General features: G+C 48.9%; 1 protein-coding gene and 1 long non-coding RNA gene across 2 annotated transcripts; one reads left to right on the forward strand and one right to left on the reverse strand.

Annotated features, from left to right (window-relative positions):
- Positions 1-9,096: 9,096 nt before the first annotated feature.
- On the reverse strand, positions 9,097-30,544 carry LOC144137685 (uncharacterized; the record flags this gene model as incomplete). The annotated part of the gene is made up of 6 exons (XR_013315705.1): positions 30,412-30,544; positions 24,208-24,306; positions 14,332-14,391; positions 13,125-13,166; positions 9,260-9,280; positions 9,097-9,163 (listed from the first exon to the last, which is right to left on the reverse strand). It is a non-coding gene; the product is annotated as an uncharacterized LOC144137685 (long non-coding RNA).
- A 27,336-nt stretch (positions 30,545-57,880) lies between these two features.
- On the forward strand, positions 57,881-58,777 carry LOC144137686 (carbohydrate sulfotransferase 8-like). The gene has a single exon (XM_077669629.1). It carries the CDS (start codon positions 58,020-58,022, stop codon positions 58,668-58,670), a length of 651 nt encoding a protein of 216 aa, XP_077525755.1. The 5' UTR covers positions 57,881-58,019; the 3' UTR covers positions 58,671-58,777.
- The last annotated feature ends 13,312 nt before the right edge of the window (positions 58,778-72,089 follow it).

A 72,089-nucleotide genomic window follows, 5' to 3' on the forward strand; every position in this document is an offset into this window, starting at 1 on the left:
CTGTCACAAATGAAATCGCGAAAAAGCGTTCCGAGCCCTGCTGGACTTTTTAAAGGACACGGGACTCTCGGACCGGCTATGATGCCGCCAGTACTGTCCATGCTGCGCGGCTTCTGAACCGTTATCCTATTCTCCCTTTCTATCTTTTTTCTGTCCACCCACTTTCTTGTCTATCCCCCTCCTTGACTCAGTCTTCATTGAGGTGCTCTCAACCCGAGAGGCAGTTATCGGCTGAGTCGACTTTCGTTTATCTTCTAATAAAGCAACTCTCTCTCTCTCTCTCTCTCTCTCTCTCTCTCTCTCTCTCTCTCTCTCTCTCTCTCTCTCTCTCTCTCTCTCTCTCTCTCTCTCTCTCTCTCTCTCTCTCTCTCTCAGGGTTTTCTGACGACGCAGCACACATTACGACCAGCAACAACAGCTCTGCTATTGCTGGCCGCTGAGTCATGAGTCATTAATTCTATTATAACAGAATTAATTAATCACAGCGAAAAAAGGGCACAAACATGACACCGAGTAGAACTTCTGGTGGGCATATGACGGTGCCAAACTCAATTATAACAGATGAAATACATAAGGGCAAGGGGCACAAAATACAACTATTCAATGTAGAGTTAGAGCTTTAGTTCATCTGGGACGGGGGAAAGCAGAAAAAACCACACATTGCTATTCGTAGCACCCTCACCAACTATAATGGCCTCACTGTGGTCTGCAATGTGTTACGCCAAGTGAAAGTTTTAATTTTCGGCCATTTCCCGGGTAACGTGGACGTTTTGTTCATCCACGCTCAGGTGTATTGCTAGCAATCCGCTAACCTAGCCCTGGGGACTTCCCAGCCTGCATACTCACAGCCGATGCCTGCAAGTCGGCGAACTGGGTTTCACCGCTTAGAAACAGGACTTGCGAATGCAGATTTCTCATTGAAAATGCGCTTTGCACGGTCGGAATTATCAAAAACATGTATATATAGTGAATGCGTTCTACGTTTTAATCTGGGGAATTACGGAGGCCCTTTATTCAGTGACGCTCCAATAGCTCTCGCTTTTAAAGGAGCCATGAAGAGAAAACACAAGTTTGGTTCATTCGAAAGATTGCCTCGTTGGAACCATAACGACACCACTGATAACGCAAACTTCGCTCAAATAAGCTACATAATTAGGAAAAAAGGAAATGACCATGCGACCCACCAGCTCATTTTCCGCAACAGAACCTATGCTGTCACTCGAGAATGCTCTGCGATTGGCGGAGGCCGGCAAAAGCAAACGCATGTTAGGCAGGGCTTACAGTTTGCATAGCGAGCTATATGCCCGTGAAACATACTGCACATTCTTTTTATGACAAAGAACAGTGGAGTAAACGGTTGAAGTTCCGAACGAACACGCAAGCGTGTGCGCCAATGCATACGAAACTACCGCCGGCCGAGCTCGACATCTCGCCGTCGCGCAGACGAATTTTCGGGTTCGAGGCTCTTAGGGGCCAACGAACCGTTCCAGTACGTACAGCCGCGACCTTGCTTGGTATCTTAATCCTTTGACAGGAGGTTGGCCGTCATATCGCCAACCAGCGAAGGTAAAAATAGAAACGAGGGGAGTAAGGAACAGCAAGAAGCGACGAGATAGTGCCAGTCGTCGCATAAGTTTCGAATGGTGTTGGCTTGCGGCTGTCGTTAAAGGGACACTGAAGCACTTTTTACAAAAAAAGAGCTTTTGCTCCCATTTTATCATTTTTCATACGGCGAACTCGAAAATCAAGTCAAAACTTGGCATAAACTATTAAAAAGCACTTAATTTTGGCAAAAATGAGCAACGGGTGCCTAGGGGCATGTGGCGAACCTCACCGCCGTTCGTGATTGGTCAAGTCTTCGTGACGTCGTCGTGAGGACCCTCGGAGGAGGCGGAGCATGAAACGCGTTCCCAGCGGGTCGTCGCGGTAGAAAACGCTGTATTTGCATTTGTGTAATTGATACCACGATGGCCAGTCCGAGTAGTGAGTTTATCGTACACCCGTACTGTTAGAGCCTCTCGCCCGTGCACGAGCGGCGACGGCGACAAGTGCCGGCGACGAACAACACTTCCGAGGAATACGTGTCCCAACCGGCAACGTTCACCCGCCTGGGAAACAGCTGAGTCGCCAAGCCATCGGCCAACTGCCGAGTTGCCCGACCGCGCTGTCATACTACGCCGACGGCGAAACAAACACGTCGGCCGATGGAAAGTCGCCGTAGTGTGACTGGTTCGCCGACCGAAGAAGCCAACAAAATCGGTCACCCGACCGGTCGCCCGACGCGTCGTCGGGAATCGACCGAGAAGCGAAAACTGCTCCCCGACAACATCTGTGCCGCAATGAATGCGGCTATTCTGATAGTTTCTGGAGTGTAATAAACTCAGTAAGGTCCACGAAGCCCATGCAACTCAACACTAGCGCTAATGCAATCCGTATTTTGGCTTTCGACGCTTCGGCTGTGCTCTTCGGCGCCGCCGCTACCTCGGAGCTGCAAGCTGTAAATGGTGTGCGAACGGCTCGCCTGTAGAAAATGTAAGGTCAGTTTCGTGCAGAAGAAGAGTTACGTAGGGTAATTTGGGTAATAAGGCATCAATATCGGCCAAGGTTTTTCATGTGAAACGTAAAACCAAAGTACGACAAGCACTATCCCCGCAGTGGGAAATCGCAGTCGCAGCCGCGCACACACATTTTTGCGAGCGTTTTCGCGAAGCAGCGGAGTTGATGGCGATAAGCTATTGTGGAGGCTTCGGGGAACCTTGCTGTGCAAGCGCTATTTAAGAAATTTCAGTTTACCAGCCAGGAATTCTGTAAACCAGCTAGTAAACACCGACGTATGACACGGAAGGATGGGCCTCCATCTATTACCTAGGCTATTTTGCACCGTATCATCATTTGTGCGGTGGAGCAGTGCTCTCGCGCGTCGCGCCCGTGCGCTCAACTTCGCGGGTTCAATTCCCGCCGAAGTCTTTTTTTTTTTTTTAGGGGGTATGGTTTGCGTATGCAATTTGTGAATCATTTTCTGCGCTGATTTTGAGAAGCAACCACCTTCTCAATGGAAAATTTCCTTCGAAACATGCAAGTGGCGTCATGAGCCACAACAATTAATTTCCCTTTTCTCGCACCGTGCTTCTCAAAAATGCGGTACCATGGTGCAAAGTATATATCCTTCTTTATTAGAGGAGGTTAAATTTCTGCTGACGTACGCACTAATTTATATGCAAATTTTAAGTGCTGCAGAGGTCTTTTCACCGGGGGTTCATCCATAACATCCATATTATTACTGTCGCGGCACCAGCGAACAGCTCTTTTTTCTTTGTCCGTGATCCAACAAGAAGTTCAGGAGTACATACAGTACAAGGAGCGCACACGCCAGTACGCACCAACGGCTTCAGTCGTGCAGCGGCGACACGATACTCCAATTTTGATTACAGAGAGCCGCTCCTCACATGTTTTTTGCGACGTCACCACTGCTGTTCCAGATTTTAGAGCCGATATCCCGCCGCTGGGGCTTTTGTAACTGCAGTGGCGTCGTCACTTAGTCCAGCATGAGCTATATTGAAACGCTTTGGTGAGTAGTGGTCCCTTCTGAGGCACTCATATCACGATAAGCATGTCAGGTGTTCATGCGCGCACTGCGTTACAATGACCGACGAAGAAGATTGCTGCTGTTGCCACGAGATACGGGAGGTTCGAGAGAGGCAAAGGCACCCCAGGTGCGCCACAACCACCAGAAAACTATAAAAATGTGTGCCTCAACAGGGCTGTGCTGGAGGTTGTACTTCGACAGAATGGTATCCCGATACTGCCTAGAAGCAGCCTGTCTGGGAATGTCTGGAACACAACACACTCGCCTTTGTTGGCTTGAAGTGTTCCCTCTTTACAGTAGCAACCCACTGAGCAGCGAGTTTCGGCTCCCGCGGGAAGCTGTGAAAGACCACTTTATCGCGGCCATAGGTGCTGTTGCAACCGAATGCCGAGCAGAACCTCGGCATGGTTACTCCGCTTCCTCGGCACGATTGTGAAGCAGTACAACGCAGCACTGAAAAAGTTTCCACTACTAGTTGCTAAATTAAAACAAAACACAGCACGGGGCCCAGGAAAGCTAACGCTGGCGGACGGCACGCTGAGAAAGGCAGCAGCAGGGGCCGAACACTTGCCGCGGCGGCCGATCGCTCCTCACGACGACGTCACCACGACCCCTTTCACTCTCGTGCCGTCCTCCTCCCCTGCGCTCCGCGCGTCGCGGGGGCGTGGCGATGGCGCTTGTTTATTCGCCTATTACGCCGCTATTTCAACCAAAAAAAAAAAAAAAAAAGAAAAAGACCTCGTAAGTTAGGTGTTTAAGGTCAACGTTTCCGAATTTCTGTGTATTCAGCAAATTGAAAACTGCCTCAGTTTCCCTTTAAGAGCTCATTTCTAGTTTACAACCACTGAAAACTTCAGTTTGTTCGAGTACTTTACAATGAAATTTCGTTGCTGCGTTTTGAAATGCCCATGTAGTACGGGAAAATTGTCGAGGGAGTGCGACATCCCCGCCGGTGAAGAGATCTCATTTCATGTGCTGCCAAACGACGAACCGCGGCGAAGCAAGCGGCTACGTTTTGTGAACTTTGCAAACGGAGGAGAAAGGGAGCTAAAGGAAGTACGAGTGTGCTCGCTTCATTTCCGACGAAGTGATTACGGCAGGGACCCTTACGTTAGCTCACTCCTGGGACATGCTGGCGCTCGTCGCCGACTTCGTCAAATCGCCGTCAAAGCGCTCTGACCTTGGGGGAAAAAATGCCGTACACACCGCGCATTGACGCTCGTATCTTTCTGGTCGGAGCAGAGAGCTCGCGCGAACGGCTTTCCATACACGACACCGGCCAACTGGCATAAGCGATACTGCTACTGAAATTGAACTATTATTAACCGTAATAAAAATACGGCACATACGTACAGTCTGTATTCGTCCGTCGCGACGGGGCTGACGAGGCAGCGGTGCCGACGGCAGGGCGTTCGTCTGTTGTGGCTATCGCGGAATGGTCGCTTTCCCGTCCACCGCGTATCCCACAACTCCTGCCGCTCGTGCACTTAGAAGCATTGAGCGTTCAGGTGGTGTGAGGTTGTTAAATGCAAGCCCTAGCTCCTCGGCGAGAGTTTTGTTCTCCGGATCAGGCGATTCCATGACTAGGGCAGCGGGTGCACTAGGTTTTACTAGTATTTTTAAAACGGCCGCCGTCTCGGTTTCGGCACGAGTTTCGGTTCCTGTCTGACTCCCGCGTGTGGGTGCTATATGGAGTCGACATACTAAGTATCTGTTTCATGGACCGGCTCGTATGACGCCATTGTTCACGTCACGCAATGTGCAATTTTAGCGGGAGATTTAAAATTTTGGCTTAAATAGCCTTATTTCTCAGTGAATAAAGCATCATTTGCTTCCGGGAAAGCGCTTGGGGTACTATGAAAGACCTAATCTTTGGAATAAAACAAACTTTTGTTTTCTCTTCATGGCTGCTTTAACAGTCTTCTGTCCTTCACTTCTTCGGCCACAGTGGACCGTAGTAGCCAAGCGGGTAGCCTCGTGGTTTCAAGTTCCCTCACCTCACTCATGCCAGCCCTTTTTTCTGTGCACCAGTAAAAACAGTTTGGGCATACGCAGCGTCTAGAGTGCCGTCCGACGGCACTCTAGCTGGCCGCTGCAGGCATGGCTAGAGTGCCGCCCGACGACATTCCAATATTTAAGACTAGTCTAGCACCACCCCGAAGCGTTTGCGTTGTAGTGTATAGGATCCGACTGAGGTTCTTGTGCTCAAGGACGGTGGTTGGAGACTGGTTTTTGCCTCGGTATTTTTTTTTTCATTTTTAAATTTAAGTATAATTTTTATTCCTTAGGTTAGCGTGGGTGCTTTAGATGATTTCTTTGATTTCTTTTTAGTGCTTTTTCGCACTAAACATTTTTATTTCTCTTGCTGCACGTATTGTGACGAGAAGTGCATCCCCAGCCTGTATCATTTGATATGGCACTGTGCACACTTCAAGACCGGTCGCGAGCCTCTATTGGACCTCGGTTCTCCTCCCGGAGATGAAGAAGCGCATCTGCAATGCGTTCAAGAATACCCCTTAGTGCTTGAGAAAGTTATTGAATACGCGCTAACCAGTGGTCTCTACAAGTTGGTGTAATAACCTGGACCGATACCTATCAAAAATCGTGGCACCTATCTCTTCACGAGATTCGCGAACTATATGTTCAAGGACTTTAGAGTGCTATCCACCATTTCAAGTGATTGAACCTTGAACAGAGTTTTTTTTTCTATTCTTCCCTCCCTTTCTCTCCTTCCCCAACAAGACATTCATGCCTCTTCTGATGATAAAGGTATTCTTCCTCCTCCTCCTCTCTTGCGCGAACGAGCGAAACAGTAAGCGGGCTCCGCTGCGTTTTGTTCCTGGCGCTCTCTGCTCTCTCCTGGCGCTCTCTTCCTAGCGCTTCCTGGGCCTCGCCGCCCACCGGGCCGGGTGTTGGTGCGTCGTTTCCATCTGTACATAACCAGCGCCGCCCACCGGGCCGGGTGTTGGTGCGTTGTTTCCATCTGTACATAACCAGAGTTCACTTTTGGTGACGGATAATCCACCTGGCCAAGATCTGCCTCTACCGCCCTCTAAGCAGGACGAAACTCGTTTATAGCAGGTTTCGACCAGGTTTCACCCAATATTCTACAAGATGCGCTAGCATCCAGACGCTGAGGTGGTACATAGAAATGGAATTAAATGCCGGAAAACAGTTTGAAACTGGCCATCAGTATTTTATTTTACTATTGCCGCTGTTTCTTGTCTGTACATGTGTTGCCGTAGCTGGGTCCAGTCAAACGAGCCCAATAAGCGGTGAAGTATGCAAGCCGATGTTGCGCAGTTGTGGAATATAAAGAGAGTACACGTACAAGACAGCATGACGTTCCTTGGAAATTATATTGGACTTTCCAGGAATTATTTCAGGAAAACGGTATTTTCTGCAGCTGCAGATTTCACTTGCCTCCCTGAGGACAAGAGGAAAAACGAAAAAAAAAAGTGAGAACGAGCGTTACTAGACAAATGCCATTTCGGCAGCATTTCTGAAACCCTTCGTTAGAGAAAATCCAGACGGGCCTTCTTAAACATGAACAGTTCTTTAAAGGGGCCACGAAGACAAAATGCGAGTTTGGTTCATTCAAAGGGTTGCCTCTTCAGAATCATGCTGACTCCACTTTTAACTTAAACTTCGCTCAAATAAGCTACATAATTAGAAAAAGGGAATGGCCATGCGATCCACTAGCTCATTTCCCGCAACAGTACCTATGATGTCATACCAGCCAGCTCTGCGATTGGCGGAGGCCAGCAAAAGCAAACGCAAATTAGGCAGAACTTATAAGCTTGCCGAACGAGCAATTTGCGCTTAAATTTAGGGCCCATTATTTTTAAGGCAGTAAAGATGGCGGGACAAACAGTGGAAGTTACGAAAGCACACGCAAAAATAGAAGTACCGATGCGTACTGCTGTTGGTACAGCGCGCACTTTGCTTGCTCGGTTTAGCTGCACAGGACTGCGGGGCTTCGGGGTTTTCTCAGACGACACTGGCCGATTGACGCAAGCCACGGGCTCAATTACGGGAACATAGTTGTCCAGCGTCCACCATGTTTCACGAAACGATTATTGTCTTCCTGAACAAAAACAAGTCAGGTTTAAATGCGGTAAAAAACAAACCCAAGGTAGAAAACAGCTTACCGCAATATGGTGGTACCATCTAGGTTTACTAACCGTAAGCAAGGCTTCGCAATCGGCTGCAGAGCAGTCGGTTCCTGTGATGTCATTGCCGACCACGTAAACCCATTATTTAGTGGGAATATCAAAATTTTAACTTAAAGATTAATTTCGCAGTGAATAAAACATCGTTTACATCAGGACAAGCACCGGGGGCACTATAAAACACGAAACCTTTCGAAAAAAAAAAATAAACTTGTATTTTGTCTTAATGGCCCCTTTAAGATCGCTGTACCATTTAATTTTCGCCGCATTCGTGAGCTGTTCATCTCATCAAACGTAGTCATAATATTGATAGCTTGGGAGGATATGCACAGCTGGTGGACACAATGGCTTTACATAGACGTAGATGCACGCTGACATGCAACCTTTCCTCGGTTTCACAAAACGGTATTCTTTGTTTCGCTCACAGAAAATGAACAAAGAAAAGTGTTAAACACACCTGCAAGTCAACATGTCAAAGAGCTCGATTAGGCTTACCTGGTTGTTGTTCCTGCCCTGCAATAGTTCAATGACCATATGAAAGAGGGCCGAATAATGGACCCCGAATAACATGTTTAAATAATGCGCATTGCGTTTCAAAATGGACCAAGATAGGTGATTCACACGTAAGTCACTCAGCCGTTTACGCCCTTCCCCCAGGCACATGACCAAGTATTTCTGCGTGTAACTTCTACCAGTGTCTCATAAAATAGCAATAAGTACATGGGTGGTATGGCATATGTGTCCTACGGCCAATGCATCATGCCGGAACTCCTTATTCTATGACAGAATGACAGTTCATGCTAGCTTTGGTGCAATAGGGTGCGGTTTTAAAGGGACCATGCGGTACTTTTGATAAGCCCTTTCACTCTTTCCTTCGCGTCGGGGACCACTTCGAAAGCTATAGTTATCGCCAGCACGGAGCGGCACTGCGTGATTGGCTTGTCGCACCAGATGCGCCTTCCATTTCTGCTTTGTTTTTGTGTCTTTTTTTTAAGTTGCTGTCGAAAAGCGTTCATTGCTGCAACTGAAGGAAAATCGACCAGCAGCCGCTAAGCCTGCGTGACGTAATTCGAGCAGTCGAAGACGTCAATACTGGAAAAGAGAAAAAAAAAATGTTCTCAGCGAGTTTACAAGTTATCCGACGGGCATAGAGCAGTAATTTTTGGCTGAGATACTTTGCGACCCCCTAATTTAAGTATACTGGTTGTGTTTGGTGACTACGTTCTGCAAGCTTTTAAGATCTCAAAAAAAGTTGAAAAATATGTTCCAGGGTCCCTTTAGGGAAAGGACAACCATGAAAGCAGTGTCTACGTAGAAGGTCCGTCGAGCACAACTCACGGAGTAGAAGGCAACTCCTCTGCAGCAGTTTCGCGAAATGCACTGCGCCTGCGTCAGGTTCACCGTGCTGGGCAAAAATACCTCGGTGTGAAAGAAAGCATCGTAGGTGAGCATCGTTGCGCAAAATGCAAGGCAAAAATAACTGCCTAAAAGTGCTACGTACCAGATCGAGGCATATCTGAAGCTGAAGGAGAAAAAGCGAGTCATTACACTGACAGTTGATAAGGGACCTGGGACATTTAAAATGTGTTAATTACCGCATTTAACCGATTCTAGGCACCCCCTTTTTTCAAGATCCCGATTCCCAAAGTGAGAGGGGTGCTTATATTCAAAAAACCTAAGTCACACCTCCGTCCCCTGCCCCTTTTTTTCGCGGCCGTTTCTCGACGAGACGGGCGCAAGCAAGAATGTTTTATTTGACCAATATTCAACAGAAAAATAGGTGAAGGCAGTGAACCCGCCGCTTTCGTACGATACCCAGTCACCTTCACTACCGTTCGAATCCGCTGTGCCGCTTGGGCCGCTCTCAGTATCCCCCAGAAGGTCGTCTTCTGTTCCGTTGAAGTGTTTTGGAATTGGAAGCTTCATAAATGACTGGGCCACAACGTGAAAACTCGAACCCGCTTCCACGCGTCTGAAATACACCCTGAGATGGTTGCTTAGGAAAGGGGGTGCTTAGATTCGCATGCAAACTTTATTTTTTCCAATATTTGACCCCGAAAATATTGGAGGGTGCATAGAGTCGCGGGGTGATTAGAATCGAGTAAATACGCCATAGGAAATAAATTATATGGTTAGGGTAAACGCTCTCTGCTGGATGATCAACAAAAACTAACTGAACGAACAAGAGACAAACCAGGGTTCATGCTTAGGAGACAACCAGAGTGCGTAAACTGGGTGGATTTGCGGAGAAAAAATGTTCTGAAGGTAATTATTTCATCCTTGCGTCAAGAAAGCAACAGGAAATCGACATGGAAAAGCCCCAACACTAAAGTGGAACATAAAATTGGCTCATCATGCGTGTCTATCTCGGTATTGTTCAGGATGTTAGGTAACGTCGAGAGCAGCGACAAGACGATGGCGAGAAGCAGAATTGGGCTGGGTCAGAGAAACACGACGACGGAAGCGAACACCAGTCGACAGGACGCCGCAGTTTAGCCTCTTAACTAATTCGCGGTCGTATCGGGAGGGAGGGAAGATTGAGTAAGCTAATTGAATAACAGTTTTTTTGGCGGTTCTATTGTAATGACAGTCAGATTGTCGTGTTGGATGCTAAAAATGGTCTTACAAAATCGAAGCCGGAACATCTACCGGAGTTCGCCAAAATACGCTTCGCCCATCAAGGAAGCGGAGGGACTTCGGTTATCGGCGGCTATCGACTATTCTCGAACTTTTCCTCGCAGCTAACGGGGCTTGCAGTCACAGTATCGAAATTTCCAGGTTGTGGCAGCGCCCCTTCAAGTGGAGGATCGTCGTCACGTCGTGGTATATAGCAAGAAGGCTTCAGGATAGAAACTAAATTCCATTAGTGATTAGTTTTCTCAAAACTACCCACAGCAATTAAATGCATTAGAAAATTTGAGGGCCTCAGAAATTTTTCCCTCCCGATTATGTTCGCAAAGTAATTACATTGCTTGTAAATTGCAACTGGCTGTCCTCGATAAACAGGAGACACAGCAGCATCGGTTGTTGCAACTCAAGGCACTTTGACACCTTTTCGGAAGGGAAGTAGCAAGCAAACTTCAAATCATTCTCTCCAGCTTGCGTGATCTTTCAGCCAGAACCATTTTAAGTGCAGAGCACTTTAGGGCCCGAGCTTGTCATCGTAGCTCGTCGCGGCCACACTATCTAGCCACCGCAGTCGCCGCAGTCACGGGCGTCACGCACACAAGAGTCCCGCGGCGTAACGCCCCCAAACGGAGGCTTCGAAAAGCTGCCCGCTTGTCCCTAGATTCAGCCTTCCGGCCAACAGTTGATTGATTGTAGGGTTTAACGCGCCGACGCAACGCAGGCGATGAGGGGCGCCCACGGAGCAAGAATAAGATAGGAGGGGGAAACGAAGCTTCCTAGCGCGGCCAGATAATAAGTTCCCGTCAGACGTTAAGCTAACGGCATCTGCCGCGGGTGAAGGAACTGCGCGGCCACCGCGATCGGCACTGCACTGCGCAGCCGCGGAATGAGTTGCGGCTGCTATCAGTTCGTCCATCAGGTGCCGCTAACCTCTCCTTCGCCGTCGCAGCTGCGAAGCTTGGCATTCCGCCTTGGTTTTCATTGTGACATTATCTGGTCGCTCGCACGCGCTTTCCGCAATGGGCCGTTTCGCCTCATATATATTTTAAGAGCGAATGCTCTTTATAAGCGACCCCAAACCATCCACCGCCGGCGTCGGCGGTGGCGTCCGCAGTGCTCCTCTATAAAGAAAAACAGCATCCGGCGCCAGGTTTCGATCCGCGGACTTTGCGGCCGCAGCGCGACGCTCTACCGATCAAGCCACGGACGCGACGGTGATATCAGTGTTGACGCGCCTTATATCTTTAACGCGTTCAAACTACGTCGTCAGCGGCGTGCGTTGGCGACTCAGCGGCGTTATAGCGGCTTGATAACTGCGTGGTGTACACGTGATACTACAAACCCGATGGAAGAGATGGAAGAGAAGGCAGCGAGGCGGTGGGCTGCGGGGGCCGAGCGCAAGCGCCGCAAGCGGGCCGACAACCGTGCATTCGCACTTTCACTTTCTCCCCCTCGGGGAAATGCGGGGGAATTTTTTTGCTCCGTGGGCGCGCCGTAGTGGAGCGCTCCGGATTAATTTTGACCACCTGGGGAACTTTAACGTGCGCCGATATCTCGTACACACGGGCATTTTTTTCCGACGAACAGCTAAGAGGATACTTGAAGAAGAGGTTTGTACGGGCAGAACCGTTCAAAATTCCTGGAACCGCTAGCACTTGTCATACATGTCCCCATATTTTAGCGAAAAAAAAAAAAACTGCAGGTACATTTGAGGCAAAATATGGGTAATTAACCGGCAGTCCCCGCGTTCATTTAGTTAGAAATGTTGGTTGGGTTGGTTTTTACGATAGTAAGCGAAAATAGTGGCCACCAAAGACAGAAAAAAAGAACGCGTTAAATATGGCGCAGAAAGCATCCGGCAGGTGTGAGATGAAAGAAAGCGCAAAAAGAACAGAACTCCCGCTCGTGTTGTTCCAGGCAGAACACGAGACACAAGGTAAACAACAGGATGCAAGCTCTCCCATGAGAAGGCGCGCGAGCACTGCGAAGGCGGGAAAATTGAATTGTGTTAATTGAACAAACCAGTGTTCAATTCACCAAAGCAGGAGTGAGACAGAGAGGGGAAGAGTACAAGGTGTGGTAGCAAATAACAGAGAACGGCGCCACAGCCTCTATGGCGAATAACTTCTCTGCACTTCCGACGTTGAGTGGAACTGCTTGAAATTTTTAAACTGGGCTTCCCGTCCCAGCCCGGCCATCGACACAGAGAGCTGGGTGAGTTTTTTTACGTTGATCTTCGAAAGGGCGTTAAAGAAAGGAATTGTCGAAAATTAAGCCTCATCGTTTGTTCATCCCTCCACCTCCGTTCGAGTCATTGTAAAGATGAACCGGCACGACCAAGAGGTTTGCTGCTAGACCCGGTCCGTGCCTGCAAATAATGTTCGGTGCGCAAGACGCCTGTTTATGACACTCGAGAGCCCGGCTGCACGGGCGGCGTCTGCGTATAGCGCCTGGTCTGAGACCGGTAGCATGAGCACCCCAATAAACGCGATGTCTTTGCTGTCTACATTAGTGGCTTCGACCTGCCGCCTCACCATGCGGCGCAGCAGCCACAATTACTCGCAGCGCGAAAGTAAACGGATCACTCGGCTGCGTTCAGTCGGAAGTTGATGCTTTCGGCCGAACTTGTATGCGCGTAACGGTCTCCGATTTTCTCTATCAGTGGAAATAAACTCCCACGTGCTGTAAGAATGTCTTATCAAGGAGTTCCTCAATCAGGGAAAAAAGGAGGTGCTTACCGTATCTCGGAAATCTTCTCTCGAACATGTACAGCAACGCGTCTGCGTATTTGAAACCCGAGAACATCGACATTAGGATGAGTGCCAATTCTTCGACGGCCGGAGTACTACCGCGGTGTCTGATCATGGCGTGCCAGGCTTAGTGCACACATTGCACTCTCCACTGCCTTTTCGCAGCCCGAGGTACACAAATCCGTGCCGTTAAAGCACCCCGAATCTATGTCCCGAGAAAAACCAGCGGGAATGATGCTTTGAATTTGTGGATAAGCGAAACTGAAAAAAAAAAAAAAAATCGAGTTTCACAACGCTGAGTGCGAGCGGCAGCGCTGGAGCGGCGAGAAGGCCGCTCGGTGATTCCAGATATCTTGGTCTCAAAGTGAAAGCACTGGTATACTCGGTAAGTCGAAACGCCGGCGTCCTGCGGAAGCAGCGAACGGCACACGAAATGCCGAAGGCGGATGGAGACGATGGGGACATCCACGATTTATACTGTGATGTTAGTATACGGCATGTTCAGTTATTTTGCCGAGTTACGTCATTGCGTTATGAATCGCTGAGCTTCGTGCTTCTGGGTGGGGAAGTCCCAAGGCACGCAGGACGATAAATGGGCCGTCCTAGATGCTGCTTTTCTCCGTCATGCAGTATTGTGACGACACTGCGTTCCCTGATCGTAAGCAGCGCTCACCTCGTACTTTGGGGATGCGCAATTTTGCAGTGGCTCGAGTCCTCCCGTATAACTGCATAGTGCGGTGTGTATTATACCGTGTTTACTCGGTTTTAACCACCCCATTTTTTCACGATTGCGAGGCCCAAAGTGGGGTGTGTGTATAGATTTAAAAAACCATAATTACTCCCCCCCCCCCCCTCCGCCACTTTTTTTCGCTGCCGTATCTCGATGTGATGGGCGGAAGGAATAATGTTTTATTTGGTAAGCATTCATAGAAAATTTGGTACAGACAGTGAATCCACCGCTTACGGCTGATACTCAGTCACCTTCACTACCTTTCGAGAAGTGTTTTGTGATTGAAAACTTCATATATGACTTTGCCACAACGTAAACTCGGGCCCGCTTCCACGTGCCTTAAATTCACCTTGCGATGGTTGCTTAGAAAACGGGGGGCTTAGATTCGCATGCAAACTTTTTTTTTTTCAATTCCTTTTACCGAAAGTAGTGGAGGGTGCTTAGAATGCAGGTATCGTGACTCACCTCGAAAAGCGTTGTGTTGGACCTTAAACAGAAATATGCCACTCGACTAGGCGACATCACCTGCAGGAGAAGCATCAAAAGGCGTTACCATGCTCATTAGCATTCCCCCCGAAATGCCTCCTCGCAGCACAGCAATAGTGGGTCTGTTATGGCTTAAGAATGGAATGATATGGTATTCGGTAAAAGTGGGCCGAGACAAAGCGCGCCATGCTCGCCCACGCCGCTGCAAGGGCCGCCCATTGGCCTTTCACATTTACACCCTCATGCGTCTCGCGGTTAAACCATTCGTGCGTCAGTGAGACCGTTTGCGGCCTGTGGTTACCAGCGCAACCGAGCACTGCTGCGGTGGCAGCCAGAAGCTGGAATAAGGTGAAGCGACAACTGGAGGGTGGAAACGAGGAGGCGTCCCGGTAGCAAAAAAAAAAAAAAAAACAAAAAAAAAAACACGAGGATACCGGTTTTATTCGGAATTCGGATATAAGGCGAGGTTTTTTCCGAAATTCGTAGTCTCAGTCATACCTCGCGCGCGCGCGCGCGCACACACACACGCACACACACACACACGCACGCACGCACGCACGCACACGAAAGCAAGTCTCTTTGCTGATTGCGTTGCTGAGCACGAGGTCGCGGGTTCGATTCCCGGCTGCGGCGGCTGCTTTTATGATGGAGGCGAAAAGCAAAAACGCCCGTGTGTACGAGATTTCGGCGCACGTTAAAGATCCCCAGGTGGTCAAAATTAATTCGGAGCCCTGCACTACGGCGCGCCTCATCGCCTGCGTTGCGTCGGCGCGTTAAACACTACAATCAATCAAGTCTCTTTGCTGAAACGTTGGCAACAATCGTTCTTTTACCTTGTTCAAAGTTTTCTTATATATATATATATATTGTAAGGAGGATTTATTCCAAGGCCAAAGGACTGGTCAGCTCAAAGTCAGCTCTAGGAGTCAGGAGCACGAAGTCCGCTCTGCAGTGTTGGCCGAGAGCAAAAGCGAGAGGCAGCTTCTTCTTCCTTCCAAGCGTTCGCGATGCGGCTGCCGTCTATTGTTGTCACTTGACTGCGATGATCATGCTCTGTTTCGGCACGTACCCTCTCATGGCGAGTGGACAGTGCTTCCTATACTCGGGTTGCTCCTTCGTGAATTGCGCTGGCGACGGGCATCCTTACAATTGCCCCCGGGGAAAAAGAGCCATCCTGGCGATCAGGGAGTCGAAATGGTGAGGGGCTCAACGTAAGGCTTGAGGCGCTGGACATGTACTATATCACGGCCGCGGCGTCGGTGGTCGGGTGATGGGGCAACAGGCTCGACAATGTAATTGACAGGGGAGGTGCGTTTGATGACACGGTAGGGACCATCGTATCGCGAAATGAGCTTACTGCTCAATCCAGGAGCAGTCGTTGGCACCCACAGCCAAACAAGTGATCCGGGTAAGAAGCTTGGTGCAGAGGTCTTTTCGTCATGCTGTGTCTTCTGTCGTTGTTGGTCTTCCTTGGTTAGTGAACGTGCCAGTTGGCGGCATTCTTCGGCGTGTTTCGCAACGTATGAGATGGGCGTGCACTCTGAGTCATCAGGGCTATAAGGAAGTATTGTGTCCAGCGTACAAGAGGGCTCGCGTCCATACAAAAGGAAAAACGGAGAGAAGCCAGTCGTGGCTTGCTTGGCGGTGTTATACGCATATGTAACAAATGGAAGGATGGTGTCCCAATTAGAATGATCAGATGCCACGTACATTGCGAGCATATCCCCTAGCGTCCGGTTGAAACGTTCGGTGAGACCATTGGCCTGTGGGTGGTACGCTGTTGTGGTGCGATGGATGGTTCGGCAGGCTGTGAGGAGGGCTTCTATAACTTCAGACAGAAAAACCCTTCCTCTGTCACTGAGTAGTTCTCTAGGCGCTCCATGTCGTAGAATGAAGTGCCGAAGGAGGAAAGAGGCAACTTCAGGCGCAGTTGCAGCCGGCAGTGCTGCCGTCTCTGCATATCGGGTCAGGTGGTCAACAGCCACAACAACCCACCTGTTTCCAGCTGCCGTGCAAGGGAGAGGCCCATAGATGTCGATGCCGACGCGGTCGAAGGGTCGTTCTGGACATGGTAAAGGTTGTCGAGGTCCAATTCCTTGGCGAGGTGGAGATTTGCGGCGTTGGCAGTGAACACAGGAACGAACGAACTGACGAACAAAACGGTACATGCCGCGCCAGTAGTACCGCAGGCGCAAACGTTGGTAGGTTTTGGGTACACCAGCATGGGCGCAGTGCGGCTCGTCGTGAAAATATGCGCATATTTGTGCACGTAGGTGGCGTGGAATTACTAGGAGCCACTTGCGACCTTCGGGTTGGTAGTTGCGTCAAAACAGCAGACCGTCACGAATGGCAAAATGCGATGCTTGCCGGCGTAGATTTCGAGATGTACCTTTCGCCGATGAGCCTGACAGGAGTTTGAAGATGGAGGAAATCCAGGCGTCTTTCTTTTGCTCGGATGACATGGACTGTATCTCCAGTGGTGAGAGGTAACAATCGGTAGTTGAGAGTCGCTCACTTTCATGCGGCAATGGGGAGCGAGAAAGGGCATCAGCGTCATGGTGCTTCCGGCCTGACCTATAGGTAACGCGAATATCATATTCCTGGAGTCGCAAAGCCCAGCGTGCTAGGCGACCGGACGGATCTTTTAGTGAGGACAGCCAGCAAAGCGAGTGGTGGTCCGTAACAACCTCGACAGGGCGGCCGTAGAGATACGGGCGGAACTTTGCAAGCGCCCAAACAACAGCTAAGCATTCTCGCTCTGTCACAGAATAGTTGGCCTCGGCTTTTGTTAGCGTACGACTTGCGTAGGAGACCACATACTCGTCATAACCTGCCTTCCGTTGTGCGAGAACTGCCCCCAAACCGACTCCGCTCGCATCGGTGTGAATCTCGGTAGGGGCGTCGGGATCGAAATGGCGCAGGATTGGCGGAGATGTGAGGAGATGACGCAGTTTAGCAAAAGCGTCGTCGCAAGCCGTTGACCACTCAGAGATACTGCCTTCCTTGCTGAGGAGCTGTGTCAGTGGCGCGATGAGGGATGCAAAGTTCCGTACGAAGCGGCGAAAATACGAACACAGCCCAATGAAGCTGCGAAGGGCCTTCAATGATGTCGGCTTCGGGAACTCTGCCACAGCACGCAACTTGGCAGGATCCGGCAGCACCCCCGCTTTAGAGACAACGTGGCCGAGGATGGTCAGCTGTCGGGCAGCAAAACGGCACTTCTTGAGGTTTAGCTGCAGTCCTGCGGTAGTTAAGCACGTCAAAATTTGCTCAAGTCGGATGAGATGTGTTGAAAAATCTGGAGAAAAGACCACAATATCATCCAGGTAACAAAGGCATGTCTGCCATTTGAGTCCACGGAGAATGTTGTCCATCATTCGCTCGAAGGTTGCAGGCGCATTGCAGAGGCCAAACGGCATGACGTTAAACTCATAGAGGCCATCTGGAGTAACAAAGGCCGTTTTTGCACGATCAGCCTCCGCCATGGGGACCTGCCAATATCCTGAGCGTAAGTCAATTGAAGAAAAAAACTCTGCGCCTTGAAGACAATCGAGGGCGTCATCGATTCTTGGCAAAGGATATACGTCTTTGCGGGTTATCTTGTTAAGCCGTCGGTAATCGACGCAAAACCGAATAGAACCGTCCTTCTTCTTGACAAGCACTACCGGTGACGCCCATGGACTCGTGGATGGTCGAATCACACCACGTTGGAGCATGTCCTCGACTTGTTCGTCAATTTCGCGGCGTTCAGTAGGAGAAACACGGTAGGGACGTTGTCGTAAGGGTGCGTGACTCCCAGTGTCGATGGTGTGTTCAACAGTGGTGGTACGCCCGAGGCCAGTCTGGACAGAATCAAAAGACGTCCGAAATCGGTGCAGCAATGCAAGAAGTTGGTCTCGTTCGGACGACGAAAGCTTGTCATCAACGGCGCGAAGAAAGACATCTGCAGACGGTTGGGGTGTCGCTGCTGCAGGAGCGCAGAGTCCACTGACGTCAAGGGTTGTTAAATCATCTGGAAAATCCACATTCACAACAGAAGCTACGGTCTCGACGTGACCGACGCACTCTCCGCGTTGCAAGGTGCAGGGACATGAGCCGTAGTTAGAAAGGAGAAGTGTAGCTTCGAAACTCCTACGTAACCTAGACGGATGCACCCTAGACACCATCTTGAACCTCTTCAACCACCACTGGCGATCTGGCACCCTCCCCAATTCCTGGCGCCATGCCAACATCTCCCTGATACCGAAGCCCAATAAACCCGTCAAAATCGAACACCTCAGACCGATATCCCTCACGTCGTGTCTAGGAAAACTCCTTGAGCACATTATCACAAGCCGCCTCACAACCTACCTAGAAGATCATGACCTTCTCCCACACAACCTCACCGGCTTCCGCCCCGGCCTCTCCACTCAGGACACCCACCTTCAACTGCACAATGACCTACTTCTTTCCCCATCCAAGAGCGACAGTGCGGCTATCCTAGCCCTCGATTTGCACAAAGCATTCGACAATGTCTCTCACGCAGCCATCCTACGGTCTCTAAATTCCCTCAACCTGGGATCTCGCACTTACTACTATGTCGCCTCCTTTCTCAGTAACCGCACAGCAACCCTTCGCCTAGGGCCCCTTACCTCAGACCTCTTCCCCCTACCACCAGTCGGCACACCTCAGGGTTCGGTTATATCCCCCCTTCTCTTTAACCTCGCTATGATCCCTGTGGCCACCGCCCTACTAACTATCCCCAACCTACACACTTCTGTATACGCCGATGATATCACCCTCTGGATGACCAGTGGCAGTGATGCACACATCGAAGAGACGCTGCAGCTAGGAGCAGAAACTGTGAGTACAGTCGCCCGCACAATCGGTCTATCATGTTCACCGCACAAATCAGAACTTCTCATCCTACATCCCACCCGCCCACGCCCACCCACTGCGCCCCCCATCACCGTCTGGATTGACAACACACGAGTGCCTATCGTCCCCTCCATACGTACACTTGGCATCACTATACAAGCTAACCGCGGCAATACGCTCACCTTTCAACGACTCCGCTCACACACACTTCAGACCATAGGACTCCTCAGACGTATTACATCTCGGCACCACGGCCTCACGGAGCCCGAGCGACTTCGGCTGCTCCATGCTTTCGTAATTAGCAGGTTCACGTACCACCTCCCATACTGCAGGCTCACCGTATCAGACAAAGCCAAATCGGACTGCCTTCTCCGCAAAGTCTATAGGGCTGCTCTTTTACTTCCACCAAATGCCCCTACCGACCGCCTCCTTCAGCTTGGTGTACATAACACCACGTCTGAACTCATCGAAGCCCACCGCACGGCCCAAATCCACCGACTGGCCCGCACCCACACTGGGCGTTCCATACTCGCTCGACTTTCCATCTCAACCCCTATCCTCCCCCCATCCTCCGTCCCCATCCCTAGAGAATTTCGCCAACTCATAAGAATTAAGCCACTACCTCGCAACTCTCACCCCACATTCCATGCGGCCAGACGTGCTGCGCGCGCAGCGAACCTGCAACGCCTGCACCCCCCCTCACCTCATACCATCTACGTAGACGCTGCTAGCTACCCCTCCCGATCTGCATTCTCCATAGTAGCGCTCTCCGAGGATAGCACACCTCAGGACTCCCTCACTGTCCTTACGAGTTCAGCCACAGCGGCGGAGGAGGCGGCCATATCCCTCGCCCTAGCCCAAGACCCCTGTCCAGACACCATCCTGTCAGATTCACAATCCGCAATCAGAAATTTCCAAGCTGGCCGGATATCCAAAATTGCCCTCCAAATTCTACCCCGAAAACCCCCTCCTCACCCCGTGGTCTTGTTGTGGGTCCCCGCCCATACAGGAATAGGTGCCAACGAGGCGGCCAACCGAGAAGCTCGAGCTATGACCACCCGAGCAGGCCCTTCGTTGGAGACCAACCACGGACTTCCTAGCTCCCGGGACATTCTCATCTCGTACAGGGAAATCACACAACATTATCGCCTCCTCCGCCGCCACTATCCCCCCCCGCACCCCAGCCTCACACAGGAGGAGGCCAGAACCTGGCGCCTCCTCCAAACGCACTCCTTCCCCTGCAGAGCCTCCCTCTCCCACTCACACCCTTCCCTGTTCCCCTCCTCACTCTGCCCACTCTGCGGCGCCCGGGACTCTCAACTACACTCTCTCTGTGACTGCCCGCGCTCCCCTTTTCCCCCTTTCCCCACACCCACCCACTGGGAGCAGGCCCTGCGGAGCTCGACCCTGGAGACCCAGACCACCCTCGTCTCCAGGGCCCAACAGGTCGCGGAAACCCTTTGGGCCACCGCCACCTCCTCCCCCTGACCCAGCCGTAAAATAAAGTGGTTCTCTCTCTCTCGCTGTTGCGGATTGGAAGCAGGGAGAAAGGAAGCGGAAGATTTCGGCGCTGGTAGAACAGGGTAGAAGGCGTAAAGAGTACTGTCGCATTGGACAGAGAGGGGCACGATAAAGAAGCAAGGACGGCGGAATGAGGAGGAATGCTAACTTCTTCCGCGAGGACCAGTTTTACGGCAGAACAAGCGGGCGGGTCATCAGCGGTAGGATCTATGGACGGGAAGAGCTCTACTTCGGCACGGCCACAGTCGATTACAGCTCCATGTTGGGAAAGGAAGTCCCACCCCAGTATTACATCGTGGGAGCACGAAGGCAGGACAACGAACTCGATAACGTATAGGACGTCTCGAATAACGGCACTGGCAGTGCACACGCCGAGTGGATCTATGGGATGAGCCGTAGCAGTCCGCAATAAGAACCCGAGGTGCGGCGTCGTGACCTTCTTTAAGCGGCGGCAGAGTTTGGCGTCCATGACAGAAACGGCGGCTCCAGTGTCGACAAGGGCTAAGATTTCGGCGCCATCTATGACAATACTAATGATGTTTGCGGGAGAGGGAGGAGGTCTTGGGCAGATCGACGACGACGCAGTTCTTGCCTCCGGAACTGCGGCGCCTAGTTTTCCGCTTGCGTTGGGGTAGGACGACGACGCATGGGCGACAGCGAGCGTCGTCGCGGGGACGAAGATCGGCGGCCGGCGAAGTCACGGCTTTCGGAGGGCATAGATGTCACCGGCGAATACGCGGCGCCCTCCTGAATGAGTTGCGATGGGGCGTAGGAATAAGCCGTGGCAGGGTTGCGTCCAGTTGTCATACTGCGGCGGCAATAGCGGGCCACATGGCCAGGAGCCCTGCATGCAAAGCAAATTGGACGATTGTCCAGCGTCCTCCAAGGGTTAGTGAGTTGCGGACCAGAGCATACCGGGGGGCGTACAGGTACGCGGGGCTGCAGAAAGACGGGGCTTTGATGTATGTACCTGGCTGCGACTTCAGCATAAGGTCGCCGTGGGACAGAGTCAAGAAAGGTCGGTGGAGCGGCCATCGGCATGGAGGGTATAGAATCGGCATAAGCCAGAGTTGTGGTGACTGGGGCTGTCGGCGTAGCGTCGGAATAGGGCACGGGGGCGACAACAACAGGAGTTGACTGCAGTGCAGTTGGAAGGGACTGAGCAACTTGTTGTTGGACAATGGTCCGGAGGTCAGGGCTGAGGGAAGATTTACGCTCCGGAACGTTTGGCATTAGGGACAATTGACGAGCCACTTCCTCGCGCACAAACTGCTGGATTCGCTGAAATAATGTACCATCACTGTCGTTAGCAGCCAAGCTGGACATAAACTGATCTTGTACGACGGGTCGCCGAGTGAGAGCCCGCTGCCTACGCAGCTCGTCGAAACTCTGGCAAATGGTAACGACCTCTGCCACAGTTTGGGGGTTTTTCGCGAGGAGCATTTGGAAGGCATCGTCTTCGATGCCTTTCAGGATGTGCTTGATCTTGTCCGTTTCGGGCACAGATCTACGACGTCCTCGATGTCGATATATATATATATATATATATATATATATATATATATATATATATATATATATATATATATATATAAATATATATATATATATATATATATATATATATATATGTATATATATATTGAAGCGTGGTTTATTGGACCACTAACGAGCAGTTAGAGCTGCGGAGAAGCCGAGGTTCTTCGTGCTCAGCAAGCTATGTCCGACGCGATCCTCGATCGGCCCGTGCCCAAGCGATGCTTCTGCCTCCTCGTCGTCGGGCGTGCACCAAGCCGAATATCCCCAACGGGGAATTGTCCTTGCATGGTTGCCTCTGACAATTACATCAATCGCGTCCATAATCAACGCTACAATATATATATATATATATATATATATATATATATATATATATATATATATATATATATATATATATATATATATATATATATATATATATATATATATATATTTTACTCTTCAAACTGCACCGCGCCTTACAATCGTGACCGCCTCAGAAAAATCGAATAAATACGGTACGTGATTTCAGCAATCGGGGTGCGGGGTGTGGGGCCTACCTTTTTTTTTAAAGATCACGTACTCGTCGCCTTTGTTCACAAAATTCAATCTACGTGGCCCTGTTTAAGTTATCGGAAGCTACTTTTATCACACGCCAAGCCACTGACCTCCTCAAAGGAGGCATCTATGGTAAGGACAGGATGAAAAAATCCGCGAGAAAACAGGGGTTTGTTGGAGGGGCTAGGATCACAAGAAGCCAGTGGCGGATTTTGTAGCCAGCCAATCAAGTTCAAAATGATAACCAAAAGAAAGGACCAACCGATGTGCCTTTTACTATTATGCCCGTTCTCGGCTGTTCGTATGATGCGACACTTTGACGCTGCCACCGCAATACGGTGGCACGTTGAGTCAAGCACTAGTCATTCACTGGTCAAGGAAGAAATAGTCGTTCGTTTATTAAAGCCTTAGCATGCACTGGAGAAGATTTACGCAGGGAATGTACTGCGGCCTCAGTGGCCTCTGCCCAGTGCAGGGTGCCAACAAACCGTTGTTGCTGGTTTCGCTCTCTCAGATGACCGTCAGCGCCTTGAGGGCACGAACGGTCGATGCCGCAGCATCGTTACAAAACATTTTTGTTGCGTGAACTACACTGGCCGAGGTTGAGCAGTTTCGCGTGGCTCCTAGAGAACCATGCTGCGCATGCGCGAGGAGCAGTGACGTCACACGGCGCACAGAACGTTGTTCACTGCCCGGCGTCTCTCACACACCCCACGCGCCCAGCGTCTTCGGCGACCTCCGTTCCGCACGTGGCGGCCCGGTACACTTGATGATCATGCGTGGGGTGGCCGGGTGTGCAACCGATGGCGCGTGCGTCGCAGCAACACCGACGTGCGCCTGTGGAACCAGCTTAGCTCTGGGGCGATTGGTGACGCTGCCCTAGAGCCGCTTGATAAATATGCATATGTCACAGAATGCGTATACCGTGTGTGTGTCATTGAAGCAGCAGTAAGCATGATAATCCAGCTAATCCTAGACAACCAGGAAAGCTAAGAATAGATTAATTGATTGATTGTGGCGTTTAACGCGCCGACGCAACGCAGGCGATGAGGCGCGCCGTAGCGGAGGGCTCCGGGTCAATTTTGACCACCTGAGGATCTTTAACGTGTGCCGAAATCTCGTACACACGGGCGCTTTTGCTTTTCGCCTCCATCAGAAAAGCGGCCGCCGCGGCCGGGAATCGAACCCGCGACCTCGTGCTCAGCAAAAGCTAAGAATAACCAGCTGAACCTTAACTCTCGCTACGTATATCCTGGCACGGCCGAGCTAAGCCACTGCTAAAGTAACGCTATCGCTTCTTACATCGTGAGACCGAAACGTTAGCGTTATCTGCAACGCTTTCGGTTGTAGCAGTGAAGCCCTTTGCACTTCTTCCCGTGAAAATGACACGCTTCTCACCTTAAAGAAGATGGGCGCAACCAGGATTGGCGAAAGGAGAAGTAGGAACTTGACACAGACGCAGTGCTGGAACATTCTTCGGGGCACGCGATCATTTGCCTGGGAAAAAGGCGAGGGAGGGGTGCCTATAGTGCTGCCCCGTTTCCCCAGGCGAAGGCTTTGGTGGTGCAAACTGCCTTCCTTGTTTGGCTGGGGAGCTACTCGGGTAGTCTCATGACGCGGGGTATTTTTGTGTGTGTGTTAGCCTTGAGGTGCTCATCACCAGCAATGTGCGAACCAAGGCGATGAAACAAGTACATCAATGCACTAGGAAACGCTGGTTATAACTGATATTTAACGGAGAGACACGAAGAAAGAGACGGAGAAGCAGTGGTTTATTGAATTGAATTAGCTCCAACAGCTAATAGACATTGTTAACCTCTTTTTTTTGCTTCCATGTATGTACATGAAAGGTACATCCACTGTATGTCCACTGTATGTCCCCTGAAGGGTTCATCCAAATTGCTAGGAATGCTGATGTGGATAAATAAATAAATAAATAAATAAATAAATAAATAAATAAATAAATAAATAAATAAATAAATAAATAAATAAATAAGCAGAACGAGGAGCTAGTTACTCCTACGTTTAGAGCCACGTAGCTGTTTGGATGAGGCAGGTGGAATATCAAAGTGTGGAGCCTTGTTACGATAGCGAGACGCCTCCCCAGCACATCGAGTCACCAGAGACGTCCTCAAAAGCACAACCGGCATCAACTACGTGTCTAGAGCGCATGGGCTCCCATGAGCTGGACTACAGTGTGCTCGGAAGTACGAGGAGAGCAGTATTTGTTAAAAGACGATAGTCATTCTGGGGCTACTGACGCGAAATTGTTGGTCTGTCTGTCTGTCTGTCTGTCTGTCTGTAACTCGATTCAGCCAGCCGGCCAAAGTGAACCAAAAGCTGCACAATAGATTTATATACCCACAGCCAAATCTAAACGTCTAAGTCCGCGGTGTTAATGTTCATACTTGCCAACATTGATGACCGAGAACAAGACATTAGGTAAATATGAGGCAAAAGATCAATACCGAAGAAATATTTGCAGTGTTCCTTTGTGACAAATTCATGGATGCTAGATTTTTGTGATAGCAAATAAAATACTGCATCCACTGCACAAAGGTTGCACTAGATAGTTGCCACGTTCCGGCAGTCACGAAAGGTTGCACTAGATAGTTGCCACGTTCCGCTTGGAACGCACGTGAAGTAAGTAGGGTGCCTCGATTCACGTGCGTCTCCGCCGTACGGCAACGCGGTAAACTTAAATTTACTTGAGCAAACCGCTAGCGTGTTTATCTCGGGAGGAGCGTGGCGGGAGAGGAACGGCATGAAAGGTGAGCGGGAAAGAGAAGGGAGATATTTACTTGTCAGGGGCGCGAGACGAGTATTTGTGTTTCGTCGACATTTGCAACGAAGTAAGTAGATACGCGGCTAATTTTATGACAGCGGAGCTGTTGCACAAGCCGTAAGTTTGGTTTTGCAGGAAAAACTACCAAGAAAATGCGGAGCAGTCGGGATCGCCTGCCTCGCGGCGACCGCCGAGAGTTCCCGGTACAGGCAGAGGCTTTAGCAAAAAAAAAAAAAAAAAGAACTTGGTAAGACCGTGCGGACCAAGAAAATGCCGAGCGCTCGTGAGTGCGTGCCTCGAGGTGACCGCCGAGACCCCGCTTTAACAAAACAAACAAACAAACAAACAAACAAACAAACAAACAAACAAACAAACAAACAAACAAACAAACAAACAAACAAACAAACAAACAAACAAAAACAAACACAAACAAACACAAACACAAACAAACACAAACAAACAAACACAAACAAACAAACAAGCAAACAAACAAACAAACAAACAAACAAAGACAAACACACACAAACAAACAAACAACAAAAAAACTCCAGCATTCTCGTCAAGCCCAACCGCGCATGTAATCCTTCGCATCAGGAACACGGAGATATCGATGCCTATGACGGTGACTAGTACTAGCACAGGGGCAAGCAACGACGGAAAAGGTAAATAACCAATTTCAAACTCGTAAAAATGCGTGGTGACGTGCCCTTCAATGCTCCCGTATACAGAAATCCTGCAGCGTCGCTACGGTTCATGCCTTGGACGACGTAGTGCTAGCTTCGCCACTTGAGATGGTGGATGTCTACAATGTTGAGGATTCCTTTGCATCCACCGCTCACCGCGAAGATGACGACGACATCTTCGGTGCATATGATGACGATTACTAGCACTGCAACTATGAAAATAAACAATGATACTGAAACGCATACTACACTAAACCCCTTTACATGGCATTTAAGATTACGAGAAAGCGTTTGATTCGGTATTCACAGCAGCCATGCTAGAATCACTAAAGGACCAAATAGTAGACGAAGCCTACATAAGACTTCTAGAACACATATATGAGGAATGCACGGGAAGGATAACCTCCACAAGCAAAGCGATACATTTGATTTCCGATCCGAAAGGGAGTAATACAGGGAGATACCATCTCACCAAAAGTATTCACAGCATGTCTGGAGAGGGTATTTAGGAAGCTTGGCTGGGAACACACAGCATTAAGGATAAACGGGGAATACCTGAGCCGTTGGGATTTTGAGGACGACATAGTATTGCTGAGTGAGACTGCAGAACACCTGCAAACAATGCTTGAGGAACTACAATCATAAAGCACGGCCGTGGGGCTAAACATAAATATGAATTAATCTAAAGTAATGGGGAATAAACATGCCAAAACCGCCCTCTTCAGCTTAGGAAACGAAACGCTGGAAAAAGTAAAAGATTATAACTACCTCGAACAGATGGTTAGTGCTGACCCCAAACCACGAAAGAGAAATCCGGCGCAGAATAGGTATGGTTTGGGGAGCACTCGGCAAGCACTCCCCAATAATGTTAAGTAATCTAACTGTGTCACCCAAACAAAAACCAACAACCAGTGCATACTGCCGGTGATGACATACGTAGTTGAAACTTTGCACCTTACAAAACAGCTAAAAAGCAAACGTAGGCCGGCTCAACGGACCATGGGACAAATAATGATCGGAGTAACACTTAGAGACAGGAAACGAGCTTCCTGGTTCAGAGAACAAACTAGAGTAGAAGATACCGTAGTTCAAATAAAGATAAAGGAATGGACTTGGGCTGCCCATGTAGTGAGACGAACCAATTAGGGTAACAGAGTAGATAGATACCAAGAGACGGGGCTAGAACGAGGGTAAGGCCATCAACCCAATGGAGGAATGAAATAAAGGAATTCGGGGGTAAAGTGTGGACTTGAGCATCGCAGGACAGGAGCGGATGGAGGGCGATAGAGGCATCCTGCAGTGGACCTGAGTATGCTGATGAAGAAGATGATGATGATGATGATGACCGGACGCGCCGCACATATTCATAACAGCGTGTAGATTTCGCCGTCCTAGCAACTCCAAACATTAATTCGCAGCAGCCTTCTCCAGGTGGGATCCGAACCCACGACCTCCAGAATACCGGTCTGGTGCGATAACAACTACGCTACCGGCGGGGCGATTTTCGTCCCCGCTTTCTGGGGTATTTATGTCAATGTAATTTTTTCCTGTGCTTGGGGGTGGTAGCCAGCGCCACTCTGACTTCTCGGGGTGAAGGGGACCTTCTTTTAATCCCCGCGCCGTGACTCGAGTGTCTACGACATGTCGAGAGTGGCCAACCAGCGTTAAACCCTCTTCAGCTCCGAGGTTTTCTTGGCTGCCAACCTTTATTTCTGTGTTATTTCTACGAGCCCCTCATTTCCTAATCTGATTCGCTACATGCATAGCGAGGGCCTCTGTTCTGGCAGTCTTGGTGCAATAGGGAGCTTAAGAGGGTTTAACGCTGGTTGACCACTCTCGACATGTCGTAGACACCTCCCCAGTCAGAACCGTGTAACGCCCTGCATTTGCACAAAAATAGATAATAGGCGGAAGTGAATCGGTATAATAGCGTAAATAGAGATCATTGATGGAACGAAATTTCGAAACACCAAAAAATTCAAAAAAATAGTAAAAATAAGATGTTTGCAAAAGCGAACGGAGAAAATAAACATTCTTATACATCTTAACAACAAAAGCGAAGGCTGGTGTAAAGAAGCTCGAAAAAGAACGTTAGAAATACGAATAAAAAAATCTCAGGACCAGACGAACACTGCACTACGCTTCGCGTCTGCGGGAAAATACATGACCATTTCGAAAAGAAAACCAGCGCGAAGAAGATACAGGTTTAAATACAGCTCGTGAAACTAAAGCTGTTTCTCGAGAATAAGCATGTATGCTGGGAGTTAAGCCCTAGGCCAAAAAAGCCTTTGCCAAACTTCAATTCTGGGCACTCGAAGATTGTGAAGGCTATTATAGCTGTCCATTTCTGATTGATTGTGGGGTTTAACGACGCGCCGACGCTACATAGGCGATGGGGCGCGCCGTAGTTGAGAACTCCGGATTAATTTTGACCACCTGGGGATCTTCAACGTGCGCCGAAATCTCGAACACAGAGGCGTTTTCGCTTTTCAGCCCCATCTGAAAAGCGGCCGCCACGGCCGGGAATCGAAACCGCGTCCTTGTGCTCAGCAACAGAACGCCTTAGCCACTGGGCCACCGCGGCGGGTAGCTGTCTACTTCATGCAAAATGTTCTCGCAAAATGCTGTGTGCATAGATACTCAAATAGTTTTTGAGCACGCAAACCGAAAGGTTGCGGATGATTGGCTACGACAATCGGGTCCTACGTCTTGCGGTTGGAAAAGTTCTGGAGTACGTGAAGTGTGGATCTCTACCGCGAGAGGACCATCAGGATAAAAGAAGAAAACAGTTTCTGCCATGCCCTATGTGCACAGATTGTCAAATATATTAAAGAAAGTAGCTGAGCGGTGCGGGGTAAACATGTTGTTCTCGGCGCCAAACAATACCAAGTCCAGTGTACAAGAGTATTGATAAGAAGATAGCCGGAGCGGCTATGCATGCACGATGCGACGTCGAGCATGTGACTCTATTCGTACCTTGCAGCATGACACTGGTGTGTCTGATACCTTTCTCATGCTAAAAAACAAAAACCAGGTAATCTTGCGCTCAAGCGCAAGCTTGACTGACGAAGCTGTTGTATGTAAGCACTGTCGGACACATAGTTAAGACTTGATTGACGACATGGATGTGATCTATGGCTGAGTACGCTTTTCTAAACCCCAGCCTGCTCTCTGGGTTGTTGAGAATCCAGGCTGTCACCGGAAGCGTCCAGTAGGGTCCAGTAGTTGCACCGGACTACCACCGGGCACCGTATACCGGGACGGGTTCCCCGCGCTGCTAAAGCTCTCCATTGCGGAGTTAGGCGACCATTTGCTGACAAAGGGGCATAAACAGTTTCGCAAAACCAATGTCAAGGAAGACACGGTCAACAGCCCCTTAGTGATCTCTAGATTTGCTTCGCGCCAGGACGTAGACGAGAGCGCTCCCACAGAAAAGGCCGCCGCGACCCGGGCGTTTCCATGTCCTCGCATGCAGTCTAGAAGGCTACGTGCTTCTCCAAATCTGTAGGAATTTCCACAGTCATAGTCGCTGTACAGTCGAACCTCGTTATAACAAAAATAGTGTGGGGGCAGTAATGTAGTTCGTTACATCCGATTTTCGTTGTAGCAGTAGAGTTAGAATCGGCTCAAAACAATCGGCAGGCTGGCTCCCGCAAAAATCATTGATACAGACACGCAATATTTTAACCTGGGAACCCACTATAAACAAGGTAACACCTTTTTAAAGCTAAAAAAAAAACAGAACATGAAACGTGAAATTATAACAGAACAAAGATCATTTGACAAAACAGGCCTGCATTAGGAGGGGTGTCATCTTTGTCTGGTGGCTATTCGCAGAGCTGAGTAGGATGAAGTTTTTCAGTTTCCACGAAGAAAAGGGTCTTTTCTACTTGTGTAGTTTCAGACACCGGAAGATTTTCCAAGTAACGTCTCTGCCGACTGGCCAATATTTCTTCGTTATATCTGATATCGCGCGTGGCCCTCGCGGTTTCAGTTTCGTGACAAAAGAAGAAGTGTCATTGAAATTAGGCGTGACCAACCAAAGTTCGCATTTATTTCGCTATATCCGGTAATTCGCTGTATTAGTGTCCCTTTAACGAGGTTCTACTGTAGTACGATCTCTTCAAAACTCACCGGTTGACGCTTTTCAAACGAGAGTCCAAATTCAGCGCACAGTCCGTAGGAGAACACCGGGCTAAACGCTGCCCACTATGAGAAAGAAGTCCTGAAGTAAATTGTACCAAGCTTCCTGGCGCGGGGCGATTTTTCTTCTCAGCTGCGGTTTCGTTTCGCACGGCACATTCAAGCGGCTGAGCAAGCGGCGTTGCACCGCACGCGAGAAGCCGCTTTAATCGGTGTCGACTCTCGCACTCGATTGCGGCCTGAATTCGTGCCTATGCTGAAGAAGTGGCCGAAGACACCTTAGCCTACAAAACTAGGCACGCAGATCTACTTCCGCAGACAACTCCCACGGCTCTTTTCGATCTCGCAGTGCTTGCAGCTGTCGTAGCGAGCCTCTTGGAAGCGTAGAATATGAAGCAGGTCGCGTTCAAAATGTTCGCAGTCTCTGCGGTTCAGTAGTACCCGCCCAGTTCCCTTCATCCTGCTGCGCTGAATGCACGCAATCTCGGCACTACAGGTGTTAAGTTTATATTTGTAACTGGGCCATCTCCCCTAACATGAAACCTGGGAAGGGGCGAAGCATGCAGTGCATAAGTGTATTCTTGGCGCCTTGGCGTTTTTACCAACAGAGATGAAACCGTTGGGGGGTAGACGTATACAGCTTCGCTGAAAGTCTCTTGTCTTTGAAGCACGAAGCTGTCTAGCGCGAGGCGTAAACGAGTGTCCCGGTGTTTTTTTTTAGTACGTGTTACGTTCTAGCGAGAGGCGTATACGAGTTTCCCAGTGTTTTAGTGCCATGACTGCATGAGACGACCAATACGACGACGATAGGAGACGCCAAAAGCTCCAGCCCTTGAGGGGCTTGGCCCCTAAAAAACTGTCTGATGATTACGATACTCCCTAATGCGGAATTTGTGCGCAGGGCGAAGTGCAGACTTCTTGGTGACGGTGCATACTTTCTGCGTCTCACGAAGTGATCGCCGCATCTTTCATCCTCCTCTTTCCTGCACGCTCTATCTTCACTGGTCTCTTCGTTCTTTCGGTTATCTTGCAGCTTGTCGCCGCCGGTTATAATGTCTCGCGCCGTCTCGGCATACCGGCCTCCCCCTCGCACTTTCGCCATACTTTCCTCCTCTTCTTTCCGGCTCATTGCATCTCGAATGTCTTCGGTGTGCCCTTCGTTCGCTTGATTACAACGACAGACGACGGCGCCGTATGGGCACTTAAGTGCTGCGCGTTAAAAATAAAAAAAGATCATGCTCAGATCCAGGGTTGCCAGGTCCTCAGAAGAAAGAGTAGCCGGGAAAGTGTCAAAAGTAGCCAAAAAAGGCGCCACCTTTGTGTTAATGTTTGAAAGGGTGCCAGAAAAGTTGCCATTTTCCGAAAGACGATGTTAGTAAGTGCTTTTTGATTACCTTCGCGGAAGAAAAATGCAGAAATTCTGTGAAGATGAAAACAGTACCACAAATTTTATTCGTTTTATGTGCTGCGGGTAAGCGACAGCGTTTGACCGCTGTCTACAAAAAAGTTAAAATATGCGGATTTAGGTGAAGCATTCAAAGGTTGTGAAAGACTCAGAATGAGCGTTTGCTGCCCACCATGTTTCGCCTCTTTACCTGCCTGGTTACATTCCCGCGCCTAGTATACATCGTCAACACACTTCCCACCAGTCTGCACGACATTTCAAGCTCCCGTAAACTGCTGAAGCATTACACTTTAAGCTTATGTCGTTGCTTCAAGGATTTGACGCTATTCATACCACACCAGGTGCCGGATAGTAGAAGGAGCAAGGCAAATTTCGATTTGTGCCGGTAAGTAGCGCTGTACGGTCGTGTGAGTGACTGATTTGTTGGGACCTGTTGTACACTTTGCCGGATAAACGCCTTCTGCCTAAAAGTTTGTCCTGTTTTGTCTCAGCAACGAAACTTCCTGGCTGCCTTTTATAACTGTTTTCGACAACTTTCAACAACTTGTTGACCTGTGTGCAGGCGTGTGTTGACGGTAATGCTTAGGAGTAATTGTAGCACTTCAAAAACATTTGTGCAGCGGGGTGTGTGCGTTGCTACTATCTCGAAAAAAAGGTGAAGATCATATCCCTAAAAGAGCGAGAAGCTATTACCATGTACAGTCCTGTGAACTGGACTGTAGGAGGTGAAGAAAGGGGTTTATTTGGCACTATATTAGCAAAGAGGTACAATGGCTGCCGAGCTCGTCGATCACAGTTCGTCAACGTCCTCCTCTTCTATCTCCGTGATTACTGCTTGATGATGATCGGAAAATGTGGTTTGGCTTGAAGATTACTGATGATAACTTACTGCTTTGCTAACGTTGAGGGTGACATCACAACATATATAAAGTAATGGCGGCACTATTACCCCCGGAAGAAAAGCCTGCTTGTATTCCCTGGTCACTGAGAAGCTCGTGTGGTGGCTTACCTTTGCTGCTCGTCTCCAGAAGCTTTGTGTAAGATCGACAAACAAAGTGATTGAAGCTTCGCGATTAACCCACCAATGTAAAGCAAGTGACAGCATGTACAAGACAGCGCTGTAACGGCAGAACATTTTTTCGTCTTCTTTATACCCTCTGTTGAAAATGTAACTGATAGGCCGGGGCGACCAATGGCGGATTTGAAGAAGGGGCGGTGAGGCAAGAGGGGGGGTGGGGTGTTCCTCTTGCGTCCAGGGGGCGGCCGCTCCCCCTGGACGACTTGATATAGCCCTGGATTAATGGGCTATATCAAGTGTAATTTCTCTCGCTTTCTGAAGTGAGCATTGCCCTTGCGTTTTCAGGATCCCAAAAGAAAGACACAAAACAAAAGGATTTCCGCGATATCAGCTATGTAAAAGCCGAAGGCATAGCCTTCAGGGACGCACAGAAAGGCGGGCGCAGTGCATCGTCATCCATTGGCATCGGGGCATTGCTGGCACCACACTTCGCCAACTGCTTCAAGCTGCAGCTCCGTCAAGTGTGTTAATTCTGCCCACCAATTTAGGCCCAGCGGCCGAAATGAACATATTAAAATTAGTTCTATTGGATAAGTCATTTCAAAGTATGATCGTTTTGTATGAGAGCCACTTTATTATTATGATTGTCACTAATTTGTTGTATGCGTGTAATCGTGAATTGGTGCATATTTCATATAAGTTTATACGTCAAAATGATTACCGTAATTACCCGATTCTAACGCGCCCCCGATTCTAACGCGCACCCGATTTTCCTGACAAAAAAACCGAAAAAACTTGCACTTCCGATTGTAACGCGCACGGAACTGTGTGAGCAAGAAAAACGAATGCGAGAGAAACGGGTGATTTATTTCCCGAAGTAATCTCACTCATCTCACTCCTCGTCGCTCTCCGCTGACCACAACATCTCGTCCTCTGTGCCGTCAAGCACGTTCGTGATGGCACACTTCTGAACTAACGTTTAACCATGGTCGATGGGATCGTGGCTTACGCCTCACACGCCCATCCCGCGAGCTTCTCCAGAGGCTCACGCTTCAGCCGACCGCTCGTTTTGAACGCGTGAGAGCCGCTGCTGCCATTGCTGTTATCAAGCGCGCAAGTGGAACGATTTGACGATTTGTGTGAACGCCGATAGAAAAGCCTAGTGCGTCCGAAAAATCGTTGCTAAAAGCTTTAGCGCCATCTTGACATGGCGATGGCGATGGGTGGGACGAAATTTCCGCTATTTCGGTTTCGGTTTCGTATCCGATTCTAACGCGCATGCGATTTTTCAACCTATTTTTCCGAAAAAAAAGTGCGCGTTAGAATCGGGTAAGTACGGTAATTCCTACTTAAAGAAAATACCATAAAATCATTTTTCGTAAAAGATTTTGCTGTGATCTTAGTCAAGGTTTTTGTTGTGCAGCCAGCTTGGTTCATATATCTTGGTGTGAACATCTACTAAACAAGTGCCTAATTCCAATACCTTCGCATGCCTGTCTTACACAAATGTGTACACAGAAGCAACATGTTTAGGCTTACCAGCAGTGCATTGGTGTGATATAAAAATTACCCCACCTTCCCGCGAGGGGAACCCTGTGGAGATGCGACGCACCTTGGGGGTTCACTTGGTGTTTCCGTTGGGTTGATTCTCTAATTGCGTGAAACGTGCGAGGAACGCGTATGATGTATTCTTTATTTAACACGCGGCGTAACGTTAACGATGACGGCCTTGTGGTCGCTGAAGTGTACGGGTAGTGGATGGTGAAGTAACGGGACCACCGTGGAATTTGCAGCGAAGATCAAGTCTATGCACGTGCCCGAAATCGGAACGCCGGTGCTGGAACGACCGCGGCTATGACGCAACACAATCCAACACAATCCACTTTAATCCAATCCAATCCAAATTCAATCCAATCCAATCCAAGCAAAGCCAACCCAATCCAATCCAATGCCCCTCGCGAGAGAGTTTTCGCTATCGGAGAGGAGAGGGGGTGAGCGGCGGAGAGCGCAGCTCGCGCGGCGAGGAGAATGGGGGAGGGGTGTGGACGGACAACAACAACGCCGTATGGAGGGACAAGGCGAGTGAATGAGATGCAGTCGCATCTAAAAGGCGACTTTTTCTTGGCTTCTCTGCAGGGCTGTGTGGTCGAGCAAAAAGATCAATCACTTAGTGGTTTGGCTTTTCTGCAGGAATTTAGTGTAGTGAAAGAAGGTATTACTTGCTTATTGTTTTTTTTTAAATGCTGTGGTGTCGTGCAGAAAAACCTGCTACAAGCCCTGGTATTTTCTTTATGCCAGACACTTTTCTTCAGGGGAACTTCACAGCACAGACTGCGCAGAGAAAGTAGAGCTTCTCACTGACATTTTTCATAGCCACAAAAATTTGGCAGAATCACTTGTCTTTTACAAACACCGTTTCATGTCATATTCTATGGGTTAAGCTGGACTAGTTGGTTAATATTTGGAAAAAAATACAGCACAAAGAAATGGAACTGAAGTACAAGGAAGGTGCTGTGATGAACAGAGTGTCCATGTGTTGTCAGCTTTTTTGTCTAGTTTCTTTTCCGAGTTTTTTTTAATGATGTGTAACAAAAATGGGAGCAGTGAAGCCCTTAGCAATGCTCACATGCTGCCCATTAGTACCAAAACAGAAGTACGTTCAGTAGAGTCATCGTATTGCTCAAGCCAACCATGATACATACACCTTACAGCTGTACCGCAACTTTCACAAACGCCATCGAAGGCATTCGCATCCACACAGAGCAATGTCAAGCTCGACTGGAACCATTACGTCTTAGTGGTACTCTATAAACTATTTTTTAAGCCTGTTGGCTTAAAAAAATAGTTTAAATTTCTGTTGTAAAAAAAACGCTTAAGGGCACACAGCACAAGGTGTTGTGTTCCCATAATCCACCACGCGAGAATGTGCTTTCTAGTAGTTGGGCTCCGCCGAGATATGCGCTGTTGCGAACAAAAAGCACGGCATTTTATTGTGCCATTACCACTAAGCAGATTCACTTTAGCAATTTGCCAAAACAGTTTTTTACACCACGTGGAGTTAAAAAGCAATAAAGCGCGAAATATCCGCTCGCAAGTGCCAACTTTTCCTGTTCTCCCCACCAAAGGCTCACAGGGCAGGCACCAAAGTACTCTTCACCAGTTGTGAATACAAGCATTAATGTCATGTTGAATTCCTCAGAGTGTTGGGGATCGGAATATTGAAGTCGCAGCCAATTAAAAAAAATTCACAGCATATCCACGGGGTGAATGATGATGAGTGGGCGAAGCTCCTGAGGGGAAATCATCGGTAAAACCGTGACTCTTCAGTGAAAGTTCGCCCACTACATCTGTGTCCGAACGTAACGTCTAGAAAGTCTCGCTTCAACCGCGCGTCGGCACCTTGGGGCTGAGCTCGCCTGATGCGTTTTGCAGACGCCTCACGAGCTCTCACTGCATCGGGGTCTGCCTGCCGATACGCGCGCTTTCTCGCCGCTTCCCGTTCTCTGACGTTTTGGAGATCCTCTTCGCGCCGCAGCCGTGCCGCTTCGCGTGCGGCAGGGTCCTCGCGCCGTTGCCGTGACGCTTGGGCCTCTCGTTCTCGAACGCTGGGATCTTGGCGGCGTCGTCGCGCAGCCAGACGACACTCTTCGGCCTCCCGCTCTCGTACGGCAGGATCTTGGCGGCGGCGTCGCGCAGCTTCACGGAGCGCTTCTGCCTCGCGGGCTCGCACATCTGCAGCCTTATCCATCGGGCGACTCCGAGCGCGCGCCAACAGCGAACGGATTTTATTACAACGCTCCCCGCCATCTAGTAAACAATCCAATAACTAAACTAGAGGTAGCCACGCCATCTAGTAAACAATCCAAGCGCATCTTTTCATCATATACAAGTACCGCCATCTAGTAAACAATCCAAGAACTAAACTAAAGGTAGCCACGCCATCTAGTAAACAATCCAAGAACTAAACTAGAGGTGGCTACATACATACGTCGAGGATGGACAGACCCACGCCCTAAGGAGCTTCGCCCCTAAAACCGTAAATCGACTGCAAGCCTTCTAGAGAAGCTCTCATCATCCCTGGCCCATCCCATTGGGTGAGCATGAGACTATTGTGGTTGGTTATGTTGACTCCGAAGCCAAACACAAGAGTAAACACGGAACGAGCCTATCAAAATACATAACCAAAACAGATGCAGGAGGAAGTCCTGTTGCCTAACGAATTAAAGAGGCATAAGACACTGGAACAAAGGCCAGAGAAATAAAAGCCGTGCGGTAATTGTGATCGAAATCTTGAAACACCAGCAGACGATGAACTGGTGGGGGTGAAAGGCTATTCTATCTATCCTTTGACACTTCTTTACATAGATTATAGCAGATAACAACCTTTCTTTACCCTGCTAGCTGGCAGGTCCACGAATCGACTGGAAAATTTCAACGTAGACAAAGCATTATAAATCCGTTTCCTGTGCGTTCAGTAATGGCTGCTTACAGATTGCGAAGCATTTTCAGCTCATGTTAAGTTTCGCGTATCGTATCATTAAGACTTTGGAAGTGGAAAGCAGAATGGTATTCAAAGTATCAATTTGAAAAACAGATGAACAATGAATGAATGATCACTTGTTTTTCTTATGCACACCAATCTACAGAGCACTGTTTAGTAGAAGCGCCAAACTTGGCTCAAACGGCGATCTTATCCGCTCCACTTCACCCAAACTTGCACAGTTGGAGCTTGAGCCTCCTTGCACAGGAAACCAGCCAGTCAGCGGGTGGTTCCCACGGTATCTTGTGTAGATGTCGTCCAATGGACGGGCAGCTGGGTTCCACCCATTCGCTAGGCCACCCACGAAAGCGAAGCTGCGCTCCCGTACGGCTTCTGCAGCCCCGCGTGCACAGATCGTTTCCACGGAGTAGCAATTAGATGGTACTTCCCCGCTGGAAAAATTGCAGAAAAAGCTACATGCGAGGCTGGATTGCGTTCGATAATGCCCTGCGCTACCTGACGACACTTGATTCATGCACACGCTGACGCTGCCTTCACTCGCGTTGTCATATCACCAAAGCCAACTACCTCGTTATCCACGGCGCGACGTGATGGGAAATACTGATCTTCACGTTTTATCATTGGGCCGCCAGAATCAAAACACAAGGCTTGGAATGCAAGTATGGGGGCACAAGTTGACAACGGATGCAGGAGCGTAAAGCCGATGGCACGCGAACTGTGAGATAATCAGAAGCTTATATTGAACGGCAACAAAATAGACTACGATCACGGAAAAAAAGCGGGGTGAAGCTGCGCGCAAAAGGCATGCGTTAGGCTTGCCAAGGCATCTAGCAGCAACAAACGCTCGAAAAATACCATTTTTAAATATTTACAAGCAATCCTCCCAACAACAAAAAAAGCGCCGCGTAGCAGCCACTGTGCAGTGCAAGGCGATAAGGACATGAGTCGTCAGGCTGGCAATTTGAACCACGGCCGGAATCCCACAGTTTCAGCTAGGCAGCAGCGGGATGTAAACACACGCCTACAACGCCGTGTCGGCCGTCCTCGCTCTCGCTGAAGCGACATCAAGTAACATAGACTATGACGTAGTGTTAGTGACGTCACTCCTGCACGGCAGAAGCCACCGCAGGGAGGATCTGCCCCGCGCGGGTCACGAGACACCTTTTTTCGCCAGTCGGTCATAGTCACGTGATTGCATTGCCTGCCACCGACGACAGAAACTGCTTTGTAGGACGAAAAATGTCGAACAAAAAGCTGACACGAACTCCTCAAATAACAAAAGAAATGAGCTTTGTAGTGAAATACACATTTATCAGGTAAAAGCGCAGTAAAGTTAAAGTAGTTGGATTTGCTTGCCCCCAATAGCCACTGGTGCAACAGTGGAGAGAGAGAGAGCACACTGAAAAATGCGCCACACACTAGTCGCGCATGCTTGGAGCGCAATGCTCTGGACTGGTTAAGTCACCTTTTTTAAGGTGTTTTAATACCACATCTCGGCTTTGCCTGAGCTTCGTTTAAACTCGTGCCACATGGAATAGCACCCGGCCCTGTCCTTTTACTCCGAAACCTTTCAGCCCATTTGAACCAGTTCGAACCGGAACAGAATGGTGCTCGAGAACTGAATCCGGAACCGAAACCGAAAGGTCTGAACCCGAACTCGAACCGAACGCGAAAAACGTCCGCTTTGACACCCTGGAGCTAATATTGTGTAACGTAAATAGAAAGGGGGAAAAAGTTCGACGCCTGTATCCCAAAAGTCAAGGAAGCTCTAGATTACGAGAAGACCTAAAATGCATGGTAATAAGAAATGAAACTATGTGCATTGTTTCAAATTACACTTATTTTCAAATTGTAGAATTTTCTCTGGCTCTGTCACCGCCGCAAGCTTTGCATGACGAACGACGGATGGCGCGCGCGCCCAAGGTAAACAATACCCCCCAAAAAAGGCAAGGAAGCCACCCCGAAGAACAATCCCGTAAGAATCTTCGGCGTGGTCCTACTGAGAAGAGGCAGTATATCTCACAATCGCCGAAATGTCGAAAATTTTTAACCAATTGGGCCACGTTGTGAAATATGCGTAACCAGAGGAACAGCAAAGACCAGAGATGAAGAAATGATAAGGCTCATGGCACCAGGATGCCGTACAGCAAGCTTACCCGCACCGAAGAACACCAAATTAACACCACCGTCGGGACAGCATATGAGACGGTCCTCAACTTCCCGATTTTCGCCGTCACCGAAGACGTCACCTATTGGATCTTTATAACTGCTTTAAAGAACAATTTGAGAAGCCACTCTCTTAGTACAAAGGAAGGCGCTGATAAAAAGAAAATCAGGACGATAAGATAGGCACCGCTCTGGAGGACAGGCGACTGGCCACTATGATGTACCTGTCACCGATCCAGCGACTATTCCACGTAACATAGCCTTGTCCAAGGGCATATGATGAGGAGAGAATCACTCAGATATCACATATCCCACTTCTATTAAGACATAGAATGCTTGTTTGACCATCTCGTCACTTCAAGACCAGTGTGAGCTGATTGAGAGAGTAAGGTTACGATTTCATTGACCAGATTTGGGGAAATTCCCAAGGTGGAGTAAGTTTCTGTAAAGGAAAGTTTGGCATCCACTTAAATGCAGCCATACGGCTACAAAGGAAAGCTATACAGCTTTCTCGGAAACTTCGCAGTTGAAGAAAAATTCGTCCTGGCCCAGCATTCGAACCCGGGACCACTGCTTAACCGGAGCAGTCGCTCTCCCACGGAGCAGTCGCTCTACCAGTCGCTCTACCAAATCCACCTAAATTAACACCTGTCCTTCACTTCGAGTTGTTGATCAATTCGTTTTCGCGCTACTAACGACTAGCCTCCTGGTTAGCTTAGTTGGTAGTTGGCAGAGCGACTGCTCCGGTTAAGCAGTGGTCCCGGGTTCGAATCCTGGACAAGGACGAATGTTTATTCAACTGAAAAGTTTCTGAGAAAGCTGTATAGCTTTCCTTTGTAGCCGTTAGGCTGCATTTAGGAGGATGTCAAACTTTCCTTTACAAAGGTTACGATTTCTTGCATCTAAGTCCCTGGTATTCGGGTTCCACCCTGAGCTCCCTACTATCCCTTTACGCAATCTTCCCAAACTCCCACTATTTCCATTTCTAAACGTAGGTCTTCGCTATATTTCGCTCTTAGTACAATACCAACACGCCCAGCCCCACCACGACTCTAGAGAATAAACGCTATGAAACACTAACGACTGTCGCCTTCTGGCTCAAATTAACCAACACCCCACGGCCGCAACCTTTCACGCCCCCACCGTAAGCCACACAAGCGTAGATTGCCTGTGTATATCCCGTAACACGGGCAATAAAAATGTTGCGTTAAATCTCGCTCTCGTGAGTGCTCGGAAAACATAAATCATAAACGCGGAAACTTTGTTCGAGAACGCTCCCTTGGCGTCGAAGTAACCCTACCGCGTCGTACATCTTAACACCTTAACGTAGAATTTCATCGTCAACTTTTTTGCCAGTTTTGTGTTTTTTTCCGCTTGATTCTGTTATCCTCGAACAACCTCTCAGTTTTTATTACAGTACGGCGAGAAACCTTTTTGTTTGCAGTAAGCGTTGTGTGTGTGTAGTCTCTTTCTTCTTCCCTTCCTGAACAGGGTTTTTTTTTTGCGATATGAACCAACAAGCCCAAACACTTCCACTGCTTGGACTGTACTTACTACCAGACAAGCATATCCCCCCCCTCCCCTCCCCCTTATTCGACTTACTTGCCTGCCCTCAAAGATACCGACCCAGACAGCATCTGCTGCGAGCAAGCGTAGAACACTTGGCGACAGGCTGGCGTTTGTCACGGTACCTGTCAGTCAGAATTCGGCCCAGTCGTCAGTGACGCTCGGTACGCGTCGAGCAACTGCGGTGCTGTGACCCAACAGGAGTGCGTCTGTGTGGACTAGGCAGTGTTGTCAAAAACGCAGCAAACACCACAGTCGATGGAAACTACCACGCACGACCGCGGCGGTTTCTTCATCCCGTCCAGAGTACCGCACTGAGGCGTATTCAACGCACAGCGGGCTCTGGTCTGCGATGGCTCGGCGAGTAGACAATTGAGCGCTCACTTACATTGATTACAACACCTTTGACTGTTAGTAAGACAATTCCTCTCTGAGGCACTTGCAGCATTCCGTGCGGACAACAAAAAATTAGCAGTGGCTTAGCTCGGCTATGCCCGGATATACGTAGCGTGAGCTAAATTTGAGCTGGTTATTCTTAGCTTTCCTGGTTGTCTAGGATTAGCTGATTATCACGCTTACAGCAGTTTAAAACGATTTCCAATCCAATTTATACTAATACAATCCAGTCGCGGCGGCGGCGGTGGCTCCGGCGCGTCAGCTGTGCGCCGTGAGACGTCACTGCTCCTCGCGCATGCGCAGCATGGCTTTCCAGGCACCACGCGAAACTGCTCAACCGCGGCAAGTGTAGCTCCCGTTACAAAATTCCACTTAACTCGGAGTTACCTTAGAATGCGATGGCGGTACACTTTCCCAAAGGCGTCTTCAAGTTACCAGCAGCCGACGTAACTTGAAAACGGAATCATAATGTCTTCGCTTTTTCTAGCCGATTTGCGACTGTTAGGCTAGCAATCGAATAGTACGGACATGTGTTTGGCGTGGTTTGTTGCCCGTCTGTAGAAACGGCAATCTAAGGACCTCCAAGTTCACATTTTATATTCCGGGTACACTGCGTATCTTGGGTGTACTTGTGTCTTGTATTCGGTCTACGATGTTGTGCGTCCTTGATCAAAGACTTTGCGAAGGTTCCGGCGGTGGTAATTTTGGCTCCCTAGGTTACAATAACGGATCTATGTCTAGGGGATCTTCTTCGTAGTGCTCCCCGGGGCTTGCGATGGTAGTAGTAGTAGTAAACGTTTATTGGAGCAAAAGGGAAAGGGAAAAGGGTGGTGGTGAAGCGTCCCTAGTCCAGGATGCCTCTTAGGGGAATAAATAGCCGTCCAAAGGAGACGACGAACAATGGGGGATCAGCGAGGCATACGGCCGGGAAGTAACATGGTCTTCGTCATCGGTGTGCCTTCGTCCACAGCGAGGCTGCGGAGAGGCGGGTGCAAAGCCACGAACCCCAGTCGGACGGCGCGGGTAACGGCCTTAGACGTGTCCATATCTCCGCAATGGAGGTACAGTGGGTGTCGGGTATTTATGCACTGCACGTCAGGCGGCCAGGTCCTCATCACAGACGGTGCCACGGCCACACCCAGGGAAGCCGTAGGAACAAACCATACCTTTTCATTACAAGCGGAGAGCGAGATCCGTACCGCGAGGGGGTAGGAGTGCACGCGCACCACACCCAAGACGTTCCTTGGCATTTTCCTGGTATTGGCAATGTTAACAGCCCCTGAAGCTGAGACACGGTCAAGATATTGCACACGACTGCGGCCCGTTCCGGCATATGCAGCCTGCATCCCGGCTGGTCGGCGGCTGGACGCCTTGCATAGAATGGCGGAACTTCTCGCTTCGGACGCTTCAGTGTTAGCTCTTCTGAATTAACGTGTATTGTCCTCCGCAATAATAGCCATGGTTTTGTTGGTTTTCTGAATTCTTGATTCAAACAGACGCTGCGCATGATCTCAGAGGTCTGCCATGGCAAACGTTCCTTGGAGCGTCTGGCGGAAGGCATTGCAATTTGATACGTTCGCTTGGCACCCCTCGAACCACATTCTTGTCCTGTCTTCGAGAGCGGAGTAGGCATTGAGTAGATTGTCCTAAGGGTCCCGATGGTTGAACAACGCGTCGCGCTCGAACTGCTCAATCCACACTTCCATGTCTGCGAACCCATCACCTTGGTGGGTGGCAGGACTACATGCTGTTGAAATGGCACCTGCATTAGTTGCGGTTGCCTGGGCTTGTCGTCTTGGTGCGTCGTAGAAAACATTTCGTACTCGGAGCGCAGTCTACGACGGGGACAGCTAGTTCAATGTTTAGGTGACTAGACAGGGCAAAGCTGTACCGAACTGGCAGAAGGGGTTTTTAGCATCGGGATGCCCTACACATAATCTCAGACACTGTTAGCTATATTGCAAATGCGGATATGTTGCGGCTCTACCGGTGCAAGGTGCCGCCGAGAAAGCAGGAATTGCAGCGGCTTCGTTCATGTCGCGTATTTCCAAACGCTTCGCTGCACAGAGCACCCGCGTGATATGTCTGGAGAACGGTAATTCAAAGTGGTCATAGGTTGCTCCCCACACCTAAAGCTGCCTAAAACATACCAAATCACCAATATTAACGAAACCAACGCGTAGCTTTGAGTTAAAAAATTAGAAAATAAAACTAAGCAATGAAAAAACAAAAGAAACTAAGAGCTAGGCCTGGTGGGGCTCGAACCCAAGCTGTCAGGGCCAGCACTCAGTACTCTGCCTCGAGGCTACGGACCTTTTTTTTATTGCCTGGTTTGGGTCAATACATACATGCAAAACATCAACAAAATTACACCCCGTGAAAAGGCACTAGCACATACCTTGCTAGTGTGTCAGGTTTAAAAAGGCGGTAGTCTCGCCACACTCTCCAGCACAGTCACCCACTCGGGTGGACTAGGCTCGGCTTTCACCACCTCGACTATGTAGCGGGCATTTTCACAAAAATATTCCCTCCCTGGCCTCGCATCTACATCATTGTACCGACGAGCCATGCGAGCCTCGTAGTCATTACTTGTTCTGCTGCGTTTTGTTACTCGCAGATTTGTGCTGTATGATCCGCAAAGCTTCACGATTGTAACCCCCTTACTCCATTCCCTGCAAAGGGGCATGCAAGGTTTTTAGATAAAACTGTAATATTGAATTAGCATTCAATTAAGACCTATGTACTGTTCCTTCCGACGCGGTTTCTTATGCAAGAAATTTAATTATGTTCCTGCATGTGAGTAACTTTCTATTTGCACATCTGAAGCGCAGTAACCTTACTGCGCATTTGTAAGACCGAAGTTGAAAGTACCATATGTGTCGCACCTATAATAGACGAGCACCAAAATCGCAGTTAGAAATGTTTGGAATTTGTCTGGTGCTCCATGAAAAATTCGCCTAGGAGCGTTTGTTTGGGTTCTTTTTATCTCCACATGATCTGCTGCCGGCGGTGTTCATATTGGTATAATATACGTAGTTCCATGTGAGTTTTAAATTTCGCCCTTTATTTCGCCTCAGGACTATCCGACACCATATTTTAATTTAAAAAATTAAATGTAACGTTAATGTAACGACTCGTTCCAATGTTCGAAGTAGAACTGGAACGCGTTGCTTTTGCAATAAAGGAACTTGTAACGGGAACTCGTTTCAAAATTGGGAAGGAACGAGGAACGAGCTTTCGTTGCTGCTTTAGAGGAACGTGTACAACACTGTAAGTGCGCGCCTGTTGACATCCGGGTCCTTCGCTTAGGCAGAGTGATACCTAGAGTGAACTAGAATACTTGATACCGTACACGAGCTACTGCCGTTCTTAACTTATTACCAAGTATAGACGATGATGATGATGATGATTTCTATTGGTTTCCCCTTTGAAGCGGGGTGATGACATGTCATCTTACCAAAAAGGACTAATATAACCATGTTTTACACTCTTGGTTTAATACTAGCGCAGCTTAGGGCAGGCATTAAAGCTTATTAGGCCCGAAATACTTTCTTTTCCCTGTTACAGGCAATATTTCCCTCTCTGCTTTTCGTCCACCAACATTCTAATCTTCTTTTTGTCCCCTCGACAGCCTTGAAGTTAACTTCCTCTCTGATACCCTTAAATCCTAGGGCTTCTGAAAGCCCAATATTCCCTTCATGTAGATTTGGATGGATACCCTCACATTCTAACACTATGTGTCGCATAGTTTCTGTTTCTTTTCCGCAGACCACGCAAACCCCATCATTTTGGGAATACTTCCCCACAAAACTCTTAGTTCGCAGGCAACCTGCTCTAGCCTCAAAAAGCAAAGCACTGCCCTGGGAATTATCGTAGAAATTTTCCTTTCTGATGTTCATCTTCTCAGCCCTGTACATCTCTAACGACGTTTTAGCTTCCATTTTTTCCCTCCATTTATTCGTTTCAATCTGCCTTGCCTCTTTTTTGGTTACCTTGGCTGTTTTGGATTCCCCACTGTTCTTTCCGTCTTTCATCGTTAGCCTTCTAGTCTTTCTTAACCACTGCGTGTCCACGCTTTTCAAGTATAGGTACCTAAAAACCTTAGCTGCCCACCTTCGTTGATCCATTGCCCTCAACCTCATCTCAAAGCATATTTTACTCTGAGCTTCTCTAACTTCAAACGACGCCCAGCCCATATCTCCCTGAACTGCTTCGTTAGTTGTTTTTCCATGCGCGCCTAAGGCCAAACGTCCTATCGTTCTCTGGTTTACTTCAAGGCCTGACGGCCGTTCAAGACGGCCGTTGGTGGTAGCGCCATCTGTCGGCCCAGCGGTGTACCTTCGCCTGGCGTGACGGACATTAACGTACATAGAGATCCACTCAACGGCTTGGCTGTTAATATAATATTCCCGCACCGTCCTTAGCTAAAATATCTTCGATCGGTTGAAGGGATTCTCCATCAGTATTTCTTAATGCAGTTTATATTGAGACAGTTTTTCTTGTTTTTAGGGTTCACGGGTGCACAAAAAGAATAACACATCGCTTTACTCCGACCGCTCGAGATAACCCAACCGGGATGCAACGGGATGATGCATCTTCAAGTACGTCCTGCCCTAAGCTATAATTCCTGAATGACAGAATCAGTGCAGCCTGGTTGGTTTGTCACGTCCCTTCAAGTAGAGTTTATCTCCCCGTTTTCATTTGAGCTATCCAGAACTCCTCCTGACACGCCCCTGACGCATGAGTCCTGCAACTTGAAGCTGGCGTATTGGAGGCTTTTATAAATACAGGTTCCGATCTTTCTGGTCTTTCCGCGTCCTCGTGTCTTTTGCGTGTGTTCCCGCGAAACTAATTAGTGTGGGCCAAATTCCTACTAGAATATCGGCAAAAGAAATACCACTGTGATGCACACGGCGTTCGATCGAATGATGCCGGTATTGAACTTGTCTGTACCAAAAATGGCAGCGCTCCATTGTCGGCGGGAGCGCTATTGAAGTGATACGCAAGTTCGCGAAGACTAATTAAATGAGTCATTGGTAATGCGCTCGCTTGAGAAAAGGAATCGTATATTATTTACGCCATGGCCCACTCCAATAAGGTATGTTCGTCGACCCAGCGGGAAATATTCCTCGCCCTGCCTGTCACGGGCATACAAATCTAAAGACAGGCCGTAAATCTGGCGCCGCGTCGTTACCAGCGGCGCACGACTGCTTCAGATTGAGACTCAGCCAGGCTGCTCGAAAGGCGTGAGGCAGCCAGCGGGGACAGAAAAGGCGTCGCAGTGACAGAAGGTAAGAGCTGAGACGAAGAAAGACGGAGTCGTGATTCGCTGAAGCCCATAGCGCGCCAAATGGGCGATAAAACAAATGTAAAGGAAAGGTGCCTGCGGGCTCCGGCTTGCAGCAGCAGAAGCTCCGGCGCATTCAAGCTCTCAGCTGCGAGCGGAAACGATCACCGGCTGTAGGCACCTGAATGCAAACATATCAGCGTGCGACGTTTCTTCACGGCGCGCTTCGAGAAAGCCAACAGCTGCCGGAGTGAGGGGGGTGAATTTGGGCGTTGGTGGTCATTCCGCGGAAACCGCTGGCTGCGGGAGACGCAACGTTCCGCGGCGGCTCATGCGTCTCCTCCGCAACTGAACAGCTGCGGTGGAACGCCGACAGTCGTGACCGAGTTCCGCGGTGAAGATGCGTTGATCCAAGCCGCAGCTTCTTGTCTCCGTGTCCTCGTGGAAGCCGTATTTAAGGCAGGACACGGCGTTTCGAAGACATTGCCAACGACTTCGCCAAGCGACGAGGGCAACAGAAAAATTGTATCTCCCCAGGGTAGGGAACCGCAAATATTTAATTGCCATCCGTGGTTCAACTACGGACAATAACTTTCGAACTGAAAATGGCGTCAAGTGCCCACTGAAACCGTCCCTTCGTTAAGTTTGTGGGTTTCAAGCCGACCTACGTTTTAGCGACGTACGCCACTCTGAAGAATGCGGAGATGAATGTCACAGTCTTCAAAGTCAAAGGCTACAAACCGAAGGCAAGCGGGCGCCCGCCAATCTGCTATCTTCGAGCAGCCCTGCCATAGCACAGAGGCGATGACGGCTCAGAACACGAGTGCAACGTCATCGAGCCGTTGTCGACTAGTCTTCACTTGCCTGTGTGTGTCCGGAGTGCTGTTCGTGCTGGCATGTGTCTATGTAAAGGTAAGACGGTGCCTCTGCTTACAACGTGATGCCGAACCAGTAGAATCTAAATGACTCCGTCCTTACCCCTCCTCATTGCTGCCCGCTGCCTTATCCAGGTCGATGTTATCTGGTTGAACCGTCTGTGTAACATTGAACTAATCTGCAAGTCAAACGGGATTAGAAACGCTTCGAATAAAGCGCTGGCTTAGCCTGCGACCGATGACTTAATTTGGTGGAGGGTACACGTAGAAATCTTGGGGGACCTGTGATGCTCAGCGGGTTTTGGTAGAATGCCTTTAAGGAAGGTCTCTACTCGTTCAGCCGACTTTTGTATTGTAGTGGTACAAGGAGGAAGAGGAGGATGAGGAGGAGAAGAGAAACGTTTATTGGAGTGGAATATGCTGTTGTGGGAGGCCTTCCCAGTCCGGTTAGCCGACTCCAAGGAGGAGAAGGGATGGGGTTTGGTGGTAGGGGCAGGCCCAGACAAGGTGGTATGTGGTGTTGGGGATTTTACAGGATGGGCAATCGTAGAGATACATGGTTGGTGATGTTTTGAGTAGAATTGTTGTGTTACATGTCTGGGTTTGTAGTCGCCGCCAAAGGTGTGCGTTGTTGAGAGATGGATGAGGAGTGGGGTAGATGAGACGTTTTCGACGGTAATGGCATAAGATATCGATGTAACGACTCGGGACTGGGAGGTATTGAGAGATTCTCGTGGATCTCCTCTGGTTTCATGGAATGCCCGGGTAGGTAATTCTGGGGCGGCGGTGTGTGCCGCCTCATTCCCTTGAAGGTTGGCGTGGCCTGGTGTCCACATGATGTAGATGGAGAGCAGCTTCTGTATGGGTCGTAGTATGTTGAGGGTTTGAGGCGAGATAGATCCTTTTTTGATAGTGGTGGCAATCTTTTTGGGAGTCTGTGATGATGGTGATGTAATCTGTCATGGCTGTGGTTGCAGCTAGAGATATGGCCGCTTTTTCTGCTGTCGTTGAGGTGGTAGTGGGTAGCGTGGCGGACGTCAGGAGTGTTTCTTGGGTGTTGTGGGCTACTACTAGCTATCAACCAGGTAATTGCAAAGTGCTCAGAGTCTAATGAACCGCTGTATACGGCATTCATAGATTATGAAAAGGTATTTGTCTCAGTGCCCACTTCCCAAGTAATAGACGCGTTATGTGATCACGGCGTTGACGAGTCATACATTGCGCTGTTCAGTGATATATACAACGGATGTATGGGAACAATACGGCTCCATCACAAAACTTGCAAATTTCCTTTACAAAAGGGGGTCCGCAAGGGGATACAATATCACCACAATTATTTACAGCCTGTCTGGAGGGTGTGTTCAGAAAGTTTAGGTGATAATATAGGGAGGTGAAGTGGAGATGTAGTGCCACAGTTGGGCTTTTTTGCTTTTAAAGGACCGGCAATTCCTCTAGCAGATAGTGATGGTGGAGGGGTCAACCGTCATCGATGGGTATGTGGTCATCAGTCGGGGATGCCTTGTGTTTATTTGGCTCGGGGGCAGACGTCGTGCTGTTTGTTTGCTCGAGGGCGGCGGTGCGGCAGGCGAGTGCCTCCGTGAGTCGTAGCAGCTTGTCAGTGGTGTCTGAGATCATGTTGTGGAGCATCTCTGTGGCAGTCTTAATTTGATGGTCGATTTAGGGGAGGATCGGGGGAGTTGAGTTGTTCATAAGGAATTCCGCTGGTCCGGCTGTTAAAGGGTTCGTAGGTGCTGTTCTTGATACCACGGGCAGGGGCGCAGAGAGGGGTTGGAGGGGGGGGGGAGCTCTATTGGCTTTTTTGAGGGCTTCTATTCTGGCGAGAATGGTAGCGTTTTCTTGCTTAAATTCTGCAAGAAGCTGTCCTAGTGCGGCGGCTGGGAAGGGAGTTTCTGTAATGGGCGGGAAGTTGGAGTCGTATGCAGGGAAGAGGGGGGGTGGGGGGGTTGGAGCAGTAGGAGAACCAGAGAACGGTAGGCCGTTCTCTGGTTCTAACGATTACGACTAAGCAAGCAGTGCAGTGAGATATGGGCTGGGCGTAATTTGAAGTTCGAGAAGCGCAGAGTAAAATATGCTTTGAGAGGATGTTGAGAGCAATGGATCAACGTAGGCGGACAGCTAAGGTACCTATACATAAAAAGCGTGGACACGTAGTGGCTAAGTAAGACTAGAAGGCTAACGATGAAATACGGAAAGAACAGTGGATAATCCAAGAACGCTAAGGTAACCAGAAAAAAGGCAAGGCATATAGAAACAAAGAAATGGAGGGAAAAATATAAGCTATAACGTCGCTAGAGGTGTAGAGGGCTGAAAAATTGAACATCAGAAAGGAAAATTTCCACAATGGTTCCAAGAGCAGTGCTTTGCTTTTTTGAGGCTAGAGCACGTTGCTTGCGAACTAAGAGCTTTGTGGGGGAGTATACACAAAAAGATGGGGTATGCGTGATCTGCGGAAAAGAAACAGAAACTATGCGGCACATAGTGCTAGAATGTGAAGGTATCCATCCAAATATTCTTGAGGGAAATAGGTGGCTTCCAGAAGCCCTAGGACTTAAGGGTAGCACAGAGGGAGAGAACGTCAAGGCTGTCGAGGCGACGAAAAGAAGATTAGAATGCTGATGGAGCAAAAGCAGAGGAGAATATTCCCTAGAACAGCTACCACGTGTGTCAGAAAAATAAATATTTTGTGCCTAATAAGTTTTTCGTGCCTACCCTAAGAGCAGCGCTAGTATTAAACGAAGAGTGTAAAACATAGGTATATTCGTATTTTTTTGTTGTTTTGGTAAGATGACACGTCATCACCCCGCTAGAAAGGGGATGCCACCGTAAATCAATCATCAATCGGAACCCGCTCGCCTATTGCCGACCAGCTTAACTGTGATGACGCTTGTAGACGGTGGGACGTCTTTTCGTAGAAGTGGTCGAGTTTGGGTTTTCGGAATTGTTGGTACAAGCCTTTTTGGGCAGTCATTTTCTGCAGTGGTATGAGGAAGAACGCGCAGTTTGTACGTGGAAGTGCTGTGGTGGTCCTGTAGAGTGTCTTTCAGCCCGTAGTCGAGGTATTTGGGGCGGTCGTGGCGGTGTCCGACTTTTCCGCACACAAGGCACACCAGCCCAGTAGGCTTCCAACCTTCGCATAAAACGGCGCCTGGGGTCCTTGAGATGTAGGCAGGGCCAATGTTGTACGGCCCATAATGCGCGCATGTAGAAGTTCATCCTTGTTAGTGCGCAGTAGAGCTTGCAGTGCTTGTGAAGTTTTTTCCGGGTCAAGTCCATGAATGACCCCTCGGCTGGTGTCCGGCAGTGGCTTCATGCAAGGCGTCAGTTCTTGTTCTGTGGTGCCTAGGCGGATGGCTTGAATCGGGCTGAGCGTTATTGCGTATTCCTCTTGTGCGGTGCTGGCGACGATCAGATTCTAGGTAGTTTGTACTTGGACGATGACGTGATCATGATGACGATGATAAATTCTTTTATTAGGAAGGGGAGGACCGAAGGTCGCTGGAGGGGGAAGAGGGGGAATAGGGAGGGAGGTAGACGCCCACTAAATCATGCTCGCCAGGCCACTGGCAACGCCAAACTGGGCTAAGGTCACCAGGTGTTGAGGATTTTCGAGAATGTCCCTATGTAATGCTTCTATACCTGAATTTTGAACAACATTATGGTCCAGTCTATGAAGATCAAAAGTGGAGCAGTGCAGAACAAGTTGGTCCATGTTTGCTTCACACACAGTGTGACAAAAGGTACATGGGCAGGTGGCAGCGGTGCCAATGCCCTTCTTCCTGTCAGCAAGTGTCTGCCACTTATGGATGATATGAGGTGTAGTGGCCGTGTTGGCAAGTACTTTGTTAATAAATATTTCTTGCGGTCGGCTGAGGGGTAAATTCTTAAAGATTTGTGGAGGGGTAATGATTTTTAATCTCTCGCGGTGAAGAAACCGGAGGTAGAATCGTACTCGCGCCATTTCGAAGTGGCCGCCTGGCAGCGAGTCCGCGTAGGGGTGGTCGCGGAGGTCGGGAGATCCGAGCAGGAGAGGCTGGAGATGTACATGTAGAACTCCAGATTGTAAGGTGGCAAGAGCATGTGCCACCTCGTTCCCACCCCCGCGATCCCCGACGTGTCCCGGCGTCCAGGTGACCCTAGCGTCAACGTCGTTCCTCTGCTTGTGCTGGAGTATCTGGCGGATGCGTTGAGCAGTGGCGTCGTCTGTTTTTGGGTCCTCATTGCTACGTAGTGCCTCAAATGAGTCCGTATATATGACGGAAGGCCCGGTGTTGTCCCTTAGAGCTGCCCAGATAGCCAAAAGTTCTGCTTGTGCAGGTGTTGCGAGGTCCAGTGTGCAGACGTAACGTCTGACTTCTCTGGTCGAGGGTTTGTACCAAGCCAAGGCCAGACGAAATCCATCGAGAGCGGCATCAGTAAATACTGCATTGGCGTTGTGCTGATTGTGCCTATGAGAGAGGTGATCTCTGGCTGAAGTGGCGTCATTTGCGGGGGGCGTGCAAGTCTTGGAGGGGTGCAGGGTAGGGAAACTCAAGGTAGCGGTTGTTTCGGCTGGAGTGATCCGGGATTCTGTACAGACTCGTCGGGTGTCCCAAAGCAAGGTGTCTTGGCCCTGTATTGTGAGGTGCAGCCGGTTGTCCAATGACGACTGAGCGCCTCTGAGGATGTCCTCGATGGGCGGTAGGGGTGCAAGGTCCCGTAGCTTCCGTAGATCGGTGAACTTGGGACACATCCTTCGGACTATGACGTGATCATAGAATTCTTTTTGAGGTATGTCACTGGCAATTGCGATTGGCTTCGGCCAGCGCTCGCGCTGACTAGTTGGCCAGGATGGGACCTGAGCGTGGGCGTACACAATTGTATAGTGATCGCTTGGTAGACGCGGCTAGGGGTATCGAGGGGTTCTTGTTTCAATGCAGGGGATTGCTTAGTCGGAGTTCGTAGAGGAGTACTGCCGGCTTGCTTTCCCCTATTTTTACTTTTATATCCTTATTATTTTATATTATTATATTATATTGCGGCCGCTCAAGGGCAGCCTCCGTCGTAACGGCAAAGCGCAAAGATCACCCCCAACACTTTGCACGTGTGTAGCGTGTGCCTGTGAAGCGCAGTTGGATTGGATTGGCATCGGCTTCACAACGCCAGGGGCCCAGGGTTAATGCCAACCAGGGGAAGCGGTGATCTTTTCGAAGCCTCTATTTGGGTGCGTGATGCCGTATTGATGGCGTGGCTAAATACAGTGACCCCGGGTGATCTGCGGCGACAAGCCGGGCCCCTAAAGCGCTCCGCAATTAAAACTATGTTCCTAAATGTGGAACAAACGCAGCGGGACCTTATTTTCACTGATCTGTGGGATTTAGTTCGTTAGTGCTTCCATCACGTGTGTTAGAGTGTATCTGCTGACGACGACTGGGAGGCGTTGTCGTCGCTGTATTAACCAATTATGGGCGAAGACCTTTAGGGGCTCGGGCTGCCGGCGTCCCCTGTCGTCTCGTCCAGTCATGGTACTAAACCACCGGGACATTCATTTTCCAACGCTTCGCGCTACAACGTAACGCGTACTAAAAGAACAAATCGGGATACTCGCTTTCCAACGCCTCGCGCTAGAATGCATGCTGCGGCGTGTGACACGAAGACAACTTACGGCCAGTGTGTCTCTCATTTAATTGCTTAATCCCGGTTCAACGCAAGAGAGGGCGCCACCGCCTCAGCAAGCGCGCGATTGCTCCTCCCACTGGCGCTTCTCCGGCACCCAGTCAGCGCGTGCCGTGTGGCCAGAGAGACTTACAATCTTTGAATACACTTTTACAATGCATGTTTCGCTCCTCCCCAGGTTTCACGTTAATGTAGATGGCCCTGTTTTTTCTGGTTTGTTCTTTTGTCAATAGATTCCAACTTCCCAATTTTATGAAGATATTTTGTATTTTCGGCTATTACTATTGTTAAACGATATTTGATAAGAATTTTATCACGTCTGCTACATTTACTGGTTGTATTGCGCTCACAACTTGTTATCTCCAAGACAACTAGCCTAGGAGGTCCCGCCTGCGGTTTGGAAACCTTGGGACCTCCCTCTTTATATTCCAACCAAATGTAATACACAATTTACTTTCCTGAAAAATTTGAATCGAATTGACTTCAACCTGCCTTAACTACTCCAGCTACGTATTGTTGCTCAGGTGCAAGGCGTAGTGCACAGTTGGTCTGTTCGCACAAATTTTTTTGTTTCTGTCGTTCCTCTCCTGTATTTGTAATTTTTGTATTCATTTGTTTTTTTCGGGAGGGGGGGCGGTGCATAAGAACGGTATTTTTCTTTCGTTGGCCCACTTTTATAACGGTTTAAATTTTCTTGTATTTTTGATTTTCAAAAAAAATTGTCAAAAAATTATCGCCATTTCCGCTATTATAACCATTAAATGCGTTCACTCCGTTAACTATGCATTTGTGTGCAAATGCAGGGCGTTACTGAAACTTGCGTGAGCTGGTTTAGCATCTTTTCAGAGCTTGTGTAGCACCTCTTACATTGTGTCCCGTCCGTTTCCACGCTGCTTCTTTGTCTTTATCAAGAATCAGGGCGTTCAGATGTGAGCCCGTTGTCGCAATTTTAAAGCGAAGCTTTCTATTCCACCCTGATTCGTCCGTGAGCACCAAAAACGTATGACAGGAAAGCCAACTATCCTATCTCTGACGACGACGATGATGATCGTGGAAAAGAAAGAAACGCTTCGTGTGGTCGGAATTGAGCCTGTTTCCCTCCCGTTATGAAACCGATGTCTTTTCAATTGCGCCAGTACGACGCAGCCGAACCAGTGTGGATATGGGGAGGGTTGCATGAGCGTGCAAAATTACAAAATCATGCACCTCTTCGTCTAACGACGCCGATGGTTGAACGAGAAGCTTTCTCGTGAGGGATTCCTTCGTTGCTTTGACTCGCAGACAGTTTGGACTGTGGCTCGTGGAGCTTTGGCTCTGACTCGCACGCAATTCGGAGTTGTGATCGCAGCAGCTTTGACTTTGACCCTTTGCCATTTCATTTCGCACGAATAGAGCTTCGCGTCATACATTCATCGTCATTTGACGGAGGGGTGCGGGATTTTTTTTTTGTTCGTGTTACGTTGTTCTTTTTTGCTTTTTCTTATTTTTGCACCAGCTGTTTGATGAGGGGGGGCGGAGCGTTGAATTAGGTGCGTATTTGTGGTGGTGTTAGATCAATTCTATAAATTTCCTGATTTCTACTTTTTGTAATTCTTGGTGTTTAAAATTTCTTTCGACCAATTATCTTCATTTACGCTACTGTAACCATTACACCTGTTAACTACGCCAATTAAGCATTTTTCTGCAAATGCAGAGCGTTACGTTGTTGGCCCGTCTTCGCGACATTTTTGCTTTTGTTTCTGTCGCTTTTCGGGCTTCATTATTCCTGTTTTTGTTTAACCAGACTGTAAGTAGTGACTTCTTGCTACGTATCAACTCGTATTTTCCTGCCCCGCCTTGCCTGAACACTATTAGTAACCCATCCCTTGAGCAGCGGGCGTCTGCGCTGACCAGCTCGCCACCGGAGCTTCAAGCCCTGGTGCAACGAGCCCTGTATTTGTTGCAGGCTCGCCGAATACAGGGCTCATGGTACCAGTCTGAACCCACCCCTTTCCAATAACCTCTTGATCAAATGATTGATTGATTCGTTGGGGCCATAACAACAATTGCGGGTACCAACTCTGGGAAATTCCACAAGTGTGATTGTGGTCTTATTGAAGAAGCTTAAGAATTAAAACTAAGCGAAATTCGAAGTGAGAACATTCTGGGGAAAGTGATGTTAACAATTTCAGAACCTAACAAAAGAAAAAATTCAATACTGCTGCAACAATAGTTTCTTCTAAGTTCAGAAGAAGAAGAAAAGAATGGTGGTTGATGCATTTGACTAATAGTGTACGCATCCTGACTCGACAATAAAGGAGTGGCGCAGTGGGTAGTAGTGGGCTTTGTGGCGCAGTGGGTAGAGCATCATGTACATTGCGTTCCGCCCGCAGGGTCGAGGGATCGAAACCAGGCGCCGGATAGTATTTTTTTATATAGTGTAGGGGGAGGGGTGCGGACAACGACGATGGGGACTACGACGGACGTCAACGCGGGTGACATCGTGAGTTACTGAAATGCTCTGCATTTAAAAAAAAACCCTCCGTCGTTCACAGCAATCGTGGTAACACTTGCTCAGAACGAGAAAGACACGTCATAGCGTACACCCCTCCAAGGTGATGTCCAAAGATTATCCCATTCATAAAAAAAGTAAAGGAAGCTCACACTTATAGCGACAATTATGGAGTAAAGGTCGTTGCGGCCGCGAAGAAGAAACAAATCGGCTTGAGTCATGGACTTCAAGGAGCAATGAAGAGAAAATACAACTTCGTTTAATTTGAAAGAACTAGGATTCAGTATCTCACTCAGCTCCATTACCACCACAAAAGATGTTTTTTTAACGAAAAAAAAAGCAACAAGTATTTAAAAATTTCAAATTTTGCGGCACAGTGACATGTTATGAGCAAGAATGACGTCATACGGGCCAACAATAAAACATAAATTTCAGTGCGTTAACAGCACGTTAGCATTGAAGTGATGCGGTCAAATGGAACTAGAGGCCCCATTACAGACACGTCCAGTCATGTGTCGTCGCGACAGGTCCATTAGGCGGCCCCCAATCGCACAAACAAGGTTCCGTGACGTCATAGAAAAGTTGCGGAAAATTGGCTAGGGGGTCGCGACTGCTTCCCACGTTTTCTTTCATATCTCCGTTATTTGTTCGAAGATTGCGATGATATTGGTATCATTGTTATCGGGACTAAGCAGTCTTTCTAATAAACCCAACTTGTATTTTGTCTTCATGGCTCCTTTAAACCTTCGTGATGGTCGTGAAGTTTGCGTACAGCTTCACTACATTCAAGTCTTACGCGTTACTGTAAGCGGCCTTCATTTTTCTTTTGAGCGACGCAGGTAGCTTGCTTTTCATTATATGGGAGTGATTGCCTAGTGCTTCTCAACCGACACCTATCCTGAACCGGAATTCCCTCTCGAGGTTGGGGTCAGCACTAACCATCTTTCCGAGGTAGTCATATTCTTTTACTTCTTCTGGCGTTTCGTTCCCTAAGTTGAATAGGACGTTTTGGGCATGCTTATTCCTCGTTGCGTTAAATTCTTTCACATTTATTTTTATTCCCCCGGCCGTACTTTCTGATTGCAGTTCCTCAAGCATTGTTTGCAGGTGTTCTGCAGTCCCACTCAGCAAGATTATGTCGTCCACAAAGATCACATGGCTCAAGGATTCCACATTTATCCTCAGTACTATGTTTTTCCAGTCAAGCTTATTAAATGCGTCCTCCAGACATGTTGTGAATAGTTTTGGTGAGATGGTATCTGACTGTTTTGCTCCCTCTCGGATCGGAAATTTATCGCTTTGATTGTGGAAGGCTATCCTTCCCATGAATTCCTTTTTATATCTTCTAGAAGCTATAGGTTTCCTGTATTCCCCGGTCGCTTAGTGCTTCTAGCACGGTTGCCGTGAGTACGGAATTAAACGCTTTCTCATAATTTATAAATGTCATGTAAAGGGGCAAAGGGGTTCAGTGTATCCTGTGGATTTCTCTATCACCTTTATTAAAGACATGGATGTGGTTCATGATAGAGTGCCCTATCTTAAACCCAGCCTGCCTTCTGGGTTGGTGGGAATTAAGGCTGTCACCTATGAAGTGAACTATTGTTTTGGTAAACAGCTCGTAAACAACTGAGAGTAGGCTTATGGGTGATGAATTCTTGAGGTCACTTGGATCCCTCTTCTTATGAATCAAAATATATTGATAATCATTAAATGCGGTAAGGCCGCCAATTATGCAGTATTGTGCAAATGCAGGGCGTTACACTGGTGGGGCTGTACGGGTTGAGGGAATTGAATGATACGGTTTAAAAGTTGAGGCATTTAAACGTACCTGTTTAACTTGGACACTCCGCATCCTATTTTTCTCAGGTGGCTAATTGTCTCGTTAACTTTTCTTATTTTTCAGCTGCCGCAACTCGCCATTACCGTCGACCACATCCGGAGGGCCACTCTTGCAGAAAACCCGTCGCGATGCGCTCGGTGTACACCACAAGCAGCAAGTGCGGAGCCAACAACTGGAGCGCCAGAGAGCCTTACGGAGCGCGTTCGACGCTTCTGTCAAGATTACTTCAAGTTCACAAACGACAACGACACGAACGCAGCGTTGGAAGGTTTATCCGTCGTGTACAGCCATTACCAGCAGCTCCTGTACGCGGTTAATCCGAAGAACAACCGCAGCGTTCTTTACTGCTCCATTCCCAAGGTGGCGAACACGAGTCTCAAGATGTTCTTGCTGAGCCTAGACAAAGTACACAGTGGCAAATACACGGACTCAACCATGCACAATTACGTGTACTGGAGCATGGGCCTCCCCAACCTGTTGGGCCGAAAACGCGTCAACATGAGCTCAGTGGCGAGCGCGTTCAAGGTAATGTTCGTGCGGCACCCTTTCGAGCGACTCGCGTCCTTTTTCGAAGACAAAACGCGCCGAAGTGTGGGAACTGGGCAGTACTTTTACTCGAAGTACTGGAACAAAGCCATGAAAAAGTACAGGGGTGCCCACAACGTTGACACCGAGAAGGACGTCATAACCTTCGAAGAGTTCGTGGATCTCCTCTTAAGCACCGAACCCTCACGTTACGACATACACTGGCAGCTGTACTCGCACCGCTGTGAGCCGTGCATCGTTCCGTACGACTTTGTCGGCACCCTGGACGACTTGCACGTCATGTACGACGCGCTCGACGTGGCCGATCAGTCGCAGCTCTGGGAAAACAAGGGTCCCACGGGCGACACCAAGAGAGCCGCTCTCGCACACTTCTCTCGCCTGCCCAGGTGGAAGGTGGCCAAGCTGTACGGCATCTACGCCCTGGACTTCGCCATGTTCGGTTACAGCGCGGACGAATACTTTAACCGCACGCGTCTCGGTGATTAGAAGGACGCCACGAAAGTGCATACTTCAAGAAAGAGACTTCCTTGCGACACCGAGGTAGGAGTGGTTGAGAAGGACAGTGCGCGTGCCGTTCTTGGTGTGGATGCAAAAACGTGGCGTTGTTATCATTGTGGGGTTCATAAGCCCACCACAGTTGCTCGCCCGAACCGCCTTTACATAACCTTGCTCAATAGAAATCGCCTTCTAAGGCGCCGTTTTACAGCAGAAGTTGTGAACATGGATGAAGATTTATTTATTTATTTATTTCACAATAACCGTAAAGGCCGTCCGGGGAAGGTATTACATAAGCTGAACGTCACATCGGTGGACGCAGCAAAGTGCATCAATGTGAACAAAACAATAGAAAATTTGGCCACCTTCGCAACTGAGACGTGAAGATTAAGAAAACAGCGCAGCTGGTGGCCTTTACTAGCTTTAATGTGGATTTTAGGGGCCAAGCACCTTGGGAGCTCGGGCTGTCGGCGTCTCCTGTCGTCGTCTTCTGTAGTCACGGTACTAAAACACCGCGACACTCGCTTTCCAACGCCTCGCTGTAGGACGCTTCGTGTTTCAAAGACACGAGACTTTTACAGCAAAGCTCTATTACCTAGCCCCCAATGGTTTCAAAAGAGAAACTTACAATCTTTGAATACACTTATACACTGCAGGCTTCGCCCCTTTCCAGGTTTCACGTTAGTGGAGGCGGCCTGGCTTTTTTTCTCTTAGGTTTGCCCCTTTCTTAAAAGAAAAGTGGTTAAAAAGAGAAGCTTTCTCCGTGAAAATTGAAATAAATCAGTCCACCCTCCCAAAGTAAGAAATCCTCACTGATAAGCTCTAAGCCAACACCCGCGCAACAAACACAAAGGAAATGCGATGATAGCGCCATCGGATATACGCCGGTTTCATAACGCGAGAGACCCAGTTTAGATTCCGACCATGGAAAAAGTTTATTCCTTTGACGCGTGCACTCCCAAGACCTGCTCGTCGGTTCCTTGCCTCCCTTCCCCTTTCGCTCACACTTGGCCTAGCATTTTCCCCCTCAGGACCACTTAGTTGCCGCCGAAAGAACAATGCCGCGCGACGCTTTTGTCACTCCCTCTGTGCAACGCTCTCAGTCATTGTGGCTTGCCTCGCCGGCGGGCGCTCACGGTGGCTTGTGTCCAGCAGCACGTCAGTCGCCGCCGCGTCATTGCGTACAAAACCGGGGCGCTCCCCATCGAAGAAGGGCGGGGGGTACCGGCAAACCGGAGAACGGAAGGGTTGGGTGATTGCACCCGATAATATTGCAGACGGTCTTCGCAACATCGTACGCCGATCGTATCACATCTCCGGCCGACGAGGGGACCGGTCAGTCCAGTTCACCGTGTCCCGTATCTCGCGCGCTCCGAGATGTGCTCCGAGCTATCAAGGTCTGTCTCCGCGCTTGGATCATCGATAACGTTTAAAAATACGGTCACTGGTAGTGGAAACAACGCGCAGTGCCGGTCAGCGCTTTTGTATAGTGCAGTGTTTTGATATCAGATGTGTGTGCCGTGGTGTTGTTTACGTTTGATATACCGAAGCTCAGCTCTCGCCTTTATTAGCGTCTCGACTGGGGCCAGTTGGTTCATTCTGAACTTACACAACAGCGCAAATGACAAGGACTAGGAAAGAAGCACAGACAGTTGGTTGTCAGCGCTTGCCTGTGCTTCTTCCCTAGTCCTTGTCATTTGCGCTGTTGTTTAGGTTCAGCTCTCGCCATCAGCCGTGTGCACCGAAATTTGTTAAAATGCGATTGACGTCTGTCGTACGTCGTAGTTATCCCGGAGTTGATTGTTTGTGTGAAGCTACGGCACCGCAATCTCCGACACTGCAAGAAACACATCGCATCCGAGAGACGGACCTTTTACATCATTTTCCCTGTGTATACCTGCGCAGTTGGTAGTGATGTGTGGTGGTTTTTCGGCATTTTCAAATGTGGGGGTGTTTCTAGTGTTTTGGTGCCGCTGGTGGACTGCAGCGTTTCCAAACCAGCGACGTGAGTGCTCCGCTAGTTCGCCTATTTCAGTGGCCGCAGGATGTGATGGCAACTGTGCTTTGATTGAGCAGCAACTGCAGTGTGTGTACAGGCTGTTTTTCTCGCGTTCAGTACTGCCTTGGTTACGTGAATGTGTGCTTCATGCGAGATGCTGTTCCCCTTTGGGACTAACTTCAGTTTTCGTGGTCATTTCACTTGCAGCCGTTGCTTGTTTACGCATGCCGCGCATAGCCAGAAGGTAAGGCTAACGCTTCCATGCACCATTATTCGAAAAAGTTCCTTTACTAATGAAGCACATGGTTATTGTTAATGTAATCATGCAGTCATGACAGATGCCTTGTAAGTAGTGTTTACATACCATGTTCACAAAATGGTTTCTACCATAAACCTTTTCAAATACACATTTACACTTTTTGTTATTGTTGTTTAAAATTTAAGCCCCTTGTGCTCCGTGAGCTTCTGGGCAGAGCATGTTGTAAATTTCGAGGCATTTGTTTGTGTGATAATCTTCAATGGCCGAACATTCCATTCTATAGCGGCTCGAGGTGCGAGTGATTGAGAAGATACGTGATGGGCTTGGCTTTGCATGGATGATCACGACGCGGAAAGATGGTTGAATTCGTTTACACATGAAATCATTGTGAAGGCACACGTGATAGTAAAGCTTGTGAGATAGGGTTAGACGAGATACAGAACAACGATTAGATAAGGCATCAAGGTCGGCGCCATTTTTGAACGCTGTTACACTGGCGCGCCGTGGATAATCCGAATAGGTACGAACCGTGCAGCACGCCTTTGCGGGGCTTGTAAATCAGTTATTAAGATGCTTGAGGAGAATCCCGTAGGGCAGAAGCGTTCTTTATTTTAGGGCGTAAGAGTTTTGTGTATGCCAATTTTCGTAAGTGTGCAGGAGCATGTTTGAGGTTACTTTGAGGAAACCAAGAGAATGGTTTGCAGAAGCGAGAATATGGTTGGTGAATAAACACGGGCTGCGCACGAAATAGGCAACACATTCAGGAAGGACAAACTCTTCAGAAAGGACAAAGCATAAGCCCAAACTCTCACCAAAAGTTTATTGACAGATCACACAAACATAAGTACACTTGTTATCAGGTGGCTCATGCGCACTTCCTAACCATAGCAATCTGTAAAAGCAGCTCAATCACATATCTGCAGATACGTGTACAAGCTCTTGTTTATGAAGAAACACCGATGGGTTACTCACGCATTCTCCTCCCTTCTTTCGTATATTATAGGCCTCTAAAATTTCCCCTTCCTTCGTGTCGGTGCACTTAACCTCTTTTCCCAGCGGTACACACTCGCCACTCGTGCAGGCCAGGCAGTGAGCGGGCAAGTGGGCTTTAGTCTTGTTTTTGACAGAGAGGTCATGCTCACGCATACGGTCGTTGATGCAGCGCCGGGTCGGCCCTACGTAGACTTTTCCACACTTCCATGGTATTTGATACACCACACCAACTTTGCACTCCACATAAGGGTTGGTGTGCTTCTGGCCCCGCCCTATACACTTCTTGTTTGTCTTGCGATGCTTAAGCGCATGCCTGCAAGTTTCACCGGGCTGGGGATATTATGTTATTTCCGTGCTTGTTGGCGATCTTTTTAAGCTTGTGGGAGTTTTTGTGGACGTAAAGTACTTTCTCATGCTTGCTGGCTTTCTGCTGCTCCTCTGTCATATTTGCTCTTTCACTGACCTTAAGCTTCTTCAGTAAAATCTCCGCTACAGCAGCCATAACCGACTCCAAAAACCGGCGGCCTTGAGGCGAGACAGCTGTGCAGCGAAGCTTTCATGCATAGAATGAGGGCAGGGTTTAATGAGCAATGATCTGATGCGTTGAGTAAGCTATCTCTCTTTTTACGGTCTTCGAGTGGGCAGAACCGTAAGGAATCATCTCTTTTTTCGACCTTGGGTGGTAGCTCCAACATGACTATCTAAAAAGGTGATCGCGATGTTTAAAAACTTCATTTTGTTATTTATCCGAAGTTCATGGGTGAATGTTAAACCTGCCCTATGAGCCTCAAAGGCCTTTAAAATATCAGCAAAGCCTTCGTCATTTTTAAAACCAGGTCTCTTTCTTAAAAGAACAAGGAAGTCATCCACGTATTTAAAACTTTGAGAACAAAATGGGCGTCGAGTACGTCATGCAGAGCATGAACATCGGATAAAAATATGTTGCATAAAACAGGTGCGACACACGAGCCCATGCAGATGCCCTGTTTTTGTAGGTAAGTTTCGTCCTCGAAGCTGAGAAAGGTAGGGTTGAGGTAAAATTCCAGCAGAAGATGAAACATTTTTTGAAATACTATTTCAGCGTTAAACCTAATACATTTGCGAATTGCCTTTAGCATTTCCGCATGAGGTACCGAGTAAAAAAATCCTCAAGATCTATTGAAAAGGCGCTTCCAATAGAGTCGTCTGCCTGTAAGAATTCAATTACCACTTCTGAGTGTTTTGTGGCAAAAGGATCGCAACGAACTTCACACGGCCTTAAATGTTTGAGCAAGAATCGACTTTCATTTTGCCAGGTTCCCCTTTCACTGACCATCGTTCTAAATGGCACCTCGGGCTTATGCGTTTTTTTCTGAGAAAAATACCTGCAGCTTGTCTTTTTTGCACTTGGTAACAGACGTGCGTAGCTCCAGTTCTTTTCAGAGCGCTATTGCTTTGCTTTTCACACGCGTGCCCTTCACGTTCACTGGCTTAAAGTCCTTCATAACTGCTGCAGTTGCCTTTTCGCTGAAGAGTCGAAGCGGCAGCACAGCGAAACTCCCTTTTTTGTCTTGTTGCAGCCGTCTGAAGCCATTCGTTTGAAAAAGGAGACGATACTTGCCGTTGTGTCATCCCTCTTTGAGTGGTTGGGGCGGTTACTGGTTGTCTTCAACAGATAGTCCACACCGTCCAATAAACACCTTTTCTGGTCTTCTTTTCCAGGTCTTCCCACCCCCCGGTTAAGAGGCAGCCATTGGTGTGGTTCCACGGAAACCTGTACGCTGTACTTGGGTACTTTCATGAGTGTGGATACCAAATGCTCAAGAACAACCGCTCCAACAAGCAGGACGGCGTTTCCTGTTTCCAGCTTCTTGCTTTTCTTCGGTTTTCCTGATGCTTCATTTAAAAAGCACCCCTCCCACTGTTTCGTCAACTGGCCTGTCAGGCGTCTGGAGTCTCCGAGCGTTATATTGGCCAGCCAGCCTGGATTCTGTGCGTAAAATAGGATTCCGCATCATAACTTGATAATTTCGAAGTTGTCGCCACAACTTTGAGCGCAGGATCTTTTTGCTACATTTAGCATGTCCCAAGGAAGGCCGGACATGCTCGAACAGGCCAAGTATTTCCTGAGGATTCACACCTTTCCTTATGTTGACTGCAATACGTCTTGCACGGAAGTTCGTAATGAGGATGTTGGCAATGATCTTAGGCACTTCGGTTATAGACACACACCAGCGCCCGATGTAGAAGAAACGTAGTTTAGAAGAACTTGATTAATGTGTCTTGATTAATGTCTTGATTAATGTGATCATTCCACATCAAGTTGGTGGTTAGGTGCGCGATGGAGCAATGAGGCGTGACAACTTTTCAGACCGGTTTGCGCTTGCGGGGTGGGCTTAACTAATCTCTTCGCACGGCAAATAGTTGCACGGTTATTCTTTTTTAGAAACTCTACCCACCCTGTTATTCGCGCTTTTTTGCAAGTTAACCTCGCCGAGGCCTTGCCTAATCTTGTTGTCTCTTCATCATCCTCGACCAGACCTCGTTTGTGGGGATTATGTATGAAGTGCACATTTCAATGCGGTTTTAGTTGGTTCGTTTTTCCCCGGATTATATGTTTACTGTGTCTCGTGTTAACCTCTACAAGATGAGTTTCCCAGCACCACTGTAATAGAACTGTTTATTCTAACCTGGCTGGAGAAGATGGGCTCTTACGTGTGCGTGAAATTCCGCTTTCTCCTTTAACAAAAATGTTATTCTTCAAACTGCACAGCGAAACTTTACCTGTTAACGCGTGGCTGTACAACCGGAACATTTGTGTGTCTTGTGTGAACTGTCGCGTGTGCGATTGACCGGAAACTATTGAGCACTGCTTCATAAATTGTAAGGATGGTATACTATTTCGGTATGTCCTCCAAAGGACTCTTAAGAAGGACTTTGAACTGACTCTACATGGTATGATTGTTATTTTTTTCTAATCGCTCTGCATGGTCTATGGAAAACGGGAATGGTGGATAGGCACGCTGAGCCTATGGTTTCTTACAGAGCACATTTCTGCCAAATGATCATTCATCCTAAAGACGTCTATCACTAAAATGATTCTCGCCCTACCTGGGATCCCCTCCTTATTAGTTGTTCACGGCTGCCCCCCTTTTAAACCAAGTGCACAGGTGCCGTCAAAAGTAATTGGAGCACGGCCTCGCAAATTTATAGGAGTTTCTTCTTCCGGAAACTGCCTGGCTGAATTGGTGTGGGTTAAAAGGAGTCCCCCCTAATAGAAAAAAAGCCTCCTGTAAGCCAGTAATGGCTGCCATAAACCTCGTAAAAGAGTATTTTCTGATTTTCCTTAATAGTCGCTCCAATTACTTATGATGGCACCTGAAGTAATTCTTCAATGTTTTCAGTTTGTTTTCCACCTTGTAATCAACTCATTTGCGTGTGTAAATAGTTACAAATGTGTGTTGTATATCATTCCCTACCGTGACATGTAGTGCAATAAATCATCATTATCATCATCACCAGCAGCAGCAGCAGCAGCCTGGTTGTGTCCACTGCAGGACGAATGCCTCTCCCAAAGATCTCCAACCACGCCTATCGAGTGCGAGTACAGTCCATCCCCGAATTTCCGCAGCTCATCTTTCCATCGCGTCTTCGGCCGAGCCATACTGCGTTTACGGTCTGTTGGGAGCCACTCTGTTAAACGGATAATCCCCCATGCGCACGACGTAACCCGCCCATGCACATTTCCTTCGTTTAATTTGAACTAGAATGTCTTCCACCCTAGTCTGTTCCCTAATCCACGCAAATGTGTAATAGATAGCATGTGGAAAAAAAAAGCGATCATAACTCAATCGCATAGACGCCGGTTTCATAACGCGAGAGACCCAGGTTGAATCCCGACCACGGAGGGGGAGAACGAATAAAATTTATTTTCTAAGGGAAAGGGGAGGAGGAAAGGAGACTGGGTGGTGGGTCTCAGTCTAGGCCGCTATCAGGCCCCCTAGCAGCCCTCGCCCGGAAGATCAGGTACTCCTGATCCTCGAGCTGGAAGCTGGTCAGCCTGTGCTCCCACTGCTCCAATGTAGGTGATGGAATTGGGTTTGGATGTTTGACGCACTCCCGTACGAGGTGATAGGTGGTGTTTGGTGTATTGCACGTCGCCCAGTTGTAGGGAAAAACAGTTGGTGAAATATGATGTGAAATTGCCATGTTGTAGTAAGTCTTGTGTTTGGATTCGGCGCCAGGTTCGAGAGTCTTGTGCATTGAGTGATGGGTGAGGAGGAGGGTAAAGGAGGCGCTCCCGGCGATAATGATACAAGATGTCCGTGTATGTTTTTGGGACAGAGTGGCCGGCCGAGGCCATTGGAGGTGTGTCGTCGGCCTCCCTTATGAATGCCGGTGTAAAACGTCGCGGGCAGCAGCATGAAGAGTTTTTAAATGCAGAGCATTTCAGTAACTCACGATGTCACCCGCGTTGGCGTCTGTAGTCCGCATCGCTCCCCCTACACTATATAAAAAAAATAATACTTACCGGCGCCAGGTTTCGATCCCACGACTCTGCGGGCGGAACGCAACGTACATGGTGCTCTACCCACTGCGCCACAAAGCCGACACAGATTGGAAGGTTACGAACGCGCCTTATATCCTCGACTCATTCAACCGTCGGCCACAGGTGCGCCATCTCCCCGCGTCCTCCTCGCCTTCTCTCCGCTCGCAACGCCCCCTCTCGCCGCGTTCGGTTCGGGCGCACAACAGGTGGGGACGTGCGCAACACCCTCTCTCGCCACGTTGGGTTCGCGCTGAGCAACAGTTGGCTCGCGTGCAAGAACAGGTGGGGGCGCTCGCATCGCGCTCTCTCGCCGCGGTCGGTTCGCGCTTAAACCACATATGTCGTTCGCGCGCGCTCCGGTCGCTAACATCTGTGGCGTGATCGTGACGTCAACATCACGCGTTCGTGTGGTGGCGCGATTTCGGCGCTATAACACTCTCTCGCGAGGGGCATTGGATTGGATTGGATTCGATTGGCTTGGCTTGGCTTGGCTTGGCTTGGCTTGGATTTGATTGGTTTGGATTTGGATTGGATTGGATTAAAGTGGATTGTGTTGGATTGTGTTGCGTCATAGCCGCGCCACGTTGCGTCATAGCCGCGGCAGGGAGTTCATGGCACGTTTCACCATCGACTTCATCGACAATGTCTACGATGGAAGACAACAATTACAACAACAACAACCAATACGTAATCTATACGACTTGCAGGCGGGCCCCCCGCGGAAATGCTCTGCATTTGATCGTGCCCCTTGCGAGGGGGATGTTCACTTTGATTTTTGTCAATTGATCACAGCATTATAAAAATGCTCCAAAGTACAACTATCATAGACTTGGTAGTGTTGGATCTGAATTAAATTTCTTGTACATATTTTGCCTCATCACTGGGAGATTTTTAGACATGTTGGTGGAGTCCTTAAAATGTGTCCATTAGAACTGCAGTAAAGATGCACGTAAAAGAACAGTTCAACGGACTGTGTTCTCAATGATGTTTTGTGATCGGCATTATTAGAATAATAAAAAAATGGCACTCTGCAGGTGGCCGCTGCAAAGTGCCGGAAGAAGAGCTGATCTTGCGAACCGAACAGGCAACGCAGGCCAAGTTAGCTGCACTCACCAGTGGCGGCCATCCCTGGTGTCACATTCCACCAGAATGAGCCAGCTATGAGGAAGGGACGTTGGCTGGCGCATGATTTAACCCGTTGCCAGTTGTCCTCAGTGCCCAAAGGTTCTCCCTCCATTGACAGGAATACGGCCCCTGCAGGAGAGGGACGAGGGATTCCCCACAGGTCGAAGCTCATGCATCGAAGCTCGTTATTCTGCCATGTTCTCAGTCCACCAAGCGGTGTGCCTCCCCACAGCTCCTCCCGTTCGAACCTGCGGGGGTACCCGTTGGCACTAGCGGTTTCCCGCTGTGCCACTCAACCATCTGCCCGGATGGCCTGGTGCGCAAACGCCCCCGACTGTCCTTAAGGGAAAGGAGCTGTTCGGAGACACATCCCAGCTCCGATGTACAAGCTCCCCCGCCCTCTCTATTCAGGAGAAGCAAACGCTCTACAGGAGCTGTACACCCCGCCAAAGGCTAGCAGGCAGCCTATGGACACAAGGCACAACAACGCACCGAGGTGCCATTTACACATTCAGCCTTCTTCCCCAGCTCGTCTAGCTCAATTCGAGGGGACGGCGCCTGCAACACTTAAGGTGGCGACCGTCACTGGAAGGAAGCTGCAAAGGCCCCGCTCTCCTGCACAAATCGACAAGACCAGCTCTCCTCCCAGGAAGCACCGCATTAGGGGACTTCTGCCCGAGAAGCCACTCAGAGGACCTGCCCAAGAGTGGCCAAGCGGGACTTTTGCCCGGAGTGCCACGCAGAGGACCTGCCCATGCGCGGAACCGCGGGACTTCTGCCTGAAGCTCCATCCAGAGGACCTGCCCAAGGACGGAACAACAGGACTTGCGCCCAAGACACCGCTCAGAGGACTTGCCCAAGAGCGGCGTAGTGGGACTTTTGCCCGAACGCCAGCCAGAGGACTTCCCAAGGCCAGCGAAGCGGGACTTTTGCCCCTAATGCGAGCAGTTCAGAGGACCAGCCCAAGAACTGCCCGGTGCTTCCATAGTTACCTATGATGTTAGGTACGTTATATACTTTTCGCGAATGTTGTGGCGGAGCACCTGGTGGCTACACTACCACTGCCATCATGGCCTGTATCACCAGTGCACTCAGTCACAACACCCGAAGGACTGGCGGCATTTTAGGAAGAGCAGCCACAGAAAGAGAGACAACAGTCTCGAAGCATCGTTGCATTGAAGCGCAGAGAACTGGTGTAGTACGCGAAGTGATGTGGTCTTGAAAGAGAGAGAATAAGCTTTTTATTTAGAAAAAATCCAATTCCAGTCTTCGGGGCTGGCTTCCTCAGTACAGGAAACCTTGAGCTCGGGCCGCATCAACAGCCCTCTCCACCAGCTGACGCTGATCCTCGATGGTGGAGCTGGCCAAGGCACTGTCCCAAAGCTCACAGGTGGAATAGAGGACGAGGAGGAATAAACGACCCTATGAAGCAAAAACTAAAAAATCTCCCAGTGATGAGGCAAAATATGTACAAGAAATTTAATTCAAATCCAACATCACCAAGTCTATGATAGTTGTACTTTGGAGCATTTTTATAATGCTGTGATCAATTGACAAAAATCAAAGTGAACATCCCCCTCGCAAGGGGCACGATCAAATGCAGAGCATTTCCGCGGGGGGCCCGCCTGCAAGTCGTATGGATTACGTATTGGTTGTTGCTGTTGTAATTGTTGTCTTCCAGCGTAGACATTGTCGATGAAGTCGATGGTGAAACGTGAAACGTGCCGTGAACCCCCTGCCGCGGCTATGACGCAACGTGGCGCGGCTATGACGCAACACAATCCAACACAATCCACTTTAATCCAATCCAATCCAAATCCAAACCAATAAAATCCAAGCCAAGCCAAGCCAATCGAATCCAATCCAATGCCCCTAGCCAGAGAGTGTTATAGCGCCGAAATCGCGCCACCACACGAACGCGTGATGTTGACGTCACGATCACACCACAGATGTTAGCGACCGGAGCGCGCGCGAACGACATATGTGGTTTAAGCGCGAACCGACCGCGGCGAGAGAGATCGATGCGAGCGCCCCCACCTGTTCTTGCGCGCGAACCGACTGTTGCTCAGCGCAAACCGAACGCGGCGAGAGAGGGTGTTGCGCATGTCCCCACCTGTTGTGCGCCCGAACCGAACGCGGCGAGAGAGGGCGTTGCGAGCGGAGAGAAGGCGAGGAGGACGCGGGGGAGAGGGCGCACCTGTGGCCGACGGTTGAATGAGTCAAGGATATAAGGCGCGTTCGTAACCTTCCAATCTGTGTCGGCTTTGTGGCGCAGTGGGTAGAGCACCATGTACGTTGCGTTCCGCCCGCAGAGTCGTGGGATCGAAACCTGGCGCCGGTATTATTTTTTTATATAGTGTAGGGGGAGCGATGCGGACTACAGACGTCAACGCGGGTAACATCGTGAGTTACTGAAATGCTCTGCATTTAAAACTATGAATATGCCTATGAAGCAGTTAACCTCGAGTCCTTAATCCAGGACCCCTTGAGACCATCCGGCTTTTTGGGCTCTCTTCCCCAGCCAAAGCTGATCGTCAGGGTCCGATTTAGACACTGCTCTCTCCCAGTGATCAGTGGAAGGGAAGTGCAGGGGCGTAGATTGGGGTATCACAGGCGCACATAATATGGTAGAGGGTGCCCGGAACCTCGCAGAAGTGGCATTGCGAGGAGTACAGTGTGGGGGCCAGAATATGGGCTCTAGTGGGGTGGGGAAAGGTGTTTGTTTGGATGCCTCGAATGTGGCGTTCTTGTTCTTTTGTGAGGTTTTTGTGTGGATGAGGGTACATTGTTCGCTGCAGGCGGTAGTGCTGCATGATTTCTTTGAAGGACAAGAGGGGCCTGCTCGCCTAACTGCTGAATAGCCTGGTGTGTCAGATCTCGGGCATGCTGGTTGGCAGCCTGGTTGCCGGGCACGTCCGCATGGGCTGGAGCCCGGATAATCCTTATACGGTGGTTCGAGGATGCTGCAATAGAATATGAAACTATATATATATATATATATATATATATATATATATATATATATATATATATATATATGGCGCAAACAGCCGCAACAAACGACGCGGCCGCCGGTTTGAACCAGCGCTCTCACACTGAACGCCGATGAAAGAAGGTAGGGAAGAGTGGCGCTGCAGTCCTGACCTAATTTTTTCTTTACAATTGGATGTACCTATTATTGTTCCTCGCCGCTGCTAGCCCCGTACCCCTCGGGCCTTTAGAGTGGCCCAGTGGTTAGGTTACTGGTTTCATGTCGTGAAGTGCCCGGGTTCGACTCCCGGGCCCTCCCTAACCACATTGGTTTCTTGAGGCTTCGAGGTTTTTTGGTGCGACGGACGGAAAAAGCTCGGCCTAAGCAGCACTGCTCTCAAAAATCTAGGACGATAGCATCTACTTGGATTCCGGTGTTTACAGATGAATATATGTCGTAAATGAAGCCGGCGAGGTGTGTGCCACATCAATAGCCTCTGCGAAAAACGCACTGATGCCTAAATATGAGGCTATGTTCTTCGAGGTATTTAATGATTCGTGAGTGTATAATATGCTCGAATAATTTACAAATAGTACTTGCTAAATAAATGGGTCGCTAATTACAGGATGAGGAACCGCCCTACTGAAAAGTTCCGTATATACGGAATTATGGGAATACGGAGTTCATACGCAGTGTTACGCCCCTAAGAGTAATGAATGTAGATATTAGTTCCACAAACACGGGAATTATGTGAGTTCGCATAATATGAACGTTTGGCACAGTTTTCGCGTTTTTATCTTCAATAATAAGCAAAATCACGCTCCGTATGAATTCATACGGACAATGATTTCGCGGTTCTATTGATCATACAGACTTAAAACAGGCGTCAAAATTTTCAATAGGCATGCACTGTTTCATTTTCATGTGCTTCCCAAAAATCTTCCTGGTTTTGTGGTGGCTTTGTGTAATGCGAGGAATTTACTCCGCATTCCCATAATTCCGTATACACGGAACGTTTCAGGAGGACCTCACCTGATTTGATTTCCTGGGCCACTTTCCAACGCCTGTTGATAGGAATTGCGAAAATATGGCCGACAATATTGGAAAGATGCTTGGTGCAAATTTTTTTAGAATTGTGTTTTTTAAGCCACTATTGTCCGTGGAAGATGAAATATTGAGATTAGGTAGGAAGCAATTAACACCAGAATCAGTAATGATTATTTATTACATAAAAGATGGAATGCGGGTGCTAATGATGGCCAACGGTTTTAAACATTAAAGCGTCAATACCAGTGAAAAAATTCAGGGAAACTTGCACTCACGCGCAATACTTGAATGGAGAAGTTGTAGTGTGGTGGTTGACGTCGGCGGCATGGCATTTCAATCCCCTTGTGTTGAGCAAGGTCAGAGTGAGCTCGTCCTTTTGGTCGACGTTTTCGTACGCCACTCTGCAAGTGCGACTTATCGTATCAGCGGATGCTTTGCACGCCGAGCCTCTCGAAGCAGAGCGGCCTCTTCCTTCGCCGTGCGAACTA

Source organism: Haemaphysalis longicornis, unplaced genomic scaffold, assembly GCF_048455015.1.
Source record: "Haemaphysalis longicornis isolate Haplotype H1 unplaced genomic scaffold, Haemaphysalis longicornis Haplotype H1 scaffold_456, whole genome shotgun sequence".
Lineage (NCBI taxonomy): Eukaryota > Metazoa > Arthropoda > Arachnida > Ixodida > Ixodidae > Haemaphysalis > Haemaphysalis longicornis.

Bases quoted from the DNA above. Each gene is read 5' to 3' on its own strand.
- LOC144137686 (XM_077669629.1), top strand. From the start codon at position 58,020: ATGTTCTTGCTGAGCCTAGACAAAGTACACAGTGGCAAATACACGGAC.